The sequence below is a fragment of the Fundulus heteroclitus genome, chromosome 18, assembly GCF_011125445.2.
Source record: "Fundulus heteroclitus isolate FHET01 chromosome 18, MU-UCD_Fhet_4.1, whole genome shotgun sequence".
NCBI lineage: Eukaryota > Metazoa > Chordata > Actinopteri > Cyprinodontiformes > Fundulidae > Fundulus > Fundulus heteroclitus.
Genome location: NC_046378.1, coordinates 25,446,295 through 25,516,555, shown reverse-complemented (window position 1 = coordinate 25,516,555; position 70,261 = coordinate 25,446,295). Strand labels below are relative to the sequence as shown.

General features: G+C 40.1%; 6 protein-coding genes and 3 long non-coding RNA genes across 17 annotated transcripts in view; 2 read left to right on the top strand and 7 right to left on the bottom strand.

Moving 5' to 3' along the window:
• Positions 1-4,245, top strand: part of plch1 (phospholipase C, eta 1) — an 87,532-nt gene extending 83,287 nt beyond the window's left edge. For 4 of the 9 annotated variants that reach the window (XM_036149615.1, XM_036149616.1, XM_036149614.1 and 1 more), the window contains one exon: positions 243-4,245. In XM_036149615.1, the coding sequence (XP_036005508.1) occupies positions 243-2,887 (2,645 nt within the window). In that variant the 3' untranslated portion in view covers positions 2,888-4,245. The other 5 variants (XR_004933199.1, XM_036149620.1, XM_036149618.1 and 2 more) reach the window with 2 other exon arrangements.
• Positions 4,246-11,887: 7,642 nt separating this feature from the next.
• On the top strand, positions 11,888-19,669 carry LOC105939713 (extracellular calcium-sensing receptor). The gene is made up of 12 exons (XM_012881982.3): positions 11,888-11,995; positions 12,132-12,425; positions 13,314-13,543; positions 13,649-13,740; positions 13,914-14,093; positions 14,461-14,649; positions 14,753-15,211; positions 16,275-16,484; positions 16,580-16,703; positions 16,783-16,976; positions 17,067-17,348; positions 18,827-19,669. The coding sequence occupies exons 2-12, from the start codon at positions 12,160-12,162 to the stop codon at positions 19,250-19,252; spliced, it is 2,652 nt and encodes an 883-aa protein (XP_012737436.3). The 5' UTR covers positions 11,888-11,995; positions 12,132-12,159; the 3' UTR covers positions 19,253-19,669.
• Positions 19,670-21,348: 1,679 nt separating this feature from the next.
• On the bottom strand, positions 21,349-28,743 carry LOC105939702 (extracellular calcium-sensing receptor-like). Its single transcript, XM_036149951.1, has 9 exons — positions 28,565-28,743; positions 28,010-28,304; positions 27,821-27,907; positions 26,824-27,093; positions 25,858-26,064; positions 25,495-25,770; positions 23,172-23,396; positions 22,968-23,091; positions 21,349-22,872 (listed from the first exon to the last, which is right to left on the bottom strand). The coding sequence occupies exons 1-9, from the start codon at positions 28,672-28,674 to the stop codon at positions 21,977-21,979; spliced, it is 2,490 nt and encodes an 829-aa protein (XP_036005844.1). The 5' UTR covers positions 28,675-28,743; the 3' UTR covers positions 21,349-21,976.
• Positions 28,744-31,549: 2,806 nt separating this feature from the next.
• LOC110366569 (extracellular calcium-sensing receptor-like) lies at positions 31,550-42,879 on the bottom strand. Its single transcript, XM_036150262.1, has 9 exons — positions 42,731-42,879; positions 42,279-42,573; positions 42,052-42,138; positions 41,620-41,889; positions 34,505-34,711; positions 34,144-34,419; positions 33,690-33,917; positions 33,487-33,610; positions 31,550-32,914 (listed from the first exon to the last, which is right to left on the bottom strand). The coding sequence occupies exons 1-9, from the start codon at positions 42,838-42,840 to the stop codon at positions 31,992-31,994; spliced, it is 2,520 nt and encodes an 839-aa protein (XP_036006155.1). The 5' UTR covers positions 42,841-42,879; the 3' UTR covers positions 31,550-31,991.
• On the bottom strand, positions 35,214-35,815 carry LOC118566805. Its single transcript, XR_004933300.1, has 2 exons — positions 35,365-35,815; positions 35,214-35,292 (listed from the first exon to the last, which is right to left on the bottom strand). It is a non-coding gene; the product is annotated as an uncharacterized LOC118566805 (long non-coding RNA).
• Positions 40,178-40,764, bottom strand: LOC118566806. Its single transcript, XR_004933301.1, has 2 exons — positions 40,329-40,764; positions 40,178-40,256 (listed from the first exon to the last, which is right to left on the bottom strand). It is a non-coding gene; the product is annotated as an uncharacterized LOC118566806 (long non-coding RNA).
• A 7,043-nt stretch (positions 42,880-49,922) lies between the features above and the next one.
• Positions 49,923-52,800, bottom strand: LOC118566714 (extracellular calcium-sensing receptor-like). Its single transcript, XM_036149919.1, has 3 exons — positions 52,703-52,800; positions 52,524-52,623; positions 49,923-50,906 (listed from the first exon to the last, which is right to left on the bottom strand). The coding sequence occupies exons 1-3, from the start codon at positions 52,772-52,774 to the stop codon at positions 49,990-49,992; spliced, it is 1,089 nt and encodes a 362-aa protein (XP_036005812.1). The 5' UTR covers positions 52,775-52,800; the 3' UTR covers positions 49,923-49,989.
• A 535-nt stretch (positions 52,801-53,335) lies between these two features.
• LOC118566650 (vomeronasal type-2 receptor 1-like) lies at positions 53,336-55,739 on the bottom strand. The gene is made up of 4 exons (XM_036149398.1): positions 55,464-55,739; positions 55,238-55,324; positions 54,802-55,071; positions 53,336-53,723 (listed from the first exon to the last, which is right to left on the bottom strand). The coding sequence occupies exons 1-4, from the start codon at positions 55,722-55,724 to the stop codon at positions 53,466-53,468; spliced, it is 876 nt and encodes a 291-aa protein (XP_036005291.1). The 5' UTR covers positions 55,725-55,739; the 3' UTR covers positions 53,336-53,465.
• Positions 55,740-66,089: 10,350 nt separating this feature from the next.
• LOC118566738 lies at positions 66,090-66,505 on the bottom strand. The gene is made up of 2 exons (XR_004933257.1): positions 66,460-66,505; positions 66,090-66,184 (listed from the first exon to the last, which is right to left on the bottom strand). It is a non-coding gene; the product is annotated as an uncharacterized LOC118566738 (long non-coding RNA).
• Positions 66,506-70,261: the final 3,756 nt, after the last annotated feature.

Sequence of the window (70,261 nt, the reverse complement as noted above, 5' to 3'; positions counted from 1 at the left end):
CATTAAATTACATAACTAACAAGAGGTATAAACTACTAAGCAATAGTTAATAATATGGGTATGAAATGTTTTGGTTATGGTTACGAGATGGACAAAATGGGACAAAATGACAACTTGTCTTTACAAAATCTTGGTTCGAACAACTGAAGCGGCTAATTGAGCTGGAACCTTGAGTTATGTATCCAGTGTAAAATTTTAGCCCATCTTCATTGAGCTTTGTATTTCCTTTTCTGTGTCCACAGGAACTTCTCGATTCGACAGGCCCAGGTCTTCCTCCGTGGTTTTCATTGAACCCCGGTTTTCTGTTAAATCAGACATCTCTACCCCTTCAAAAACAAACAGAAAGAAAGAATGGGATCAGCTCAATGAGACTTCCTATCTGGTTATTGGTGGAAAGGAAGACATATATATCAATTACCAGTCAGAACAAAGCAAGTCAAATAATTTCCTCAAAGAAACAGAGAAAACTTCCTCCATGTTGCTTTCAACAAACAACAAGACAACATTAGATAAACCAGAAACATCATCAAATAGTACAACATTCACAGTTGCACCTTCAGTCTCCTCCTCCTCCTCAGCCCCTTCATCAATGGCAACAGTTTCTGGAACAAACTATGTTCTGAAAAGTCCTAGCTCTTTACATGATAGCACTATCTCCAGACTCATTGATGCTGTATCTTTGGGCAATGAACAAGACACATGTTGCTCTGTTTCTGCTCTTATTGATCAGTTTGAGATGACTGTTGACCAAAAGAATCCAACTACATCATCTCAGAACATCACTCCATCCCAGACTTTAAACCTTAGGCCCACCTCACCTAAGTCCCAAGAAAATTTAAGGTCTCCTCTCTTAGCCAAAATGGCGTCTCCTCAAAAGAAACTCTTGATGTATCCCCAAAAGGCAAATAATGTAAGTAGTAAAAGTTCCTCACCCAATAAGATTTCCCAGGCAGATAAACCTGCTCTAGCTCTCATCTCTAGCCCAGAAACCGCTGATCTTGAAGAGGTCTACACTATTCTGGACGAGGAAGTTTTGACACCCGTGTCTGTGTACAACCTAAAGAAGCAGACAGTTCATGTTCAGGCAGATACTACAGAAAGCACTCCTTCAAGCAGTCTGGCATCCTCGCCGGTGAAATCAACTCACATCCTAGGGAAAGGAAGCAGTTTGGGCTGGAATGGTGTGAATGAAATGTGGGGTGACAGTGAAATTGTTTTAGATCAAGAGGAGAGAGTGTATGAGGAGGTGGGAGATGCTCCAGATGCAACCCCTAAAACAGAACAGGGTCCTTCTAAAAGGTACACAAGCTCCTACTCCAGAGACTCTGTTCAGATTCTCCACTGTTCAACTGGAGAGTCTTTTACAGAAGTGGAGCTAAATGTTGATGAAGATCCATTGGGGATTATGCCAAACCACAGTAAACAGTGGGGTAGGTTTTCAAGTCCCGTTAAACACCAAGCTATTTACCAAAATCATGACTTCACTCCTAGCTACTCGCAACCCACACATGATTCTTCAAATCCTCAACCACAGTATACAACACAATCACAGTTTTCATTCCCAGTGAATAACCAATCCCTCCAAATGACCATTCATCACAAACAAAACAACTCAAAACTTCCACGCTGCCAGAGATATGTGAACTCTGGACCCCTAGTCCCCAGTCCTCTTCGTCAGAATAGCTACCCCATGCCTCAGAGCAACTTTGAGGTATTTAACAACAGCCAAACGTCTGACTTAAGGAGCTGTAGTTCAACCCCAATATTCAACGGGTCTCACCAACACAGACCAGAAAACAGTCAGATTTATCAAGAGAAAGGAGGCTTCTACAATGGTTTTTCCTCAGCCGAAAGCCTCTCAAGTCAATATGCTGTATCTCAGAACAGGTCTAGACACAGAGCTCTATACTCTCCTTCTTCTGAATGTGAAGCATTGTATAGCCAACTGGACTATGGTAGCATTATGCCCTCATCAGAGTCTGTAACTTCTCAAAACATCCAACTACATAGCCAAGTTCAAACACACTCTATACAGACTGGGAAAAATAAGACCAACCTCACTGATAACAGACACCATCAACAATCCAAAGTCAGAGATTCACTGCAATCAAATTTAAGGCCTTCATCAGCTTATCTCCAGTCTTCTATCACAGATTCCACAGCCTTTAACCCATGCAAGTCTAAGTCACTCGGAGACTTGACATCTGAAGACATTTCATGCAACTTTCAAAGCAAATACAACATAATTAGTCGCAGTTTCATTACTCCTCACACATCACGTCAAAAGCCTATAGGTACGACAAGCAAACACACTTTGCACGCAAAGTCTTGCGATCCACTTACAGAGCAGCTACGCAAACTGGTTAGCTTGGAGTTAGATGATGGTTTCAGAGAAAGACCCCAGTACCCTCAATTGCTACAAGAACCAAAGATCCAACCGACAGAACCCCAAGAAACAAGTATAGCTCAAATTGCTCCAAGTGATCTAGATGATTCCCCTCCACCAATGCTTACCCGCCGCCTGTCTTCTCGAAGCCAAAGCCGAGTGCGCCACATCAACAGTCGTGCCCGCGAGAGACAACAAGAAGCCCTAAAAGCTCGGCCAGGGGTGGTGATCAGTAGTGGTGACAGCATTGGTGGAGTGGTACGGAGAAATAAACCATCCCTGCAAAATCAACCTCCTAACAGACACTCTACTGGCTCATACATAGCAGGCTACCTTGATGAGCTGGAGGACAGAGGACTCCCCGAAGGAGCCTGCACTTCAGTACATTATGGCAATGTGGACCATTTTCGAGATCAGTACTATACAGATGATTCTCTCCCTCTTGGAAACACTTCTTATTCCGAATCGGAACCGGAAGTCTACTTTCTGCTTAGGTTGTAGCTCTGACTATATCATGGCATGGAGTAAAGGACAAATTACTTAACTCTCTTTAGATTCAGTTAGACCAAAAGCAAGATGACAATTACAATGAAATATTGCACTTGTTTTATTGACATGTCTGGGCTGTAAGTAGTCTACAACAAAGGTCTTCAACCCTGAGTCCTCAGGACCCCATGTCCTACATGTTTTAGAATTGTCTCTGTTCCAGCACAACTAAAGGAAATGATTGCATTACCTCCTCAGCAGCCAGAGAGGGCTATAGAGGCATGTTAATCACCCATTTATTTAAGTCAGGTGTTTAGGGATAGGGAAATACCTAAAAGATGGAGGATGATGGGTCCAAAGGGCCATGGTTGAAGAACTCTGGTTTACAATATACTGTAAGTAAAACATTGCATATAATCCATGGTTGGACCTGAAAGCATGAAATGTCCACCTGTATGAAATGTCCACTTTTCTGTCAGGAATGGTGTTTTGGCTGTGTGTTGTCTATATTATCCCTGATGTATAAATGTACTTGAGAACGTCGAGTCCCTTCAAATGGCTTCCTGGATGGATTGTAAAAATTCTTGTCATCATTGTCCTTGTGTTGTACTGTCCAATATATGTACAATGACAATGAAGCAAAAAAAAAGGAAAAAAAGCAGAGAAATAATGTCTTTCTTTGCATCATTTGAATGTGTAGAATAATGAAGCGGCTACTTTTAATAGATGGGGTTTATCTTTTCATCTATGAAATGTAAGTCTTCCCCCTCTTTTTAGTGGCATTTGCTTATCTGTGTTGTTTGTAAATACCCGTGATATTATTTTTCATTTGAGGTCAGTTTTAGCTGAGAATAACTCTGAACTTTACACCTATGTTTGTGCATGTTACATGTGAACATGTCAAGCATGACTATGCACTAGTTTATACGGTAGATGTTGGATTACCCAAACACATTTGCACAGAGCAAACAGAGGTTAAAGGCATGTTTGTATTGGGTGCAATACAGTACATCAACTTCTGTGCTTGGACTTGTTACTCTTGATAACCTGTAGAATTTGATGGCAAAAAAATCTAAGAATTGGAATTTAAAGGTTTTTATTTTTATAATTGCTTTGATACAGACAGTGAAAATACTATTGTTCTTTCTGGTTATTTTGTTTTGTATAACTTAAGAGTCTCAGCAAAGAAAGAGATAAATACACAGAGTCAACATAGGGAGGAAAAGACAGCTATGCTGTTGGTTTGTTTTCTTTTGAAAAAAAAAAATGTTTCAGTATTATACCACACTTTCTTTCTTTGTATTGTTGCTCACTCCAGAACTGTGAGGATTTTTCCTATCAATGCAATAAAATATATAAATAATTGGTTTGAACAAATTGTGTGTATATTTTTCTTTACTAAACCATATTGTGCAGTAGATTTATTAAGCAGGTAAAATTAACAAATAGACAAAAAGTATACAAGTCCTTTGTAATTTTGCCATTGTTTCATCATCACATTGCAGGTTACCAATGCTCACAAGCAGAGTTAAATTATGTATTAGCAAAACTGATTGATACAAAAAGCAGAATAACAGTTTTCTGTTCCAGTGGTTAAAGTTTTATAAATACAAATACACAATAATGTTATAATTGTTCTAGACAATAAAATAAAAGGTGATTTGTGAGGTTAACATCAGTGTTGCCAAATTAGGCGGGTTTCTTCCCAATTTGACTTTTAGTGAACATATTGGGCTGGAAAAATGGCTTTGGGTGAGTTTTTAAGTTTGGGCTGGTTTTCACAACATCTGATGGGTTTTAAGGAAGTTTGATAGGAAGATTCTATCAAAAATAATAGTCATTTCGTGCTGGAAAGTAAATAAGTTGCATAATGTAATAAATTGCCTTTTCCTTGGACTTATTTTATTAGCTCCTTTATTTTGAAATGTTTATAATATGTCAAATCTGACATCATGAACTGTTAATAGTCATTGGCAATGTCAATTGTAAACACCCCAAATTGGGATTAAGACTAGAATGATCTATATTCTGACTGAGAGAGAGAAATAATCCTGATATTAATTTGGATTTACAGCCCATGTAGGTAGGCTATTGATAACTTTTTTTCCCCTTGGTATGACAATGTGATTGGGAAAGTGATTTTTGTGTATAGCCTATTTTGTTGCCTATTGCACACTTTGTGGAGATACACGACGTGCAACATATTTTTTATTGTTTTACTGTTGTTTGCTAATGGCGTGTTCTTTATTATGTGTGTAATAGTAATAGTTATGTGCTTTTAACATGAGTTTAAGAAAGGTTGAGACTTGGGCTGTTTTTTTTTTTAGAGTTGGGTGGGTATTACATTGTGTTTGGGCTGGAGAGTGTGCCTACACTGATCTGGTATAATATTGTAACCTGCCTCATAACCTGAAACAGCCCTGTTCTGCTGACGTGTGAACTCCACTAGACCTTTGTTGTTATGTTGTGGGATCTGGCACCAAGATTTCAGTAACAGGTCCTTTAAAGCCTGTAAGTTGCAATGTTGGAACTAAATGGATTGGACTTGTCTGCCTAGGACATCGCTAGATTCCAAATTGGACTGAGATTTTGGGCATTTGGAGGTTAAGTCAACACTCTACATAATACATACTAAGGTAGGTGGTAACTGTAAACATTCAAGTGGATGAGATGACTAAGTTTTTCAGCAGAACATATCTCAAAGTATCAAAGAGCCTTTCCTTGTTCCCCAGTGCACCCTGGTGCTGTGACCTAAGTGAATCCTCAAAGCAAGTCCCCTTCTACCAGATCCAGTTCTAGTGCTCACACACCTGCTGTTTCATGGACAGGAATGGCCAATGGCTTTGGAGCCCAGTTAATGACTAGCGTTCATGATGACCAGCTTCTTACTATATTTCTACCACTGACTTTTGTGCAGCTGTAACAAAAAAGACAGTTTTGTGTACCATTATCGACAGCTGACTCCATCATGTACATTCAGTGCATATATTAGAGTAGCATTCTATTAAAAAAAATATTAAAATAAATATGAAACTGAAAATTATCATCAAAACACCCCTGTTCAATTAGTTACACCCCATTTGCTTTTTCTCTAGGTGCCAATTACCATAAAGAGTGAGAGACTGCGATTGTCGGTTCATGAGGGAATCAGCTGTAAATCTGATATGGAAAATATCTTATCAGAGTCAATTGGAGTCTTTGCAGCATTTAAATGACTTTCTCTTAAATGCCTTGCCAGCTGGGCGTTCTGCATTTATGAATCCTTGGAGAATACTCTGACTAAAGCGTCCAGGTTTTACCTGCTAACTAAGAAAAGCAGATCAAGCTTCATATCTGTTTGCTTTTGAGGGTGTTATTTTTAAAAATCTGTGGTATATAGTTTTTCAACATGTCCAAAATAGAAATCATCTATACAAAACCTTTCATCTATCCATCCATTGTCTAAAGTACATCCACTTATCCCTACTGGATCGGAGGGAGGGCTGGTGCCTATTTCCAGCAATTGCTGGACAAGAAGCAGGGTATATCCTGGCTAGGTCACCTGGCAATCACTGGGCTGCTGGAAGCCAACATGGGGGAACATTTTTGCAGCAGCATTTTTAAGTGCACACTTTGATAAAATCTTCAAGTTACCCTAAAGGGTCCTAATCACGTATCTGGACTTTATGAATTTCTTTGCCAGTAGCTCGCTCTGTATGCATACAAAGATTTACCAGTTAAATTATCATGTCCTGTTGGCTTGTTATATTTTATTTCTTTTACACTTTAATTTGTTTGTTTTTTGCTTGTTTTTTGCTTGATTTATTAGTATATCAATCGCTTTTATGTATATTTACAATAATAAGACCACATGACCGGCGGTATGATATAGCGCATGCATGCCAAGAGTAAACAAGGAGAAACAATGGAGCACATAGATGTTTATCCAACGTTATAATGATGTTATGATGTATAAGTACAATCATAAGTATTATGTTCATTCTTACCTGGGAAAGATAATGCCAGTAGATCTGGTTGTACTGTAAATTGGTACAATTATGCGTAGCACATGAATGAGTTATTTTATCTGAATCACTCCTTTATGCCACTTCCAAAATGGCGGCAGCGTTCACTGAGGCATCTGCAAATATATGTCTGTGATGAAGCCAGCGGAGGTACGAAAAGAAAGCAGTTAAGTGACCCTAACCCTTTAGATTGGATTGGTCTTTGACCACACAGCTCTGTCACTTTGCTGCGAGGCATTGCAGGATGGTCTACAAGCTCTTACACTAGCTGTGTCAACTGTCGGCATCTTTCATCTGATATTTCCGGTACCGGAACAAAGTTATTTTCAGACTCAAAAAGGATTGATGAAAACAGTATCAGGATGAACGTTTGGTGTATATTGTTTTATTCGAAGATTAATGTTTTTTTTGTGCGTTTTCTTTTCATGGTCAAAAGAACCAAAGATCCCATTTAATGTTAATGTCTATACACCTTTTTTCATTGTTTATTTTAATTTTACAAACAATACATCTAATTTTAAATGTATTACGGAAGAAAGATTTCTTTTCAGTAATCAAAGACATCAAATATTTGCATAGAGAGAGGTTATATTAATATAACATCCCTACACTAGATCTTCACATTATTTTATTGATAACTATTCAATCTAACGTGGATCTTCATCAGGTTCAAAGCATGAGACATCCACATAAATAAGTTTCACTTGTGGAAATGTGACATGTACAAGTGCAGTAAAAATGCAGTAATCGTGTTTTATTCAGATTTGACCAACATTCTGTTTCCTGTCCTACACTTTCTATGTACAGCAGAAAATTAATGCTGCACATCACTATCACATAAAGTTATCATTAAAGTCTGTATTCATTATACTATTCCCTTTCTTTCCTTTATGTTTTGGTCAACAACAACAATTAACAACACTGGCAATAACACTGGACTCAGATATGGTATAATGCTGTTTTTCTCAAATTATACATGTGAAGAAAGAGAAAAAAGGAGCTCATATATTAATTAAAATAGTTTTTATATGAAAATGCTTATACTTTTTCTAACATAATACAACTAACTGTTTATGACAATGTAAATAGGTATACCTGTTTTTTGAAGGTTGAGAAAAAGATCCAGAACTCATCATTTAAAAATAGTGACACAACTTCCCGTATTAAATGGTTTCAAATTAGTGGAAACTTTGCTTCATTGCATGTTCACCATTCTGCACAATTTATGAATGGAAATATCACAACAATATATAGATTCTGGCATGTCCTAATCTTTCAGGTCAACTTGACTACCATGATTTGTCTAAATATGGTCAAAATCTACACAATTCGTTGTTATTGTATGCCCCGTAGAACAATTAGAAATAAACAAATATATGACTGTCAAACAGAAACATCTATGTATCTTCTCATTTAATGTTTCCACTCTTCTTATGTTAAGCTGAGACATAATAGATTAATTAGTTCTAAAAGTTTTTTTTTTTTATTTCTTCTTTGATGACCCAAAATGTATGTTTTTTGCAATGGTATATGTGACATTAATTACACTTTCAGAATATGTTTAAAAATAATGTCATGTCACTTTTCTACGAACAATAAAAACAACAAAACAAACATGCACCAGTTGTTTTTCCCCTCTGTGGCGCCTCACTGTAATTGTATAATTGGATGTAATTGTGTGTGAAATGAACGATAATTAGCATTATGAGTTGCACACCTGCGGCTCAGCAGCACCTTCTACCCACTTAGTGTTTAACTTTCTCTTCAGAAACATACAGTTGCTTTCTACTGAATTTATTATTTTAAGGTACACTTAGGGAGCCATATAAAGATAAATTACAAAGGGTAGAAATATGTGATTCTTTTAACTTTAATAAAAAAGAATATATCATAATTAATATGAAATATGCAGTCCTTGGAAGCCCAACTGGATAAACTGATGTAGGAGAAGAGAGAAAGTGAATGTTTGAACAACATTATTTGTTGACTATTGACACTGACCTCTTCAATTATGTCTTGCAGTGGGTAATAGAGGGCATGTCTAGCCACACACAGCTGTCTTTGGACAGATGGTCATCTAAAGTTGCATCAACAGAAGCTGCAAAAAAAGGCATACAAGGAAGAGTATTTCCTACCTGCTAAGCTGTACCAGCTAAGATGGCAAAACAGATGGCATAAAGTGACAACACCATTGGTTTTATCAGTGGCGGTAACACATCCTGTCTGAATCACAGGAGGCAGAGGTACTTTGTTTGATTTAGCTTTGTCATCTTTTGTAATACTGGGGTGTAGAATATATTTTGAGGCAGGATGCATGTTGCGCATTGGACATTAAGTCATTGAGTCTTTATAACACAGCACACACTTGTTGACGTCTCTGATGAAGACGTGTCAAACGCCGTAAAAAGAATAAATCTTTTTGTTATTTTGGAGTAGTATAAGCTCACTCAGCAATCTAAGAAAAAAAATCCTTTACTTTATACACATTTATTAAGTAGGGAAGGAAAATTCATGTAAAGAATATATTGTTTATTACATACCATCTGTGTCACGGTTACCACTATTCCTAGAACCACCACATTGACGCCACATCCAGCAAACCGACATTGAGACAAGTGGGTCTTTCACTTAGCTTTAACAAACACCAACAGAACCCGCCTGACTGATGTCCTGAGAGAGGTTATTCCCTGTTATTTATTGTCAATAGTCTGTTTTTGCCTTGTAAATAGTTACATCTACATATAAGTTTTGTCTGCGACAGACTGGCGACCTGTCCAGGGTGTTCACCGCCTCTCGCACAGTGAACGCTGGAGATAGGCACCAGCACCCCTCGCGACCCCATGAGGGATAAGCGAGTCAGAAAATGGATGGATGGATATAAGTTTTGTAAATTTTTAAATCACCCTACTCAGTTGAACACATCTTTAATTTCTTGATTATGATATTTTAATAACTTTTTGATTCATAATGTTATGTTTTGGTATTTCATTGTACATTTCATTATTGTTTTATTAATTTTCATCAAACTTAGTTTTATTTATTGTTGTATCCTTTATCCACCTGAGATATGATCGTTGTAAAGCACTTTGGTCAGCTGAGGTTGTTGTAAATGTGCTATATAAATAATTACCTTATCTCATAAAGTTTTCTTTGCTACTGGTACAACTGAATCTACCCACTGTAGGACAGTGAAGGGTTTATCTGTTCTATTGTAAGAAGTGCAATAAAACAAATCTAACAGCATACATTTAATAATTTATACTTTGAGTTTTCAGGTTGATCAAAGTGTAAATGACATTTTATTTTGTAATCGATTACTTCATGTTTTATTGGGGAATAAATATGAATTGACACAGGGGATATCTGTTTTTAGTCGTTGAAAAACGGAAATGCACACATTTCTTCATTGTGAAAAATGGTTTCAAAAAAATAACTAAATACTTTAACTGGTCCACATCTCCAGTCAGAGCAACGAATAAAATGTTTGAAACAACTGGAACTGTGATTAACAAAGCTGGACTAGGATTAATAGTAAATCGTTGTGGTGGGTACTGTAATAAAACTCAATATTACATTGAGAAAGCATTCCCTATTGCAGCTATACCTGAGTTCTGACAGTGTTTTCAATTTTCATTCTTCCTCTTAATTTTGCAAAACTGGGGCTGGGCAGCAGAGGAGCCCAACTTGTCCTAGATGCCACAGGGCGACAGGTGGGGCATGCTAGGCTCTGGATGACTTTTTTTCTTATTCACTTAACTTCAGTTAAATTCAGCTCATTTATGGTAACTCAGTCTACAAACGTCATCTTATGGGACTTTATAGAGAAGGTTAAGCAAATATGAACCTCAAACTTCCACTAACTTTAGTTTACAGAGCAATGCCTATAATCTGAAAGTCTGCATGGCAAAGAAACTATAGATCTAGGAAAATCGATTCATGCATTTATCAAAACAAAGTCGTGCAGGTGAGTGTTCAGTCATCAGCTTTTGACCTTAAGGTGAAGGGTAATTGGATTATGCAGCAGTACAATAAACCAAAGCACCCATTAAGTCCACATCTGAATGGTAAAAGAAAGAAAAAGTTTTGGAGAGGTCTAATCAAATTTCACTCTTAAATCTGATTTAAATGACGTGGCATGACCTTAAACTGGCAGTTTATACTTGAAAGCCCTCCAGCTTAACTGAAGTACAACAATTCTGCAAAAAAGAGGGTCAAAATTCCTCTAGTGATGTCAAAGATTCATTGCCAAATAGCCAAATAACACTTGAGGTGGCCGCCTGGAGTTGCTAAACCAGTTATTGGCTTCGTGAGCGATACCTTTCTCACATAGTGCCAGATTGATTTAAATAAATACATAAAATCATAATTTGAAAGCATCTTTTTTATTAACTCTGGTTATTTCTGCCTGACACAAAAATTTATTTGAGGACCAGAAATGTGTAAGTGGAGCAACAAATGCAAAAACTGATAATAATCCTAAAGGGGAATATACTTCTTTACAGCAATATGTGTATTTTTCAGAAAAAGTTGCTCTCACAAATCAACATCTCCATTTAGGGATTTTGAAAAATAAAACTCTAACAAAAATTTTTACCCTGCCAAGATCTCATTAGACTGTTTCAGGCCCTAAAATGCTAATAATGCAAGATGCTGGATTCCAAGTCTAAATGGATGTTTTTGGGGGTATTATTTCAGTGGGTTGGGTGTTCTGTGGCTTCATGACTTGTTACTTGAATTAAGTAAAATAAAGAAACACATAGGCACATATAAGAGAAAGTAGGGACATTTTTTATGGGTGGTGGTTTTGTGGAATTACATTAAGGTTATCGCAATTAAACATTTCTTATTCTAATTAACAAAATGCTTTGTATATAATTACTCTGCAACCTTTCTGTCACACAGCAGCCCCTCCCATCACTGCTCTGTCTTTACCTTTGAGAGAGAGATAATTCGATGAAGCATCATCTTGTTTACCGTGACTCCACTATGAGCTTCAATCATAAATATCTAGGAGACTGTCTCTGCAGCGCAGAGCAGGAAAGATGGTGTTTCATGACTTAGATAGTTTGCTGGGACTTGGTGAATGCTTTATATGTTGAGGACATTTTTTAAAAATCTGGTTAGTTTGTAAGCATGCTTTAATTTTTTTAATGTTGTTTAAAGCTGAAAAAAATCATGCAGTTATTTTTTTTCTGAAACTGCACATCTTTTTTCTCTGTTTTGTTTTTGAACATATTTAATGTTACATCTTGTAGATATTTAGTGTCCAGACCAGCAGCATCCATGTCCTTGCTGTCCCAGCTCATCACCCGGTGGACTCTCTCTGCTCTGTCCTTGCTTCTTGTGTGGCTTGTGGGAAGACCGCTGGGTCTCGGGGTGGGCATAAAGATGGCCCAGACCCTGAATTGTTACCGGTGGGGCACACCCAGCGACAGGGGGTTGTTTGAGGACGGGGATGTGATCTTCGGCGGGCTGTTTAGCCTTCGTTACATGCCTCCTGCTAAGGACTATAGATTCACTCAGCAGCCAGACAACAAACCTTGCACAGGGTAAGAACTCACTACTTAGTGTTGGCACTCTAATTCACATGCTGATCTTGATTAGTTACCTGTTTATTACATCTTATTATGTTATTACTTTTTTTGTATCCAGGATCTTGCAAAGGTATTAAAACCTCTCAAAGTTTTTCAATGTTATTGCACAACAACCACTAACTTCAATGTGTTGCACAATGATTTTATCTTACAACCAACAAAAGTGGTGCATATTTGTGAAGGAGAATGAGAACACCAAATGGTTTTAAAAGGTTTTACAACTACAATCAGAAAATTGTGATGTACAGTTGTATTCAGCAGTGTTGGGCCAATCCATTGTAGAATCATGTTTCACTGCAATTAAACCTGTTTTGAGCAAAGCCTCTGCCAACCTTGCATGCATAGAAACTAAGATTTTGTGTTATTCTTCCTTTTAAAATGGCTCAAGCTCAGCCAGATTGCAACGACATAGTGTGTATATATAAATTTTCAGCTTTAGCCAAAAATGTGATCTGGTTTCAATCTGATCTATAACATGAATATGATTTTATCTAAGTAATTTCATTGCTATATGTTTGAGGTCATTGTCGTTGTAAACCTCCACTGCAGTCTTGATTGTGCGACCATCGTTTTCTTCCAGCTTCACGTGCTTTGCTGACAAAAAGCATCCACACAGCATACAGCTGTTATCTCCATTTTTTTATGATGGAATGTATGTTTTTGAGGTAATATGTAAAGCTGGTTTTGCTGTCAATTAAATGGCTTGTTGCAAACTTTAAAGATGAAAAACTTTAAGGGGTATTAATGCTTTGTCAAGTCACAATATTTGCATTTTTTTCAGTATGGTAATGGTTTTGAAATTGAATAACATTTTCTTTGACCACATCTCTCCCGTGCCTCTAGTTTACAAAATCTACCATTACAGTACATCTATGCTATGGTGTTTGCTCTGGAGGAAATCAACCACAGCTCCACTTTACTGCCAGGTGTGAAGCTGGGCCATCACATTCATGATAGCTGTGCCCTCCCTGCTTGGGCTCTGCAGGCTGCATTGTCAATGGTTGGTGGAGACACCCAGAGCTGTAATTCGGATGCTATATCCGAGGAGGAATTAGGAGCCGGATCAGGCAAAGGTTTCAAATTGTTCTGCGTGTACTCTTCTTTACTGTCTTTGGAACGGAATGACACACTGTTTTAATGCAAACGTTTACATATAGTGCATCTTGTAATGTTATCAGGTGATCGGCCTGTGCCTTTGATCATTGGTGGTTCCTCTTCTATAACAGCCCAGATATTGTCCAGACTCTTGGGACCCCTTTCTGTTCCTCTTGTAAGTTCACTGATGTAAATATCACTACCATTTTCAATGCATCTGCTTTGTGCGCCATATCTTTGTTTCTTATGTGAACTTGCTGCCATTACTGTTCAGACTTTATGTTAAATTATGCAAAGAAAAAAAAAGAAACATCTTTTCTCTGTTTTGTTTTTGTTTTTTGCATTTAGGTAAGCTACACAGCTAGTTCCCCAAGTTTAAGTGACAGGCAACAATATCGCAATTTCTTCCGAACCATGGCCAGTGATATATATCAAGCACGTGCTATTGCTCAACTCGCTATAAAGTTTAACTGGACCTGGATTGGAGCAGTGGTGGCAAACAATGATTATGGCCTCATGGCAGTGAAGGTTGTTCCATTTTATAAATTTGTTGTTGCAAAAACAGTATTTTAAACATCTTTAACATGGACTGTGCATTGTATTGCAAAAAATAAGGCAGAATATGTGCAAGAAAGGACTGCTTGAATGAAATTTTGTAAGCTTTTATGTTACACACAATAGGGGCTTTAGGAATTGACACTGCATTCGGACAAGATATTTAGTCAGTGGGCTGAAGGTTACAAAAAATGAGCTGAAGCATTGTAATGACAAATGGGAAAGAGTAAATGTGATATTTCCATCCCAATATTAAACATCAACATCACTGGTACATTATTTAATATTCTGTAGCCCTAATTAGTTCATTTCTAATCTTCAATTTTTCGCTACTTATCAGGTAATTCAGGAGGAAATTCAAGAGTCAAGGGTGTGCTTGGCATTTGTGGAGACCCTCCAAAGGGAAAACATCGTAAGTGATGCCAGACGAGCAGCACTTGCCATTCAAGCTTCAACTGCGAAGGTGATTTTGATCTTCACCTGGTATACAGACGTGATGGAACTGTTCAAACAACTTGAGAAGTTGAATGTAAGAAACAGAAAATGTTTATAGCAGCTAAAAAAAAGAAAGCATTTATTACTGATTAAGTATTTTTAACCTGCCTTTAATTGTGCTTTCTTGGTATTTCAAGGTGACTGACAGACAATTTCTGGCAAGTGAGGCTTGGAGCACCAGTAGTGATCTTCGCCAGAGTACTTTCTCACGTAGAGTCGCAAGTGGTGTTCTTGGTGTGGCCATCCGAAGTTCCCCACTGCCTGGATTTGAAACTTATCTTCGTAATTTAAATCCATCGCGTCGCCGAAATGATCAGTTCTTAAAGGAATTTTGGGAAGAGGAGTTTGGATGTAGTCCTGGAACTACGACGGCTCCTCTTTTTGCGTCTCTTCCCCCCTGCAATGGCACAGAGAGCCTGTGGGCTGTAAATAATGTCTTCACTGACACGTCCCAGCTACGGGTGACATACAACGTCTATCTTGCAGTCTATGCTGCAGCCCACGCCCTTCACTCCCTACTTTCCTGCCCCAATGTTAACAGCTCTCCTGGACGTAACATCACTTGTTCATTTAGGAGTCCAGTGAAGCCCATTGAGGTAAAGACCTTTATGCATGTTTCAGACATTTGTGAAATGTGTTTTAGAATGCAGCACATCTTTTAAAGAGCACGTGCCACGATGGTTTACAACTTTTCCTTACCAACTTGTTATCCATGATAGTTCTATTTATTTTCTCGTTATAACCGATAATTAGGTAAAAAGAAATGTCCGAGGAAAGTGAGCCAAGGGAACTGAGAACACAGTTGAAAGTTGCCAAAGACTAACATAATCTCCACACATAACAGAAGTAGTGTGTGGGGGTTTGTGTTGTAGAACCCTTAAACAGGATGAAAAACCAGCAGTTAGGGGGAGGACCATATAGATGAAAGAAAAAGGCAACAACAGACTTCATCAGTTCTCCAGAGTTCTGAATGTTTTTCATTCCCTTTTAATTTCCCTCACAAAAAATGTATACTATCAGCTCACCAGTACAGATTCTGATACTGGTTCCCTTTATCACAGGACAGGCAGAGATACGGTTTTGGAGAAACCCATCTTGACAAAGAAGAAGAAGAAAAAAAACTCTCCTCAACTACTCTGCAATCCTGCTTAAAAATGTAGAGATGCTACCACTATTTCAATTTCTTTGATGTTATAAAAGAGAACGGAACTTAAGATACACACATATCTACACTGTGTCACCAGTAAATAGTCACACATTCATTTGACATATTTCTTGGAAGAAGTATTTATTGATTATTATTATTTATTGATTATTATTATTATTTTTGTTTGTCAAGAAAACAATGCATTTTGCATATACCGTGAGATATTTCCAGAAACAGTTGTCCGAGACAGGCGGGGTCCAAAAGATTATATCTGTTTCAGAAAATAAAATGTAAAATTATTCAGCCCAAAAAACAGAAACACTGACAAGGCTGATTTTGATTTATTTGTTTCATACATTCAAAATGTCTGAGCTTTCTAGCTCAAAAATACAGAAATATATTCCCTTTGAAGATTTAAAAAAGAATACCAAGCAGTTGCAGGAGTTTAGGAAAAACGTGACCTCTGCAGCGCTTATTTCTATTTGTTTTCTTTCATCTTGTGATGCTTTTAGCTGATGGAGCAGCTCAGCAAAGTGAACTTCACCACACCACAGGGTGAAGTGTTTTATTTCCAAGGCGCCGACATCACAGCAAAGTATGACCTTGTGAACTGGCAGAGCAGCCCAGAGGGACAGGTGAAACTTGTTTTGATTGGTCGTGTGGATGGCTTTGACCTCCACCTTACTGAGTCTGCTATTCAGTGGAGCACAGGGTCCAGCCAGGTAAATCAAATGGGCCAATGGTGATTCAGGTGGACTTTCTATAAAATTGTTTCTTACTTACACTTGGGAATGAGGAGTTGCTAAATCTCGTTCAGGTGCCTGTTTCCGTCTGCAGTGAAGCTTGCCCGCCAGGTACACGGATGGCCACCAGGAAAGGAGAGCCCATCTGCTGTTTTGACTGCATCCCGTGCGCTGACGGAGAGATTAGCAACACAACTGGTGAGGAAGAACTAATTTCAGCCTTTTCTATTACAGTTTCACTGACATGCTCTCCTGTTTCTTTCTTTTCTGTGTCCAGGGTCCACTCAATGTGATCAATGTCCATCTGAGTTCTGGTCCAACGCAGAGCATACCGCCTGTGTCCTTCGCCAGCTGGACTTCCTTTCTTTCAATGAAACTTTGGGCATTACCCTCACAGCAGTTGCTGTTTCTGGTGTCACAGTGACAATTGCTGTGTTTGTGGTGTTCCTTTACTATCGTCAGACACCAATGGTAAGAGAATGGATAGCTGCATCATATATTAAATATTTTAGAGCCAAAAAACTAACCTATGTATGAATGCTTGCTTGTCCCCATGTTCAGGTGCGAGCCAACAACTCAGAGCTCAGCTTTCTGCTACTCCTGTCGCTGAAGCTCTGCTTTCTGTGCTCGCTGGTGTTCATTGGCCGTCCCTCGGTGTGGTCATGTCGCTTCCAGCAGGCAGCCTTTGGGATCAGCTTTGTCCTTTGTGTTTCCTGCCTACAAGTGAAAACAATTGTGGTTCTGGCAGCATTCCGCTCAGCTCGGCCTGGTGCTGGAGCACTTATGAAGTGGTTCGGTCCCGGGCAGCAGAGAGGAAGTGTCTGCTTCTTTACATCCATACAGGTATGACACTGTTTTGACAACCTTGCTTTTACTCTTGTTAGTGTTTTTATATAGAGGCACTCAAAAGTAAACAAGTCCCTGTTAACATGCTAGTTTTTTGTGAGACCTTGATGAGCCAACAGCAGAGATACCGTGGTAAACCATCTTATTCTACATATACTGTTTCCTGTTTTGTAAGTCAACTGAGAAAAATGTTAGAAGTAAGAAAATAAACATTGCAGGATGCATTGGTTCAATTGAATTCAGTTAATTTATATAGTCAAATAATACAGACAGGTTGGTTAAAAAGCTTTCTATCAAGGGAAACCCAGCAGATTGCATCGAGCCATTGACCTGCAGTATTCACTCCTGGATGAGCATGTAGCGACAGTGAACAGTTGCTTGCAATGTGTTGTTGACTTTGCAGCAATACCTCACAATGAGTATGCGTTTAACTGCATTTTGCAGACTCCCTGATAGTGAAGAACAGCAATAGTCAGCCTTGAAGTAAGAAGGACTCTTGGAGGGGATACTTCTTCTTTTGGCAACAATTCGGAGGTGAAAGAAGGAAATCTTGGAAACCTGTTGGATATGGGTCGGAAAAAAACTGCAAGGATTTTGACTTTCTTACCGGAAGTCAATCCAGAAATTGATTGGCTAAGCCGTTTTTTTTTTTTTTTTATCAAAGATGCTGGTCCAAATATAACAACTTCCTTTTATATAAAAATTGTAAGCCTAGTGCTATTCCCTTGATTCAGTTTTCCTGAGATAATATAGTGAACAACTGTATAAAATGCAGCGCTTAGATCTAACAGGACAAGTACAGAAACAAGTCCATTATCTGAGGCAATGAGAATATCATTTGTGAGTTTCATCAGTGCTGTTTCAGTGTTATGATGAGCTCTGAAACCTGACTGAAACACATCTAAAAGATCATTAATGTTTAAATGCTCACACATTTGAGCATTTACACAGTAAATGCAGAAAGTAAAATAGGCACACCATACAACTAATATTAAAAATAAGACAAATTATTTATTTTTTTATTTCCGCTAAAACATTTGTCTGTTGCTTAGCTGAATGTTAGCTTGAATGTGAAAAAGTGTGAAATGATTTGTTATTGTCTAATTTTTTGTCGCCTGAAAATCTAGCAGTATAAAGCGGTTTGTGGACTTCTTAGAGCCAGCGGTAAATTGTTTAAATTTATGTAGCACTTTTCTAGTCATAACAACCGCTCACAGTGTTTCGTGCCAAGGGTACTTTCACCCTCACAAATGTCCACACAGTCAAACACCAATAGGCACATCAGTAGACAACTTGGCTTAAGTGCCTTGCCAAAGGGAAAACTATTACTGTGTGAAAGCTGGAACTGGACCAGCAACTTTTGGGTGGAAGAGCTTCCCAATGAGCCACAGTCACCCAAATAATCTATTATTCATGCTAATCTATAATAACATGGTTAACTTGACCAGTAAAACACTTTTTTTTCCTATTTCTAGGTTATCATCTGTATTATTTGGCTGTCTCTTAGTCCTCCAGAGCCTCAACCCGACTTGGAGATCCCAGGGTTACATGTTACCCTGAAGTGTGCCATGGACTCTGTGGTTGGCTTCTCTCTAGTGCTAGGCTACATTGGCCTCCTGGGCTGCACCAGCCTCCTTTTGGCCTTTCTTGGCAGGAAACTCCCGGACAACTTCAACGAGGCCAAACTGATCACCTTTAGCATGCTGATTTTCTGTGCTGTCTGGGTGGCTTTTGTTCCTGCTTATGTGAGTTCACCTGGAAAATATGCGGTTGCAGTGGAAATTTTTGCCATCCTTGCCTCGAGTTACGGGTTACTCTTCTGCATCTTTGCGCCAAAGTGTTTCATCATTCTTTTGAGACCAGAGAAAAACACTAAGAAGCATCTGATGGCAAGACAGTAATGACTGTCTTGCCCATCAATTTTATGATGAGATGTATTTATTTTATTGCTCGGTTTTAAGTTGATTTTCTTTTTTCAAATGTTGCACAACATTTTTAAATACCTGGAAGAAAATGATTATAATTTAATGTGTATTGTTGATATTTGTTATTTTGGGAAAGAATTGGCTTGCAAAAGGTAATTTCAGTAATGTAAGTAAAACATTTTTTTTCTTATTAATTGTTCAGATTCCTTTAATATAGGTCTGAGTTCCTTGACATAATTCTGTTTCGTTATTTGCTGAAAATTGTTTTTGGCGATCTAAGGAGAACAAGCATCTATAGTAAAACTGTGTAGTGCTGTTCACAGCTGTTATATAGCCTCCAAATGTAATTACATGTATTTGTCATTACCTCACTGAAAAAAAGATTTAAACATTTATATTGCATTGATTTTCATGTCTTTTTTACTTAATCAAAAAATAATAAACAGGCAATGAGATCCACTCGAATATATAATGACAACAACAACAACAATATTTATCTCTTTATTTCAACAGCTACATTTTAGACAAATGGTAAATTTAACCATTTAAATTTAACTAGATTAATGAGTTAGGTTCAGACATGTGAAATACCCTCAAGCAGATCAGGAAATAGTCAGCTACAGACTGCGGGATTTGAAATCTGCTGCTGCCATCTGCTGGTCATATACCAGAACTACTATTTCAGATTTAATAGGGTTAATAGAATTCTTTCTGATTTAACACAGAATAGGATATTATAACACAGACACAGACACACACACACACACACACACACACACACACACACACACACACACACACACACACACACACACACACACACACACACGGACGTGAACTCCCCTCTCAGATTAACATTTCAGAACAGTCAGAATATTCAGTTTAATCAGTAAAAATATTCCAAGAAGAGTCTTCTAAAAGTTGACTGTTATTCACAGTCTTTGAGCCTTTTCACATATTTTCATTTGACTTCAGTCTACTGTGTAGGGATCCTTTGGTATAGAACAATGCAAATGAGCACATTATGTTAAAGTAAAAGTATAATTATGCATTTCTGTACAATTAAAAAACATGAAAATATGTGTGGTGTTTCTGCATTCAGCCCACTTTACTCTGACATAAACAAATTAAATTGATGCTAAATGACTGATCTCCTCTCCACATCAAGAGATTATCATGGGCTTCCTGATGGATGTTGTGATTTATATCACATCTCAATATGCACAGTAATATTTTCCAGGGATGGGGTATTCTTTTATCTGACTAACTCTGCTTAAGATATCTCTACATCTTTAATCCCGACCTATGTAGAATGAATACATTGGTCCACATGATGCAATCCTCTGAGGCATTCACAGGGTACCAACACTTCTGGTAGGACTATATTTCAATTAAAGGCCTTTATGGGTTAGTAGCAAGAATTCAATTCAATTAAATAACATTTTATTTAAAAAGCTACAATTTATGATACATATCATCTCAAGGCACTTTCCAAAGTCAAATTCAATCAGATTATACAGATTGGTCAAAAAGTTTCCTATGTAAGGACCCCAAGTAGATTACATCAAGTCTTGAAAAGCAGCATTCACTCCTCCTAAAAGAGCATGGAGCCACAGGGAGAGTAGTCTGCATTGTCCAAGGCTTTGCAGCAATCCCTCATACTGAGTAAGCATGAAGCGACAGTGGAAAGAAAAACTCTCCTTTTATGGGAAAGAAAAACCTCCCGCAGAACCAGACTCTGTGTGAGCGGTCATCTGCCTCGACCGACTGGGGGTTACAGAAAACAGAGCAGAGACACAAAAAGCACAGAAGCACACATTGATCCAGGAATCCTTTCTACGATATATGGTAATAGCGGGTGATCTGCCTCCCATTCTACTTTTAGAAACTCTAGGAACCACCAGTAGACCTGCAGTCTAAGAGCAAAGTGCTCTGTTAGGAACATACGGGGTAATCAGAGCTCTGAAATATGATGGAGCTTGATTATTAAGGGCTTTATACGTGAGAAGGAGAATTTTAAATGTTATTCTTCATTTAACAGGAAGCCAATGAAGGGAAGCTAAAATCAGAGAAATATGATCCCTCTTGTTGATTTTCATTAGAACTCTTGCTGCAGCATTTTGGATCAGCTGCTGCAAGAAGGACATTTTACTGCTTAAAAATTAAGTCCACTTTGCAGTTTGCTACCTGCAAACATGTAGAGCAGAGTGCTCTGGTCAGAGGAAAAAAAATATCACCTGTTGGCCTACATGGATGACATCATGCCTGGTGAAAAGCTAACACCTCATATCAGCCTACACACACCATGGCCCCTGTGAAACATGGTGAGAGCTACATGATGCTGTGAGGATTTTCTTACTTCCAGCAAATACAGAGAAGCTGGGAAAAACTGATGTGAAGATGGTAGGAGCTAAATACGTGACAATCCAGAAACACAACCTGTTGGAGGCTGCAGAGGCCATGAGAGTGGGGCGGAGGTTTGCCTTCCATCAGGACAATGACCCTATATACGTATGTGGACTGGGGAAAATGTAATGCCTTAGATCAAAGCATAACCTTATCTTAGAACGGCCCATTCAAAGATCACATAACAGTGTTACGCCACTATTTCTTTTTTCATTTATTTATTTTTTGGTGTGTCACAAACATTTTATTAAAGTACATTAAAGTCCGGTTGTACTTTTACCAGCCACTATTCTATTACTCTGCTCCTCTTCCCATGATTGCCTTCTTTGTATTTCTTTCTGGTCTCAGCAAGATGATACAACATTTTGGTCCAAACATTACCACCAAAAGACCAAAACTGGAGGCCAGGATGGCAAACACCTCCACTGCATCTGCATATTTCCCTTGTGAGTTGACATGTGCAGGAACAAAGGCCACCCACACAGCGCAGAAGATCAGCATAGTGAAAGTGATTAGTTTGGCCTCATTAAAGTTGTCAGGAAGATTCCTTGCCATAAATGCTAACACAAAGGTAAGAATAGCCAATATGCCAATGTATCCCAGTGACACTGAAAAACCAACAATGGAGCCGACTACACACTCATAAACTATCTTATCATTGTGGTATTTGGTGTTTTTTTGTGGAGAAGGGGAGGCAGAGACAAGCAAAGCTGCTTGAATAGAAGTGAGAACTAGAATTGTTCCTCTTTGCTGTGAAACACCAAACCACTTTAGTCTGGCTCCCCCTGCTAGCTTGGGTGCTTTGAAAACAGCCAGAACACTCATGGTTTTAGCCAGGATGCATGAGACGCATAGCACAAAGCTGATCCCAAATGCTACATGCCTCACCTGACATGTCCACAGTCTGGGCCGCCCAATAAACAGCAGCGGACACAGGAAGCACAACTTAAGAGAAAGCAACAGGTTGAAATTAAGTTCTGCATTGTTGGCACGTACTATCGGTGTTCTGCGGTGATAAATGAAGACCCCTAGAACAACAGTGCAGATGAATGTGCCCAGCAGTGACGCTGTTGTCAAACAGATCCCTAAAGGTTCCTCATAGGAGAGGAACTCTGTTTTCTTGGGAACACAGAGATCTCGCTGGGGGCTGGACCAGAAATCCTCTGGACAGCCAAAGCACTCCAAGGAATCTGACAAAAAGACAGAAACAAAGTCAAATCATGCATTCATAAGATAAATAAAGTTGTGAAATAATAATTAAAAAAACTAAAACATGAAAACTCACTACTGTTATTACTGATCGTTCCTTCAGAACAAGGGATGCAGTCAAAACAGCAATCAGGTTCCCCTTTCTTTCTCACCACACGGGTACCTGGAGGACAGTTGTTGCTGCACACTGATTTAGGTGGCTATAGGAGAGACATAAGTACACATGTCAAATTAAAGTGAATTCACAAGTTATAAAAAGGGACAAAAGGAAAGAGATAACCTTTTTGGATTCAAAGTTCCAGAAGATTTTGTCTCCAAGTGTGAGCTGTACACCATTGAAAGCAGACATTTTAAACACTCCAACATTTTGAACTTTCGTCTGTCCATCAGGGAGCCAGAGCCAGTTTATAATGTCATATATTTGTAAAGCATCACCATTCTCATCAAATGACACTTGATCACCAAATGACGTGGTGAAATTAACCTTTTCCAGGTAATACACAAGCTAACAGAAGACAAAAGAATAATGTAAAGCATAGATGTTAGCAACCAATCAGCATAATGTTAGCTGTAAGACTTTTTAAAAGTATTTTGCGTAATGACCATACGTTGAAAAAATAGAAATTACAATTGAAAAAGATCTGCAATTTTTTGGACGTTGCGGGAGACATTATACTTAAGGCCCGTTTACACTACACTTTTTTAACCGAGCCGAGCCGAGACCAGTCTGAGCTTGGATCAGTTAACCAAGCTGAGACGACCGTTTACACATCGCGCTATCCCGGTTCCTTGGTTGCTCCTCGCCTCCTAGTGACGATCTGCGGTACTGCTGCTCTCTGGGATTGAAGGCGGGACCGAGCAAATCAAAATGGCGGCACCCGTAACATTCAGGATGTTATGGTTAGACAGAGTCGGATTTTGGGACGTAGATAAGACAAACGAACATCTAATAAGGATTTACAGATGCAGGAAACAACGACAGACGCTGAGGTTCATCACACTGTTAAGCAGAATCATCTCTGGAAATCGTGTGGTATGGTAAGGAAGCTAGTATTTTTATGAATGTCTGAAATTTGTCTGAATGGAGTGTGAATCGGGACGTGCAGCCAGACATGGCAGAAAAACCGCGGACAGTCATCTGACTGTATGGGGATGACACGGTCTGCTCATGCGCTCTTCGGTATCAGATAACCGGGATAAAAAAAACAGTCCGAGACCTACTCAGGAACTGGTCTGCAGTTAGCGCCGTCCGGTTATGTTTAGCGCGGTCCAGTTCAGTCTGCTGACCGTTTACACACAAGAGTTATCTCGGTTACCGAGCTCGGACTGGTCTCGGCTCGGTTAAAAAAAGTGTAGTGTAAACGGGCCTTTAATAAACTGGATATCAGCTGTCATACAGAATCTTGTAAAAGTATTAATGCTACTAACAATTTTTTAACCTTTTGTTACATAAAAAAAAAAATCAAAAACTTCAATGTATTTTATCAGGACCTTCTGTGTGACCACCAACACAAAGTGGTGGTCACACAAGGTTTTACAAATTCTTTATAAACAACAACCTGAAAGTTGTAAAATGCATATTTAATAACCATGCTTTACTCTGATGCCTATAAATACAGCCCAAATAGTTTTTTAGAGATTGTGAGTCCTTTCAAAGGCTCCCTTGCTCAGTGGTCGCCACAGCAAGTCATTACAACTTGTACAAAGACTTGGGAAAAATTTTCTGCCTGACAGCCTTCATGACAAAACTGGGATTCGACTCTAAGCCCTCCGCTCAAAGCCATAGACTTAGCCCACTATGCCACAAGGGGACTAAACAGCCTTTAGACATCACGTAATTAATCAATTTATTTCACCTCTGTGTGATTCAGTATAACTACAGCTGTTCAATGAAGCCCTTAAAGGTTTGTAAGGGAACATTAGTTAACAAACAGCATAATGAAGACTAAACAATGCAGCAGACAGGTCAGGGATAAAAGTTGTGGGGAAGTTTACACAAGGTTATGATACGAAAATATAATCTAGACTTTGAACATGTCTTGCAACACTGTTACCCTAATTCTAATCCTCTAAGAATGGAAAAGGTTTTACACAATTAGACACTGACCTGAAACTGAAGATAATGTTGTCCACCAAAACAAATAAGGAAACCATTAATCAGACTATGTCAAAAGGACTGCAGAATGGGCCAGTCAAATGAAAGACCTAAATCAACTCGATAATCTAATTTAGCAAGGAAGAAATAGGCAAAAACACCTGTATTTAGATGTACAAACAACATCATCTACACACTCAGCTCTAATTGTTGTGAGGTGGTTCTACAAATTATTGACTGAGGAGGGCTGAAGATAAATTCCAGGCAAAAATGCTTTTGTTTGTATAAAATGTGGAAAACCATGTATCCTTTTCTTTCCACTTCCACTTTGTGTTGATTTAATACAAATACAATTAAATCAAATACAATTAGAATGAAATACATTAATATCAGGGTTTGTAAGGATCACAAAAGGTAGAAAGAAATATGAATAAATAAAAATCAGAGTATGAGTACTTTTAATGGTACTTCGTAATTAATTTACGAAAACAGGTAGGGTGCATTGTACCTGCCATGGTTCAAGTGTTTGCAAAGTGGCACAGCTTTTCTTGCTAAAAGGCCCTTTCCCTGGTTCACACTTTAGCATTTCATCAAGGGCATATGCCAGTGCATACACAGCTTTGTAAACGTTGTACTCAGACCTGAGATCAGAAACATCCAAGAAACCAGTCTCTGCTGTCTCTATATCCTCGCCTCCTGAGCAAACCTTTCCACCATTCTCAACCCAGCCTGACGGAGTTGGTGCAAATCTACACTGAAATGTGAATTCCCAAAACTGGTTGACCTTGGGTACAAAAAAAGCAACATTATAAACAATAATTATTTCTTAATAATGGCTGCAAAAAAACATATTTAGTGAGTGAAATATCACCATGTTATTTCCATAGCTGTTGTCGTGTTGTAGCTCAGGATGTGTTTGTAGCAAGAAATCCCTGAGGCCTGGGATCTCTCCTCGATGGATAGCAATGCCCAACGTGCCACCAAGGAATGGCATTAAGTCAGATGTCTGAAGCACGGCAGCAGTGGACCAGGCTCCACTCGCCAACCACTGAAGACCCGTCAAGTTCTGTCTCACCACCTATTTATGTACAAAATATGTTCTTGTTTAATTCAGAAAAAAACAGACCAATTAATATCAACTAAGGTAAACATTATACAGAGAAATTATTTTAAACAAATCACAGCATGAATCACACAAGCAGTTAATAAAGGCTGTACTATAGTAATTCAATGATCAATTACATTTTATCTATATCGCCCCAATTCACAACACGTCATCTCAAGGGACTTTGGAAAGTTGATTCAATAAAATAATACCGACATATTGGTTAAAATATGTTCTATCTAAGGAAACCGAGCAGATCACATTGACCCATTGACTTGCAGGATCCTACTCAAAGAGCATGTAGCCACATTGGAAGGTCGCCTGCTTTGTCGCTGACTTTGCGGGAATCCCTTATATTGAGCATGCATGTAGCGACACTGGAGAGTTAATGTAATAAAAGTATTGCCAAAATGATTTTGTTTGCATTAAATTAATGTGCAAAGCATAATTTGGACCATAATCTTTTAAAGGATCCCAGAGTTGGGATTGTTTTAAACCAGCAAAGCAAACGGTTGTCAGATTTCAAAGTTTTTATATCCTGGGGGAAACAATTGCTAAAACAATGACACATTTGTGAATGTTTGATGCACAACACCTCCCTAAGTCAACATTAAACAACATTTTTCCTCCTTCATATGTTTGGCTTTGTGTGTATATCTATCTATCTGTCTGTCTGTCTGTCTGTCTGTCTGTCACATTTATAACGAGAAGAAAAAGGATTTCAGGACTAACCTCCTCCATGAGATTAATGATCTGACCCTCATGTGCAAACACAATAACAACACGAGCTGTGGATTTCTTCATCACATCAACAATCCTTTGAAATTCAATCAAATCCTTTTCCCAGGGCAAAGCTTCTAAATAGGCTAGACAGCCTCCCCCAGACACACCCAGATCAGAATGGAAGGATCGGGCAGCGTGCAGCCCGTAATCATCATCACTTATCAGCAAACCTGCCCAGGTCCAGCCGAAGTGTTTCAGTATCTGAATCATTGCACGCACCTAAGTGAAAAGAAGCATTATTCAGGGGAAAAGCTAATAAAACTGGTTCTACAGGCAATCATATTTTGTATGCAGCTGGGCTTAAAAATGTTCATACCAATGACATTTTATTTAATTCATCTAAGAGGTTTGTGTCTGACTGGAAAGAACAATGACATCTCTCAAAGCTGTTAAAAACAACACATTGCATTTGAATTTTAACAGCAAATGTCATGTGGAAAATTATTTATAACCCTATGATTGATCAATGGAAAGATGTTTTGTCATTATTGCATCTATCTATCTATCTATCTATCTATCTATCTATCTATCTATCTATCTATCTATCTATCTATCTATCTATCTATCTATCTATCTATCTATCTATCTATCTATCTATCTATCTATCTATCTATCTATCTATCTATCTAACCTTTTTTAGACCTTTCATCTTTTACAAATAGCTCAACATTTATGAGGATATGAGGCCTCCTTGCCATAACCCTGTTCTTTAGTTTCCTCCAAAGATTTTTCATTAGATTCTTCAACACTCCTAACATTATGTCTAGTCAGAAGGAATATGGTCCAATTAAAATACTTAAATATAAAGCTGCCAAGGTTGTGAATAATTTTGTACTTTACTTTACATGTAATATTTATCTTTTGTTTGAATTAGAGACCCTGATTGGTCAAAGGAACATACATTTCACTTTTTCACATTATCTTTTTCATTGCAAATTTCTTTTACCTGGAAAGCATCACTTGGGATTGTCCTAAAGAAGGATGGAAACTTCTGCCGGTCACTTTGACAGGCCCATGTGGGAAAATAACTCACCTGTGAAAGACCCAGACTAAGCATTCAAACACATAACTAGCTGTTTCAGTTCTTACAATTTACATACAAATACCCAAATAGATAGTAAAGCTAAACACTTACCATAGGTACTCTGTACAAACCTAAAATGGTGGAGATGGCGATAGAGCATGTAGAAAAATAGTCTCCCACAACCCCCAGAACAGGAGGGCTTCCTTCACAGGTCTCATTCAATATAATTTGCTCCTCCTGACCACTGATTAATGCCAGTGCTGCACGAAATCCAACTCCAAGAGTGAGGCAGTTGTCATATAGACTGTACCCCAAAGTCACATTGGGTAACAGTTTGGAGTTTCTGTTGACTTCATCAATAGCAAAGATCATTGTCTGAGCCTGTCTAAACCCTAAAATATCAAAACTGACAAAAAGATACAAGTGTTTGACACTGTAACATACAACGACTAAGTTTTTACAAGTATAAATTAGATTTAGCAAACAAGTCATGTGCAGATCAAGAGTTATTCAGGTGCATACATATCCAAGAAAAAAAAACATCAGGATAACATAATTTAAATGAAATAGACAAAATATTTGTCACACTATATAATGCACAGCACAATCTACAAATAGCTCTAGTTTTACAGTGTTTTACTTTAACTGTGGTTCTGACACACTTACCCATGGCATGTGAGCTGCTGTGGTTCCTTGGTAAAGGACAGTTCAGGAAAGATAGAAAAGAAGTGGACCTGAAACAGCCCACCAAGCATTACATCCCCTGTCTTGTGCATACTGTTAAGATGAAACTGCCCCTGTAACAGACAAGAGGAGGAGGATAGAGAGGGGGTCACGGAAGAGGAAGCATCCCAGGACAGCAACAGGAGAAAGAATAAGCACGTATGCTTTGGGGTTTGCATGTCTTTCGTTTGGTTGAGCCCTACCATTGAATTTTGGTGTATTCTCAGTCCTTTTTATTGACACAAAGTGTTATATGCCACCAACCAGGGCAGAGAAAGCAGAGTGGGCAGGGCTTGATATTTATTTCAGGTTTTTTTGTGCTAAACAATGAATAATTTAATTAAAAACACAAATATAGAATTTGAATATCAGTAGTGTCTTGAGTTATCTTTTTTTTCTTTTTACTACGTATCTACTTTTAATGCTTAATTATATGTATTTAAGTCTTCTTACAAGTATAATTACAGTAAAAGAGACCACTTGTTAGATTGAAATAATTTTGGCAGTTATATCAGCATGAAACATTTAGAACAATCAATAAGTACAGGTATGAAAAATTCAAGTATATAGTTGAGTTAATTTTTCAAACAACTCCAGACCTCTAAGGGACAAATAGTAAAAGCCAGAATAATTGTGGTGAAAAGGCTCCAGTAGGTCGCATTAGGCAGCAAGTTGCTGCATTAAATCATTTAGGTTTCCAAAAGAAGTATCAAAACACATTTTAGATAACTGGCTATTAACATTTCAAAATCTAAACATTCTTTGAACTGTAGTTACCTTTGCTGCACTATGCTAAGCCTCCACATGGTAAACACTCCCTCTGCCTGTGGTATACTGTAATTTTTAGCATTGGTTGCATCAGCACGCTTTAGAATGTCATCAAAAATGTCCTAGTAGTCAGTGTCGACGATGGTTACTGGCATCATGGCAACTTAGTGGTTTACACTTTTGCTTCACAACGATTCTAGCCCCAAGTTTGTATATACATGCAAATGAGTATACTACGCTGGGAGAAAAATTAGTGACATTTACTGTAGTGCTAGCCAAATTTGTTAATTTAGCCTGTATCTACAAGCTAGGAATTACAGCTATGTGTATGTTATTGCTATTACGTACTCTGCCAGTCACCAGAAACTTGTTATTCACATGAAGTTATTCACCTTTGGACGTCCTTTACCAAGCCATTAAAATACTGATTTTATGTGCCACTGTGTTTCCGGCTGTGAAGCTCCTCCACTGTGTAAGCACTGTTTGTGTTCACTTTAAGTAAATAACTATGACATATTATGATATCGGAGACAGTTTGTCTGCATCGTCTGACATTTTTCTGTTCTCTACCTTACACGGGTCGGTCCTGACAGCAGAAATTTTGTAGATGTATCATTGTCTTGCACATTGGTCAAGATTATATACTTCCTTTTTATTTGTCTAGAAGCTACAATGATTGTAGTTGCCTAGTGTTGCCTATCTCTGCGCTTGCCTGCCAACATGGCAGTTTAGGGGTGTGGGTCACTTCCTTTTCAGATATATGGGTACTATAGATAGGTTAAACCATATTACTCTTTTGAAGTTGTCAAGCACAGCGAGTATGTTTTCAACTCTAACTTTGCCCTGGTCTCCAAGCAGAGCTCAGTGTTGCCAACCAGTCACATAACACAAGCAACCATTAGTCATGCAACCAGATACAACTCAAAATTTCTTGAGAAATCTTTTAACTGAACTGATGGTTGATAGCAGCACCTGGTTCTGTATCTAATCAGTGGCTCTGCACACTTGATGGCATGGCTGACAGTCTTTTGATTCTGTTTGATAAATAAACACTGCCTAACTGCCAAAGCTAATTCTCACAATGAGTCAAGTCAAGGCAGAATTGGTTTATATTTTTTATTAGATTTTCTTTTTCAAATTAATTTACAATGATATGATAATACTAACCATAATTAATTTACACTTTTCTTTTTTGCAAGAATTTAAAAGGTAACTCACTCCCCAAATCACTTTTTTTTTGGGTCTGCAAATGTCAGTGTAGCGCCCTCCTAAGGTTCAAAGGGTGCCTTGCATTTTTTTTGAATCATTAGTGCTGTTAGTTCAAAAGTTTTTGTGACCTCACCAAGAGAAACTGACGCCAGTAGCCCTGCCACTGTGGGGTATAAAAGTGGCACAGTCTTTTACGCCTCTGTAACAAGTAGGAGTTTGTATAGTGTGTTTTGTGGTCATTCTATTGATTTTTCAGTTTAGTGATTAAGTTAGTTTATTAAACATTTATTTAGCTTTTACTAAAACGCAGACAATGCCCTGCCCTCACACGTTTCCTTGTCCGCCAGGTATTGCATCCTCTCTGCACATTTTCAAGTATGAGGCTAGGTGGTGTAAAGTTCTGGTATGGGGGGAGTTACACTTTAAAGTTGAGATATCATGTTTATCACTCATTTATTTATTCATATTTACTGTTTAATGTTGCGATTTCATATAGGCTAAAATATGTTATGAGGGGGATTAGGTTTCCTTGTTTATTTCAAACAATTAAAGTGCTTTGAAATAAACAATACTTCCATAACAGTACAGTAGTAAAGAAATAAACAAATTAATCATTAAACTAATATAATAAAAAACAGAAATACAGAAAATAGTATTTACTCATGGCTCTGAGCTCATGTTTAGCTGTGTTTCTCTCCTGAAAGGAGGTACTATTTACTTGTTATTTAACACATAATGTTCTCCTCGACAAGTGCTTTTGGTGCTTTTATTGAGTGTATGCTCTATCTTATCAAACCAATGGTGCTTCACAGCAGATGGACATTCACAATAAACCAGGTTCTGCTGGACATTTCTTCCTGTTAAAAGGGGTTTTTCATTTCCACTGTTATCACATGCCTGCTCCATATAAGAAAAAGTTATTGGCTCACTGCAAGTAGCTGTCCACTGTCACAACACGCACTATGAAAAGAAAGGATTGCTGAGTCAATTGAAGCAGTCAGCTGGATTTCTTTAGATAGAAAACCTTTTTACTAACTGGAATAATAAACTGAACCTGACTGCATTATTTTATAAGATAAACCTCAAATGTATACACTTTCAGTCTGTTTTAAAATTGACTGAATTACCTTTATACTTCCAAATACAAACCTTAACAGATTGTTTTGTAAAGTGCCTAGCATGCGCAATGTATAAAAGAATTGAACTAAATTGAAAAATGACATGACTCAACTTACATATTTGAAAAGGGTGGGAGAAGGGTTATGGTGCATTTAGGAGAAAACTCTGGTTTGCCCAGTTTTAGTTAGTTGTATTTATGGCTGTACATAATGCAACTACACTGGAGAAGAATGTGTGTATAGTATGTAGGTAGTTAACTTCTCTAACACCTTTTTTACCTTTCAGTAGTCCCTATGGTGCTTCGCCCCATTATAGCTTTCTTTGTATTTCTTTCTGGTCTCAACAAAATTATGTAACATTTGGGTCCAAAGAGTGCTACCAAAAGGGCAAAGCTGGAGGCCAGGATTGCAAACACCTCTACTGCATCTGCATGTTTTCCTGGTGAGCTGATATAAGCAGGTATGAAGGCCACCCACACAGCACAAAAAATTAACATACTGAATGTGATTAATTTTGCTTCATTGAAGTTGTCAGGAAGATTCCTGGCCAGAAATGCAATCAGAAAACTGACGATGGCTAGTAAGCCAATATAACCAAGTAACACTGAAAAACCGACTGTTGAGCCAACAACACATTCGTAAACTATCTTGTCGTTGTGGTAGTGAGTATTTTTATGCAGAGCTGGTGAGTAGGTGACAAGCCAAGCCGTACAAATTGCAGCTTGAACAGAAGTGAGAACTAGAACTGTTCCTCTCTGCTGTGAAACACCAAACCACTTAAGGCTGGCTCCCCCTCCTGGTTTGGAGGCTTTGAAAACAGCCAGAACCACCATTGTTTTAACCAGAATGCACGAGACACAAAGCACAAAGCTAATCCCAAATGCTGCATGTCTCAGCTGACACGTCCAGAGCCTGGGCCGTCCAATAAACAGCAGGGAACACAGGAAGCACAGTTTAAGAGACAGCAAAAGTTGGAAACTGAGTTCTGAATTGTTGGCTCTAACTATAGGCGTTTTGCGGTGATAAATGAAAATCCCCAGAACAACAGCACAGGTGAATGTGCCCAGCAATGAGGCAGCTGTCAAACAGATCCCTAAAGGTTCCTGATAGGAGAGGAACTCTGTTTTCTTGGGAACACAGAGATCTCGCTGGGGGCTGGACCAGAAATCCTCTGGACAGCTGAAACACTCCAAGGAATCTGGCAAAACGAAGAACATCGTGTGATATATGCAGTCAAATAAAACAATTCACACATTGATGTCTAACCCTCTGGAAAAGGATGTGTTTTTAATTGCATTTAATTAAAGGACAATTACCCAATTTAATGCATTAATCAAAATATATAAACACAAATACATTTTCTAGGTCAGGAAACCCTAAAATCTTGATTTGCCCCTGTCCAAAATGATAACTTCACAATAATAAAAACGTAACCACAACCCCCCCCCCCCCCCCCACACCCCCCAAAAGAAAAAAAAAAACAGGTCATTTTCTTCAATTAGGAGGAGGCAATATACACTACACAAAACTTCTCTGAGATATGTGTAACTTAATTGTTTGCTGTGAATTTATTTTTAGCTGATCAGCTTAAAAATCTTTCATGGCTGTTTGTGAAAGAGACATGTTAGATTGATCTGCACTCAGCACGCTTTTACAGTCATACTGGCAACTCAAACCACTTTATATTGCCTAATTTTTTTCACACTTGTAAACACTGTAATTTTATGAAACAATACTGTGTACCAAATACCCTTAGATACAGAAACCTACTGGTCCTGTTATTGACTTTTCCTTCAGCGCAGGGGAAGCAGTCAAAACAGCATTCAGGTTCTCCCTTCTTTCTAACCATACGGGTACCCGGAGGACAGACCTCACTGCAAACTGAACGGGGTGGCTGTAAAAGAAAAATAAGCACGTCACTCTTTTTGAAACTACCTTCATGATCTATAAGAGAGAAAAGAGAAAGAGACTACCTTGTTGGATTCAAAGTTCCAGAAGATTTTGTCAACATCAAGTGTGAGTTGCTCACCATTGAATGCTGACATTTTAACCTCTCCAACATTTTGAACTCCAATTACTCCATCAGGGAGCCAGAGCCAATTCATAATGTCATATATTGGTAAAGCGTCACCATTCTCATCAAATGACACTTGATCACCAAATGATGTGGTAAAATTAACCCTTTCCAGGTAATACACAAGCTAAGAGAAAGAAAATTGGAGACACAAAAAGCAAAGATGGCAGACTGAAAAAAAAAATTTTCAATAAATTCCAAGTTAGTGCATCTTAACTTCCACTGACATTGACAGAGTAAGACAATTTTGAACATGTCTGCAATCATTTTACTAAGGCACCAATTTATTGGTTTAACTTTGCTTATCTATACGAACCTGTCCAACATTCATAAAGCAGCCAAGCCTCTTTTACCTGCCATGGTTGAAGTGTTTCCAAAGTAGCACAGCTTCCCTCTTTAAAAGGCTCACTCCCTGGTTCACAATGCAACAAACCGTGAAGGGCATATGCCAGTGCATACACAGCTTTGTAAACGTTGTATTCGGGCCTGAGGTTAGAAATGTCTAAGAACTCAGTCTCTACAGTCCTTAAATCCTCTTTTCCAGTGCAAACCTTTCCCCCGTTTTCAACCCAGCCTACTGGAGGTGGTGCAAATCTACACTGAAATGTGAATTCCCAAAACTGGTTTACCTGAAATATATCAAAACTTTAAGTGAACCAATAATTATGTATCACTTGTGGAAGTACTATATTTGGTGATACGGTCAAATCTTACAATGCTATTTCCATAGCTGTTGTTGTGCTGTATATTAGGATTTATTTCTGACAGGTAGTCCCTGAGACCTGGTATCTCTCCTCGACGGATAGCGATGCCCAATGTGCCTCCAAGGTACGGCATGAGGTCAGAGGTCTGAAGCACGGAGGCTGTGGACCAGGCTTCACTCGCCAACCACTGCAGGCCTGTCAAGTTCTGTCTCACCACCTATTCATGTACAAAATGTGTTGTCAAAATGTCTTTCAAATGTTTAACTCTATATACAGCATAGAAAATGCATCAAAAAAATTGTCTTTTTTTCCCACAGATGAAATCTATGTTTATTTCAGTAAAATCGTGGATAGCTAATTTTATTAACAATTAATAATTTTATCTACACAGTTTAATAGCACAACCAATGAAGTTTAATGCACTGCTGTAGTGTTTTGTCATGAGATTTACTAAGTGATATTTTTCTGTAATGCACATCCTTCATTCTGAGATGGTGAGAGGTGGAACTTTATGCTTATCTTTGTTAAATATAACCTCTGCACATCATGGAGCCTTTCTTCCCCTTAGAACAACATTACCACCTGTGACAGGTCCTCATGGGAGTTAGTAAAGAAAGGATTAAAACCTGATCAAAAGAAGGAGACCTCTTCATCTGCTAAGCTCAGCAATACTGTTATGAATTTGGATGGACCCAAAAGACAACCCGAAAACAGGTCAGTGACGCTTTGATATTTTATTAAAAGAAGGGGTTGCACGGCCCTTGCTGCGTGCGGCTCACGCTCGGCGGCTGGCAGCTCCTGGTGACGAGACGACAGGTTAGTGATCAGCGGAGCCAGATAGAAAGGTGGACTAGAAGCTGGATCACTAACCTGGTGGAGAGTGGGCTTGTCGGGGTTTCTTCTGGCCCCTGAGGGCGGCAGAGTCCGTGCAGGATTATCCAAGGTCGTTTGTCCGAGTCCAGTCCGGGTCCGATATCGTGAGGGCGATTGATTAGGCAGAGGTTTCCAAGGGCAAATCCGAAAGGGGGTTCCAGGTCCAGGTCCGCGTCAGAATCCAAAGAACAGACAGTTTAGGGGGACAGGCAATCTCAGGTACTCACAGGCTGATAAGGTCGGTACACGGGTGAGCAATCCAAATCCAGAGACTGACAGGCAGAACTCAGGGCAGGCAGACAGGATCCGAAAAGGGCAGAGCTGGCTCAAAAAACAGGGCAAAAACAGGTCGGGCTTCAGACTGACAGACAGGTTGTTCAGAAGGCTGGAAGTTCTCACCGGTTTGGCTCGAGACGTTCTGGCACTGGAGGCTGAAAGGCACGGGACCTTTATACTGGAGAGGAGGAGCCGGAACAGGTGACAGCAATTAACAGCCCCAGTGCCAGGAACGTTACAGAGCCCCCCCCTCAAGGGCGAATTCCAGGCGCCCTGGGCTGGTCCGGATGGGCCCTGTGGAAGTCGCTAATTAGAGACTTGTCCAAAATGTTGCGGGAGGGAACCCACTGGCGTTCCTCCGGCCCGTAACCCTCCCAATCAATGAGGTACTGGGTACCCCGACCCCATATGCGAGACTTCAGGATCTTCTTCACAGTGAAGACGGGAGAGCCATCAACAAGCCGGGTGGGAGGTAGGGGCGTGGGGGCGGGAAGCATGCTGGAGGTCTTGACCCGGGAAACATGGAACGTGGGATGGACCTTCATGGCCGGAGGCAAACGGAGGCGAACCGCCACAGGATTAACCACTTTGGTGATGGTGAAAGGGCCGATAAACCGGGGTGCCAGTTTTTTACTGTCGACCTTCAGGGGGAGGTCTCTAGTGGACAGCCAAACCCTGTCACCAACCTGGTAATGAGGGGCAGGACTTCGTCGACGGTTGGCTGCGCGGGCCTGATTACTGGAGGCAGCGAGAATGGCCTTCTTGGCCTTCCTCCAGGCACGTTGGCACCTTATGGCCGAGAGACGAGCAGACGGGACCCTGGACTTTACCTCTTCAGTGGCAAACACTGGGGGCTGGAAGCCATAAACCACGTAGAATGGGGAAAGACCAGTGGAGCAGGATGGTGTGGCATTAATGGCGTGCTCCACCCAGGGTAAATCTCGAGCCCACTTAGAGGGGTCAGACTGGCAGAAGAGGCGAATCTTAGTCTCAACCTCTTGATTCATTCTCTCTGATTGGCCATCTGTTTGAGGGTGGAAGCCTGAGGAGAGGTTTACAGAGATGCCAAGCATGGCGCAGAACTCCTGCCAATAACGGGCCACAAATTGTGGACCCCTGTCTGAGACAATATCGGAAGGCAGACCGTGGAGCCTGAACACCTCCTTGGCTAGGATCAATCCCATCTCCTTGGCTGAAGGGAGCTTAGGTAAAGGGACCAAATGGACCATCTTTGAAAAACGGTCTACAATAGTGAGGATAACAGTGTAACCGTCAGAGGGTGGGAGGCCAGTAACAAAGTCCATCGAAAGGCTGGACCAAGGCCGGGAAGGGACAGGCAGGGGACGGAGCAGACCTGCTGGGGGACGACGGGAAGCCTTAGCCTGGTTGCAGGGTGAGCAGGCGGAGACAAACTGGCTGACATCTGTGGTTAGGGAAGGCCACCAAAACTGGGAGCGGATGAGCCTAAGGGTCTTACTGATGCCGGGATGACCATATAAGCGGGAGCTGTGGCAGAAGTCGATGACCTTAGGCCTGAGGTGATGGGGAACGAATAACCTGTCCTTGGGGCAGGCCTTGGGTACCTGAACGGACCCAAGAGACTCCCTTACCTCTCTCTCTAACCCGAGGCGGGAGACAGCACACCTAACTGTGTCGGGTAAGATGAATCCCCGTTCTTGGTCGAGATCTTTCTCTGAAGTCTCGAACACCCTGGACAGAGCATCGGGCTTACCATTTTTGGATCCGGGTCTGTAGGAGAGGGTGAAGTCAAAACGGCCAAAAAACAACGCCCACCTGGCCTGTCCAGGGTTGAGCCTTTTGGCAGTCTTTAAGTATTCAAGGTTACGGTGGTCAGTCCAGACCAAAAACGGGAGCTTGGAGCCTTCTAGCCAGTGCCTCCACTCCTCGAGAGCTAACTTAACAGCCAAGAGTTCACGATTGCCCACATCATAATTCTGTTCAGCCTTAGACAGCCTTCGGGAAAAGAAGGCACAGGGGTGAATACGGCCGTCAGTGGATTCTTGGCTGAGGACCGCTCCAACCCCAGAACTTGAAGCATCCACCTCCACTATAAACTGCCTCTCTGGGTCAGGAGAAACAAGAACCGGGGCAGAGGTGAAAAGACTCTTTAGGCGCTTGAAGGCCTGGTCAGCCTGCTCGTTCCAAGCAAACTTAGTCTTGCTGGACGTGAGTGCGTGAAGTGGGGAAGCAACCTGGCTGAAGTTTCGAATGAACCTCCTGTAGAAGTTAGAGAACCCCAGGAACCTCTGGAGCTGCTTACGATCTACAGGCGTGGGCCACTCCGTGACGGCCCGGACCTTGGCCGGGTCCATTGAAATCTGTCCAGGGGATAGAATGAAGCCGAGGAAGGAGGTTGATGATGAGTGAAACTCACACTTCTCAGCTTTTACATAAAGCTGGTTCTGGAGGAGCCGGAGAAGAACTGAGCGGACATGTTGTTTGTGGAGGGTTAGGTCTTCAGAGTAAATGAGGATGTCATCTAAGTAGACAAAAACGAAGCGGCCAATCATATCCCTTAGAACATCATTTACCAAGTTCTGGAAAACCGCTGGGGCATTGGTTAGGCCAAAGGGCATCACCATATATTCATAATGGCCCGTTGGTGTGTTAAAAGCGGTTTTCCACTCATCTCCTTCCTTTATGCGGACCAAATGATAGGCATTGCGTAGGTCCAGCTTAGTAAACACCTTGGCTGCTTGGACCTGGTCAAACGCAGTGTTCATTAATGGGATGGGGTATCGGTTTTTAACCGAAATGCTATTGAGCCCCCTATAATCAATGCAAGGGCGAAGGGAGCCGTCCTTCTTTCCGACAAAAAAAACCCCCGCCCCTGCAGGAGATGAGGAGGGGCGAATGATGCCGGCCCTTAGGGACTCATTAATGTAGTCCTGCATGGCTTGGGACTCGGGCGGTGATAATGAGTAAAGACGCCCTCTGGGCGGAACGGTTCCGGGTAATAAGTCGATTGCGCAGTCAAAGGGGCGATGAGGAGGAAGGCTCGTGGCCTTGGCCTTGTTAAAAACCTCCTTCAAATCATGGTAACAGGAAGGAACCTTGGACAGATCAGGGTAGTAATCAACTTCCTTACCCTCAGAGGAACTAGGTGGCTGAGCAGAAAGCAGACACGATTCAGAACAGGAGCCAGCCCAGCCCGTAACTTCTACCCGCCGCCAGTCAATCTGAGGGTTGTGTCTTCTGAGCCATGTCGCGCCCAAAATAACTGGGACCTGCGGGGAGTCAATAATCATAAAAACCAGCTTTTCTCTATGATTACCTCCCATAGTCAGTTCCAAGGGTTCTGTGATGAGGCGAGAGTGGTTCAGTTCGTGGCCGTCCAGGGCAAGCACACTGCAGGGGGAGGAGCCATGCAGAAGAGGGATGTTCAATTTCCTGGCCAACGCCTCATCCATGAACTCAGTGTCCGCTCCAGAGTCGATGAAAACGGATACCCTGTGGGACTTAGAAGGAGTGGTTAGAGTGGCCGGAAGTAACCGGTCGGGGGGGACAGAGAGTCTGGTGTAGCTCAGTAGGGATTCCCTACCCCCTAATGAGCTTGTTCCTTTTACCGGACAGAACCGTGCTCGGTGACCCGCTCCTCCACAGTGGAGGCAGAGACCCAGCTGCAGCCTGCGCTGGTACTCCTCCTTAGGCAACTCTGCCTTTCTACGTTGCATAGGTTCCGGTTGCGGCGGCTTAGGAGGAGCAGAGGATGAAACAGAGGAAGCAGCAGCAAAACGAGGGTGATTTGTGGAGGTTGAACGACGCTCCCTCCGTCGCTCCAAGAGGCGGAGATCAACTCGCGTAACAAGCTCCTCGAGCTGTTTCAGCGATTTGGGATACTCCCGGGTGGCGAGCTCATCCTTTATTTTGTCGTTTAAACCATGAATAAAAACATCCATGAGAGCAATCTCATTCCACAAACTCTCTGCTGCCAGTAAATGAAAATCAATAATGTGGTCTGAGACGGACCTGTCCCCCTGTCTCAGGGATAAAAGCCCCCTAGAGGACTCCCTGCAGGGCAGCACGGGACTGAAAACTCGAGTCAGTTCTCTAGAGAAGTCATGATACGAGTGGCAAATACGTGCATCATTTTGCCACTCGGAGGTGCCCCATAATCTGGCTTTACCGGCCAACAGAGAGATTACATAGGCCACCTTCGACCGTTCAGAATGGAAGGACGATGGTTGCAGCTCGAAGTGAATTTCACATTGTGTCAAAAAAGCCCGGCAATGCTCCGGATCGCCGCTAAAAGAGCCTGGCGGGGTGAGACGCGGCTCAGGTACGGATGACGTAACCGGAAGTGACGGGCCGCTCGGAGGAGCTGTTTGCGGAAGTGGAGGGGATGGGTTGCGGAGGTGATTGAGGATCTCCGAAACACCGGATTCTAGCTCTGAAATAGATTTTTCAACCCCCGCGCGCCACTGAGCCTCGGGTGAAGGATCCATTTTACTTGGGCCAGAACGTACTGTTATGAATTTGGATGGACCCAAAAGACAACCCCAAAACAGGTCAGTGACGCTTTGATATTTTATTAAAAGAAGGGGTTGCACGGCCCTTGCTGCGTGCGGCTCACGCTCGGCGGCTGGCAGCTCCTGGTGACGAGACGACAGGTTAGTGATCAGCGGAGCCAGATAGAAAGGTGGACTAGAAGCTGGATCACTAACCTGGTGGAGAGTGGGCTTGTCGGGGTTTCTTCTGGCCCCTGAGGGCGGCAGAGTCCGTGCAGGATTATCCAAGGTCGTTTGTCCGAGTCCAGTCCGGGTCCGATATCGTGAGGGCGATTGATTAGGCAGAGGTTTCCAAGGGCAAATCCGAAAGGGGGTTCCAGGTCCAGGTCCGCGTCAGAATCCAAAGAACAGACAGTTTAGGGGGACAGGCAATCTCAGGTACTCACAGGCTGATAAGGTCGGTACACGGGTGAGCAATCCAAATCCAGAGACTGACAGGCAGAACTCAGGGCAGGCAGACAGGATCCGAAAAGGGCAGAGCTGGCTCAAAAAACAGGGCAAAAACAGGTCGGGCTTCAGACTGACAGACAGGTTGTTCAGAAGGCTGGAAGTTCTCACCGGTTTGGCTCGAGACGTTCTGGCACTGGAGGCTGAAAGGCACGGGACCTTTATACTGGAGAGGAGGAGCCGGAACAGGTGACAGCAATTAACAGCCCCAGTGCCAGGAACGTTACAAATACATCACAAACTGTTTGATAATATGGTAATTAATGATTTTTTTGCCATCAGCCATACATAAAGGTATTGATAAAAGCAGAAATGATGATATAATCTGATAATAATGACAAATGATCCCATAGATTATAGACAAAAATCTATTGTTTTGTGGTTGAGACAATACATTTTTTGTCTTGGGATCACCACCAGCTTATAGGCTCTTTGTGTACCTTGAATTTGAAGATATTCTTTCAGATATTTTGGTTTGCACTTTAAAGTGATGTAATGTCTCCATTTTAGAGCTGAGTTACCTATCCCTCTATCTTTAACCTCTTATTGTCATCTAATTCACCCCAAATGAAGGCCAACATAAGAGAATAAACAGTTGTTTCAGTTTTATGTTAGACCATGAAAAGCCGAGACATTACTTTAGTTAAAATATTTCTTTCTTTAACAGTTTTTTCTTTTTTGGTATGACAGGATACATATCTTTTTACAAGACGTGTCATATTTTTATGTTATAAAAAGATAGACATTTACAAACAAGATCAATGTAATCATTTGACAATATTTATGAACCTTCAAAGGTCATTTTTAAAGACCACAGAAAAGAAAGTTTAGCAATAATAATGCCCTATTTAACCAGTTTGAACATATCATATACTTCAGACTGTGACAGCTGGTACATACCCATATGTACCCATATGTAGTGTTATCACATGTACACCTTTTAAATCATGTTTATGCAATTTTCATTCTACGTGAAAGTATCTAAACTAAACATAAATACCTCCTCCATGAGATTGATCATGTGGCTTTCATGTGCAAACACAATGACAACATGAGCTGTGGATTTCTTCATCACATCCACTATCCTCCTCAGCTCTGCAGCCTCGTTGCTCCACGGCAACACCTCTAAGTAGGCCAGGCAGCTTTTACCAGACAGACTCAGATCAGACTGAAATGATCTGGCAGCATGGAGCCCATAATCATCATCACTGATCAGAAGTCCCACCCAAGTCCAGCCAAAGTGTTTTAGAATCTGAATCATAGCATTCACCTGAGAAAGAATGGAGTTAGAGGATAAGAGGAACCTTTTGTGGAAAATCTGATAAAAACAAAACAAAAATATTGGCAAATTTTTCTCCTTTTTTCCTAAACTGCAAAGCTAAAGTTTTTTTTTTAACATTGTATCATCATATTTCTCAGTTTAAAGGTTTACCTGGAAAGCATCGCTTGGTATCGTTCTAAAGAAGGATGGGAACTTCTTGCGGTCACTTAGACAGGAACATGTGGCAAAATAACTCACCTGTTGAAAATACACATTGCACATCCTTATATGTTTTCGAGACAAGCTACTTCAAAATTAGCTACTTCAAAACTTATTAAAAGCTGAACAAATCCTAAACAATCTGACAGAACAATTAGAAGATAAAGCTGAAAACTTACCATAGGTACTCTGTACAAACCTAAAACAGTGGAGATGGCAATAGAACGTGTGGAGGAAGAATCCCCCACAATTCCCAACACTGGAGTGCTTCCCTCACAGCTCTCTTCCATTAGAATTTGCTCCTCTTGACCACTTATTAATGCCAGTGCTGCACGGAATCCTATTCCGAGTTTAACACAGTTGTCATACAGACTGTACCCCAAAGTCATGTTGGGTAACAGCTTGGAGTTCCTGTTGATCTCTTCAATTGCAAAAGCCATGGTTTGGGCCTGCCTAAATCCTAGAACATCAAAACTAAAACAATAACACAACGGTTCAATTCACAAAAACACAACACAGGAGGTAAAAAAAAGACTAAACAGCAATATTGTTTCCCATTTTGTAGAAGTAAACAAACACACAAAAAAATACTTTAGAGTAATGAGGTTTCTTTTTCCACATTTACGCTTACCCATGGCAGGTAGGATGCTGAGGCTCAGATGTAAAAGACAGTTCAGGAAACACTGAAAAGAAATGTATCTCAAATAAACCCCCCAATATTACATCTCCAGCCTTGTCCATACTACTTAGATGAAACTGTCCTTGTGACTGACAGGAGGACAGCTGAGGAGCCGGACTGGTGCAGCGAAGACATAAAGAGTGCAACAGCATCAAGACCAAGCATTTATCTTTAAAGGGCCACATTACTTTAATGTCCCTATCCCTAAACCCAGCTGTTAGATTTTTATTTTTTATTTTCTCACCCTCCCTTTTATTGACTTTAAGTGTTTTCTCTTTATTGGCATGCCACCAATAAGGGTAGAGGAAGGAGAGTGGGCTGGACTTTTGACGTAATTCAATTTAGACTGAGTTTGTGTCCACATAAAATCGTTATGTGTGAAATATGGTATTAAAACAACTCTTACAACTTTGGATGTTAGAGCACACCATGTGTTAATGTCATTGTTACGGTGGAAATGTGCAATATATGGAGAAATTCACATGAATTATGAAGGGATTTTTATTTATGTCAAAATTTTAGCAAATGTGATTTGTTTTCCATAGTTCATTGTTGGAATATTGGAAAATACCAGTTTTCAAAGTATTTTTCTTGTAAATGGAATATATATGTATAAACACACACATTTTATTAATTTGTATATCTCTTTAGATGGTGGTGGCCCTTGTAAGCTTCTCCAGCTTTTCTTTTCCTAATTGACACCTATTTCCATCAGTTGTGTTGGTCTATGCTCTCTCTGCAGCCAATCGGCCTCTAATCTGGGCCAGTGCACTCTTCCTTAGACGACCTTAGAGAGTGTATGCATGTGGGGACACTAAGGCGTGAATGTGACTGCATACCTGGTTTTCTGTTTGTCGTTTTGTCATGTTGGGTTTGTACTGCCCTCTTTCCTGGAACATCTCAGGTCTCCACTAAGAGTGGAGCCCATTCCCCTATCATGCTCTCCTCCGTTGGCTGGCACCTTGACCTGCTGGTGTGTTGGTGGTCTTCGGTGTGCTCTCCCGTGGCTCTGGGGGACGGGCTTTTGGCTCCTCACAACCACTATTGAGCAGTTTCCTTATGGATAAACCTTATGTATAAGAGTCCACTCCCACAAACACCTACAGGTGCTTGGATTGAGGTGCTTACAGATTCACTTCTATACAGAAAACCCCTATCAATAGCTTTAGCTGTCACTTTATACATCCCGTATTAAATAATTCTGTGTATTTTTCAGTGATGGTATCAAGGCATTTGTTGTTTGTACAATTATTGGTTTGTTTTGCTGTTCTTTTTCTATCTCTCTACGAGTAGAAGCAGACTCCGGGGATGTTATCTATCTCTCTCCTTTTCCTCTCCTGTTTTTTACCTTTCCCCCCCCCCTTTAGTATATAGTTTCATATTTTTCTATTCTTTTTTTCTCTTCTACCTTCCCGGTTTTGTGTTCATTGAACAGGAAATAGTCCTAGAATAAAATCTAATAAAGCTTTATGGATAAATAAATCTAGTGGAGCACTATGGCCAGAGTAGTAACAATCCACTTGTGAAAGTAAAATTTGTTTGGCTCTCTTTGGCATTTAGACAACAATTCTTAATGCTACACTGCCAGACAGGATACATAAAAAATGGACCGGCCTCAAAGCACATGAGTGTAAACAGTCTTTATTTCTGCACTGTTACTGTGTGGTTATGCATAAAGCATTACAGACCAACTCTTGAAGTGTGAAGTGCTTTGCTTAACTGTGTGAAGTGGGACAAGAACTTCTGTTACTAATTTTTGGACTTTAGGTATGTTAATGAGTGTTTGCAAAAAAAACTGTGGAATTACAGCCTTTTAATGTTCGGTTATCCAGGTGCTATCCAAAGTGGCCTTTTTGAGACTCCTAAAAGCCCCTTTGGAAAATGTGTGGACACATCCGCATAATTTTATTTTCTTATTTCTATCAAGTTTAAATGTTTAGTATGTAAGACTTGAATCTCTAGCTTCATTTGATTAGTCCAGATCTTTAGCCCTCCATGTAGTTACACAGGAACAAACAAAAATCCACACATTAGAACATCAATCTTCAAGTAGATCAAACTATCACAAAATATACAAACACTTGTTCCTATATTTATACACGCTCGATATATACCTTGTGTCATTATGTGTTACAATAGCCAGACCTCTTACTTTTAAATTTCTTGACTCTTTTAAACATGACATAAATTTATATAGTTCCTCAGTAAGACATGAAAACTCTATCATAAACAATCTCTGATGAAATAATTGCAGACCCCTTAGGTCTATGCACCAGAAAGACTGTTGTGACCCAAATATAATTCTAAAAATTGGTTTGTGTCTGCGAAAAAGATACACATACACTGAAAGAAGTAAACGAGTGAATAGTATTCTATTCACTGTCACACATCTGTTAAGTTAAACTGTTAAACTGTCCTCTAGATGGCAGCAGCAAACCATGAAAATGGAAGCATAGAGAGACAGATTTCGATAATGGTAACTTTACATGACACTAGTAATAAAGCTATCAATCTATCAAGATTTATTGTTAGGGCTGTTGGAAAGTACATTTCTGTGACATAAAATCAATACATTTTCCAGGTATTTTAAATTGTATATTTTGACTATCTTGGAACGTCAATCTGTTTTTTATATGTGCTTAATCCTGTGCAGGGGCTGTAGGTGGAGTGGGCTATGGCTAATTTCTAATAAATTAATAAACAAAAGACAAGATATATCCTGGACAAGTTTCTAGTCCGTCTGAGGGTCAGTAGAGAACACCATTAGAATACATGTGCATATCATCAGTAATTTTACTAAATTGAGTGGCTAAAATTATAATATACCTGACCATGGCAGGCTCCAGGTTATTCTAGATAAATCTGGAAAATACAGCACACATCATTTTGCCTGCTACAGCAGTTAACAATAAACCATTTATGATCTTTGAGTTTGGGTTTGACATGCAGTTGCCTTTGCCAAACAGATTTAACCATGTAATCCTGTGTAATTGTCAGTACATTACCAAATGGGTAAAAGAAGGAAATCCCTGTGGTTAGCTCTTAGACATGAGAAACTATGGGCCTGATCTTCAAAAGGTTTGTGTGTTTTAAAACACGTGTAAACTAATTAGCCTATGCAAAGAGTTGGTAGAGGTTTAATCAGCTTCTTTAGAGATTAATTAAATTCAATTAAATTTTATTTATAAAACGACAATTCTCAACACATGTCATCTCAAGGCACTTTACAAAGTCAAAATCAATCATATCATCCAGACAGATTGGTCAAAAAGTTTGCTATCTAAGGAAACCCAGCTGATTGCATTGATTGACAAGCAGCATTCACTCCTCCAGAAAGAGTGTAGAGCAACAGGGACAGTCGTCTGCATTTTCAATGGCTTTGCAGCAATCCCTCATACTGAGCAAGCATGAAGCAACAGTGGAACGGAAAACTCCGCTTTAACAGGGAGGAAAGCCTCCATCAGAACCAGGCTTAGTGGGAACGGACATCTGCCGTGACCGACTGCCTAATTATATATCATTTCTAGGGCTGGGCAACGATTAAAATCTTTAATCGTGATTAATCGCATAATTTGCCCGATTAATCATGATTAATCGCATCGTATGCGCAAACTCCCAGAATGAATTCAAAAGTAGTGTAAAGAGCACTTTTATTTTAATGTTCTGCTGCCATATGAACAAAAGTGTTGTAACATTTGTAGCACTTATTTTATACTGGATATTTTCAACCCCTCTATTGAATTTAGTGCACTGGTTAATCTTTTCTTCATAAGAGAACAGCAAGCACTGCAGCCAAAATATGGCCTTTTTTGACCTGCTGTATATTAGCCAGTCCCTAAGCTTGATGTATCATGAAACTGCTGACCTTTTCGGTTTTGTGGTTTTTATTTTATTATTACAATTATATAATAATAATAATAATAACAATAATGTTATGTTCAGTGTTTTTTCGCTAATCCACCTCTTATATATTTCAATTCTTATGTAATTTTGTCTGTGTTGTGTGCACCTGCCTGTTGCTTTAATCCTATAAATTTCCCCGTTGTGGGATAAAAAAAGGATTAGCTAATGTTATCTTATCTTAAATAACACTTTTAAATATATGTACTGGGTTCTTTCAAGGTCTTAATTACATTTTCTGTGTGGGCTCCAATAACATATGATAGATAATATCTACTTTGAAAGTTAACATGAACTGCTGCTGAAGATGAACACTGATCTACCTGGATGTTCCATGGAGGACTGAAACGCCTCAGTCAGAGACGTCTGTGGGTCTGTCGGGGCAATGACAGAAGTTTCGTCTCCTCTCTCCGTTTCTGTGGCTCGACGTTTTCATGTTTTTTCACGTGCTTAGATAAATTTGTTGTGTTTCCACTGAAATGAACCGGCTTTTTACAAAACATACAGCTTGATTTCATTTACGGTATTAAAATAAAGCCAAACGGTGCTACTTCCCCTGTTCATGTTTTTCCGCTGTTGCGGTCTCTCTCAGCTGTTTGTGTGTTAAGTTTGTGTGAGAGCTGAGTGGGCGGGCCAGGCTGAGCCTGCGTGCTGATTGGCTGGCACCGCTGAGCTATGTACGAGAGGGGAGGGGGAGCACCAGAGTGCTGCCGTGAGTGCTGACTGACATTAACTGAAAGCATGTGTGCAACATGCGTTAATGCGCGATAAAATAAATATCGCCGTTAATAGTCTAATGAATTAACGCGAAATTAACGCGTTAACTTGCCCAGCCCTAATCATTTCACAACGAGCTGAATGATTTAGGTTTTGGCTTTATCTGTAATGATCAGGAGTTGGACCCAAAAACTACCCGAAACAGGTCAGTGACGATGATTACATTATCAAGCCCTTTTTCACACTACCACTCAAAGCACTTTGTACTAGAGCCACATTCATGCAATCGGAGTCACATTTATACATTGATACGCAGATCTTTAGGCAACTTGGGGTCAAGTTCCTTGCCCAGGTGCACATCGACATGTGCCAGGAGGAAGCTGAAATTTAAGACAAATTTTCAGATTTTAGGACAACTTCTGTACATACTGAGCCGCAGTTTCTAAAATTCTGTAGAACCCAGTGGCAGCGTGCTTTATATCACTTTGTGCAAAGCTTGCATTAAGTCTGTGATTTTATGTGGTCTGCAGCTTTGTGGTAGAATTGAGTGCATAAGTCTTGTTTCGAACCACTTCCACTTTGTTAAAATACCTCAACAGTTGATTAAAAAATATTTAATAGGGAAAATCCATGACTGCAGCTATTGCACTATTAGTATTCTACCATGGTACCACACTGGAATTTCCTGAGCTCCTCATATGACTAATTCTTTTACAAATGTTTGCAGAAGCAGTCTCCATTTAGCAACCGAAAAGATTTGATGACCCATGAGAGTCAATTACAAAGAGGTTTAGCAACGTTTTATTTTAAATAACATTTAAGACATCTCTTTATTGCTCCTGCATGGTTATTAACAAATGTGAAAAACAAACAACAAAAACAAAGTGACTTTGGATGAATTGGCAAAGGTCATGATTTGGTGTGTCGACCTATGATAGCCTTCTTTGTATTCCTGTCTGGTTTGAGCAAAATTAGATAACATTTAGGTCCAAACAGTGCTACCAGGAGACCAAAGCTTGATGCTAGGATGGCAAATACTTCCACTACATCAGCATACTTTCCTGGGGAGTTAATATATGCGGGAACAAAAGCCACCCATACAGCACAGAAGATCAGCATGCTGAAGGTGATGAGTTTGGCCTCGTTGAAGTTGTTGGGCAGATTCCTCGCCAAAAATGCCAAGAAAAAGCTTACAATAGCTAATATACCTATATATCCTAGTAACACAGCAAAAGCAACAGTGGACCCAACTGTGTTCCTGGTCTCTGGTCCCCACTCCCGATCCTGCAGCAGCGCAGCTCCTCCGTTTCATGGACTATCTACTCCGTTCTTTACCTGCCAGCCAGCTCCTGCATCCTACATTCCCGTCTTGTAACTGACTCTGGTTCTTCATGTCATCACCATTCACTGTTGCAATAAACTCTCTTAAAACCAGCTCTGTGTGTGCGTGCTGTGTCCGGGTTCATCCATAAACAAATCATGACAACCTTTATTTTAGCTTTTACTAGAAACACAGACAATGCCCTGCACTCACCCCTCACACGTTTCCTTGTCCGCCAGGCATCGCCTCCTCTCTGCACATTTTCAAGTACGAGGCTGGGTGGTGTAAGGTTCTAGTATGGGGGGAGTTACAAACTTTAAAGTTGAGATATTATGTTTATCACTCATTTATTTATTCATATTTACTGTTTAATGTTGTGATTTCATATAGGCTAAAATATGTTATGAGGGGGATTAGGTTTCCTTGTTTATTTCAAACAATTAAAGTGCTTTGAAATAAACAATACTTCCATAACAGTACAGTAGTAAACAAATAATTTAAAGTAATATAATGAAATACAGAAAATAGTACTTACTCATGGCTCTGAGCTCATGTTTAGCTGTGTTTCTCTCCTGAAAGGAGGTACTGTTTACTTTTTATTTAACACAATGTTCTTCTCGACAAGTGCATTTGGTGCTTTTATTGTGTGTGTGTATGCTCTCTTATCAAACCAACGGTGCATCACAGCAGATGGCCATTCACAATAAACCAGGTTCTGCTGGACATTTCTTCCTGTTAAAAGGGGTTTTTCCTTTCCACTGTTATCACATGCCTGCTCCATATGAGAATAAGTTAATGGCTCACTGCAAGTAACTGTCCACTGTCACAACACGCACTATGAAAAGAAAGGATTGCTGAGTCAATTGAGACAGTCAGCTGGATTTCTTTAGCTAGAAAACCCTTTTACCAACTGGAATAATAAACTGAACCTGACTGCATTATTTTATAAGATAAACCTCAAATGTATACACTTTCAGTCTGTTTTAAAATTGAATTAACTTTAATTTGAATTTAATTAACTTCCAAATAAACTTTAACAGCTTGTTTTGTAAAGTGTCTAGCATGCGCAATGTATAAACAAACTGAACTAAATTGAAAAATGACATGACTCAACCTACATATTTGAAAAGGGTTGGAGAAGGGTTATGGTGCATTTAGGAATAAACTCTAGGCTGCCCAGTTTTAGTTGTATTTATGGCTGTACATAATGCACCTCAATGGAGTAGAATGTGTGTATAGTTTCTAGGTAGTTCACTTCTCCAACACCTTTTTTTTACCTTTCAGTGGTGCTTCGCCCCATTATAGCTTTCTTTGTATTTCTTTCTGGTCTCAGCAGAATTATGTAACATTTGGGTCCAAAGAGTGCTACCAAAAGGGCAAAGCTGGAGGCCAGGATTGCAAACACCTCTACTGCATCTGCATGTTTTCCTGGTGAGCTGATATAAGCAGGTATGAAGGCCACCCACACGGCACAAAAAATTAACATACTGAATGTGATTAATTTTGCTTCATTGAAGTTGTCAGGAAGATTCCTGGCCAGAAACGCAATCAGAAAACTGACTATGGCTAGTAAGCCAATATAACCAAGTAACACTGAAAAACCGACTGTTGAGCCAACAACACATTCGTAAACTATCTTGTCGTTGTGGTAGTGAGTATTTTTATACGGAGCTGGTGAGTAGGTGACAAGCCAAGCCGTACAAATTGCAGCTTGAACAGAAGTGAGAACTAGAACTGTTCCTCTCTGCTGTGAAACACCAAACCACTTAAGGCTGGCTCCCCCTCCTGGTTTGGAGGCTTTGAAAACAGCCAGAACCACCATTGTTTTAACCAGAATGCACGAGACACAAAGCACAAAGCTAATTCCAAATGCTGCATGTCTCAGCTGACACGTCCAGAGCCTGGGCCGTCCAATAAACAGCAGGGAACACAAGAAGCACAGTTTAAGAGACAGCAAAAGTTGGAAACTGAGTTCTGAATTGTTGGCTCTAACTATAGGCGTTCTGCGGTGATAGATGAAAATCCCCAGAACAACAGCACAGGTGAATGTGCCCAGCAATGAGGCAGCTGTCAAACAGATCCCTAAAGGTTCCTGATAGGAGAGGAACTCTGTTTTCTTGGGAACACAGAGATCTCGCTGGGGGCTGGACCAGAAATCCTCTGGACAGCTGAAACACTCCAAGGAATCTGACAAAAAGAAGAACACCGTGTGATATATGCAGTCAAATGAAACAATTCACATTTTGATGTCTAACCCTCTGGAAAAGGATGTGTTTTTATTGCATTTAATTAAAGGACAATTACCCAATTTAATGCATTAAAGGCATACTATGCAACATTTTTCAGTTAATTAATATGTTCCATACCGTTTTGGATGATTAAATGAGTCATTTCAAGGTGAACTAAGGTTTTCTCGGCCGCCCTGGTGGTCTGTGGGGGAAATACCGCACTTGCAATTGCAGGAGCAGTCGGCCCGCACTCACAGGTTCAGTAGTCTCGTGTGCGTCGCGAGAGTCGGTCTTGCTTTACTGCGAGAACTGCTACACGCCCGCAGTGAAAGGTGTGCTCGTTGGTAGCGCAGTGGCGATATTTGTGCAGTTATCATGGCGGAACCAGCGAGAAAACAGCGAAAGCCCATGTTGGAGCAGGCAAGAAAGAGGAAAAGGGCTCTGGACAGAGAGAGGAGTCGTACACGGGTGAACATAGAAGGCTGCAAGGCTGACGCGGACCTCGCGTTTCTGCTGATGCGATTGTAAGTAACATTGTAGGGTTTCCCTCACGCTACCGCCTCGCCGACATTCCAAAAAAATAATAATAAAAAAATAAAAGTAAAAAAAAAATAAAAAAAAAAATAATAAAAGGCGCAAAGTTTGTCTCCCCCCCGCTCCGCTCAGCCGGTCAGCGGTGCAAAGTTTGTCTCCCCCCTGCTCCGCTCCGTCGGTCAGCGGTGCAAAGTTTGTCTCCCCCCCGCTCTCCGCTCCGCTCCGCTCTGCTCAGCCGCTCAGCGGCGCAGAGTTTGTCTCCCCCCCGCTCCGCTCAGCGGCGCAAAGTTTGTCTCCCCCCCCCCCCCCCCCCCCCACTCCGCCGGTCGTCCCAAATTCCTAGGGGAAACACTGCATTGGAATGGTTTCTCTCTCTCTGTGTGCATGTTCATACTTTCACTGTGTTAGTCATTGTTTGTACTGCCGTTTTTTCGACTTTTGTATTCGTTGTGTTCGCCTGTCTGCTAAGCTCAAAACAACCGCGCCTGGCTTGACGGACAAACCAGGAGAACAGCTGAGCATATTTACGACAGTGCACTTTTACTTTCGCCCTCTGGGGGGAGCCTCGCTGGAAAATCAACCCCGGTTGCATAGTATACCTTTAATCAAAACGTATAAACACAAATACATTTTCTAGGTCAGGAAACCCAAAGATTTTGATTTGCCCCATCACAGATGATAACTTCGTAATAAAAAAACACACAAACACGTAATCTTAAAAAACAAAAAAAAAAACAGGTCACCTTCAATTTAGGAGGAGGCAATATATACCACACAAAACTTCTCTGAGATATGTATGACTTAATTGTTGCTGTCAATTTATTTTTAGCTGATCAGCTTAAAAATCTTTCATGGCTGTTTGTGAAAGAGACATGTTAGATTGATCTGCACTCAGCACGCTTTTACAGTCCTACTGGCAACTCAAACCACTTTATATTGCCTAATTTTTTTCACACTTGTAAACACTGTAATTTTATGAAACAATACTGTGTACCAAAAACTCTTAAATACAGAAACCTACTGGTCTTGTTATTGACTTTTCCTTCAGCGCAGGGGAAGCAGTCAAAACAGCATTCAGGTTCTCCCTTCTTTCTAACCATACGGGTACCTGGAGGACAGACCTCACTGCAAACTGAACGGGGTGGCTGTAAAAGAAAAATAAGCACGTCACTCTTTTTAAAACTGCCTTCATGATCTACAAGAGAGAAAAGAGGAAGAGACTACCTTGTTGGATTCAAAGTTCCAGAAGATTTTGTCAACATCAAGTGTGAGTTGTTCACCATTGAATGCTGACATTTTAACCTCTCCAACATTTTGAACTCCAGTTACTCCATCAGGGAGCCAGAGCCAATTCATAATGTCATATATTGGTAAAGCGTCACCATTCTCATCAAATGACACTTGATCACCAAAGGATGTGGTAAAATTAACCCTTTCCAGGTAATACACAAGCTAAGAGAAAGATAATTAGAGACACAAAAAGCAAAGATGGCAGACTGAAAAATAAAATTCAATAAATTCCAAGTTTGTGCATCTCAACTTGCACTGACATTGACAGAGTAAGACAATTTTGAACATCTCTGCTATCATTTTACTAAGGCACCAATTTATTGGTTTAACTTTGCTTTATCTATACGAACCTTTCCAATATTCATAAAGCAGCCAAGCCTCTTTTACCTGCCATGGTTGAAGTGTTTCCAAAGTAGCACAGCTTCCCTCTTTAAAAGGCCCACTCCCTGGTTCACAATGCAGCAAACCGTGAAGGGCATATGCCAGTGCATACACAGCTTTGTAAACGTTGTATTCGGGCCTGAGGTTAGAAATGTCTAAGAACTCAGTCTCTACAGTCCTTAAATCTTCTTTTCCAGTGCAAACTTTCCCCCCGTTTTCAACCCAGCCTACTGGAGGTGGTGCAAATCTACACTGAAATGTGAATTCCCAAAACTGGTTTACCTGAAATATTTCAAAACTTTAAGTGAACCAATAATTATGTACCACTTGTGGAAGTACTATATTTGGTGATACGGTCAAATCTTACAATGCTATTTCCATAGCTGTTGTTGTGATGTATATTAGGATTTATTTCTGACAGGTAGTCCCTGAGGCCTGGTATCTCTCCTCGACGGATAGCGATGCCCAATGTGCCTCCAAGGTACGGCATGAGGTCAGAGGTCTGAAGCACGGAGGCTGTGGACCAGGCTTCACTCGCCAACCACTGCAGGCCTGTCAAGTTCTGTCTCACCACCTATTCATGTACAAAATATGTTGTCAAAATGTCTTTCAAATGTCTAACTCTATATACAGCATAGAAAATGTATCAAAATGACAAATACATTGTCTTTCATTCACATATGAAATCTATGTTTAGTTCAGTAAAATTGTGGATAGCTACTTTTATTAACAATTAATAAAAGTAGCTACACAGTTTAATAGCACAACCAATAAAGTTTAATGCGCTGCTGTAGTGTTTAGTCATGGGATTAACTAAGTGATATTTTTTTTGTAATGCACATCCTTCATTCTGAGATGGTGAGAGTTGGAACTTTATGCTTATCTTTGTTAAATATAACCTCTGCACATCATGGAGCCTTTCTTCCCCTTAGAACAACATTACCACCTGTCACAGGTCCTCATGAGAGTTAGTAAAGAAAGGATTAAAACCTGGTCAAAAGAGGGAGACCTCTTCATCTGCTAAGCTCAGCAATACATAAAAAACTGTTTGATAATATAGTATATAATTTTATTTTTTTTGCCATCAGCCATACATAAAAATATTGATGAAAGCAGAAATGATGATATAGTTTGATAATAATGACAAATGAACCCATAGATTATAGACAAAAATGTATTGTTTTGTGGTTGAGTCACCACCAGCTTATAGGCTCTTTGTGTACCTTGAATTTGAAGATATTCTTTCAGATATTTTGGTTTGCACTTTAAAGTGAGGTAATGTCTCCATTTAAGCCCGCCTTTGTTTTCTGTTAGTTGCCGGAAAATCTCCTCTGATCTCGTCTCTCTAACTCTTGGTAAGAGCACTCCAGTCCAGTCCAGTTTTTTCCCGTTTATTTACCTGTCTGTTGCCCGTTCCAACCTGACCTGTTTTTGAGTCTGCCTAGCTTCATTTTTGGATGTCTGCTCAGTACCTCTGTGGACTGTCTTGCCTGCATGACCCATCATTTCCTTAATAAATCCGTTTAGAATTCAGCTCCGTGTCTGGCTCACATTGGATTCAACCATAGCTAATCATTACACACAAGTACACCTTTTAAATCATGTTGACAGTTTTCATTCTACGTGAAAGTATCTAAACTAAACATAAATACCTCCTCCATGAGATTGATCATGTGTCTTTCATGTGCAAACACAATGACAACATGAGCTGTGGATTTCTTCATCACATCCACTATCCTCCTCAGCTCTGCAGCCTCGTTGCTCCACGGCAACACCTCTAAGTAGGCCAGGCAGCTTTGACCCGACAGACTCAGATCAGACTGAAATGATCTGGCAGCGTGGAGCCCATAATCATCATCATTGATCAGCAGTCCCACCCAAGTCCAGCCAAAGTGTTTTAGAATCTGAATCATAGCATTCACCTGAGAAAGAATGGAGTTAGAGGATGAGAGTAACTTTTTGTGGAAAATCTGATAAAAAACAAAAAAACAAAAAAACATTGGTTCATTTTTTTCCTTTTTTCCTAAACTGCAAAGCTAGAGTTTTTTTTAACATTGTATCATTGTACTTCTCAGTTTAAAGGTTTACCTGGAAAGCATCGCTTGGTATCGTTCTAAAGAAGGATGGAAACGTCTTGCGGTCACTTAGACAGGAACATGTGGCAAAATAACTCACCTGTTGAAAATACACATTGCACATCCTTATATGTTTTCAAGACAAGCTACTTCAAAGCTAGCTACTTCAAAACTTAAGAAAGCTGAACAAATCCTAAACAATCTGACAGAACAATTAGAAGATAAAGCTGAAAACTTACCATAGGTACTCTGTACAAACCTAAAACAGTGGAGATGGCAATAGAATGTGTGGAGGAAGAATCCCCCACAATTCCCAACACTGGAGCCCTTCCCTCACAGCTCTCTTCCATTAGAATTTGCTCCTCTTGACCACTTATTAATGCCATTGCCGCACGGAATACTATTCCGAGTTTAACACAGTTGTCATACAGACTGTACCCCAAAGTCATGTTGGGTAACAGCTTGGAGTTCCTGTTGATCTCATCAATTGCAAAAGCCATGGTTTGGGCCTGCCTAAATCCTACAACATCAAAACTAAAACAATAACACCATGGTTCAATTCACAAAAACACAACACAGGAGGTAAAGAAAGACTAAACATCAATTTTGTTTCCCATTTTGTAGAAGTAAACAAACACACAAAAAAATCCTTTAGAGTAATGAGGTTTCTTTTTGCACCTTTATGCTTACCCATGGCAGGTAGGATGCTGAGGCTCAGATGTAAAAGATAGTTCAGGAAACACTGAAAATAAATGTATCTCAAATAATCCCCCCAAAATTACATCTCCAGCCTTGTCCATACCACTTACATGAAACTGTCCTTGTGACAGACAGGACAGCTGAGGAGCCGGACTGGTGCAGCGAAGACATAAAGAGTGCAACAGTAGCAAGGCCAAGCTTTTATCTTTAAAGGGCCACATTACTTTTATGTCCCTATCCCTAAACCCAGCTGTTAGATTTTTATTTTTTATTTTCTCATCCTCACTTTTATTGACTTTAGATGTTTTCTCTTTATTGGCATGCCACCAATAAGGGTAGAGGAAAGAGAGTGGGCTGGACTTTTGACGTAATTCAATTTAGACTGAGTTTGCGTCCACATAAAATCATTATGTGTGGAATATGGTACTAAAACAACTCTTACAACTTTGGATGTTAGAGCACACCGTGTGTTAATGTTATTGTTACGGTGGAAATGTGCAATATATGGAGATATTCACATGAATTATGAAGGGATTTTTATTTATGTCAAAACTCTGGCAAATGTGACATTTTTTTTAGTTGATAGTTCATTGTTGGAATATTGGAAAAAAAACAGTTTTCAAAATAGTTTTGTTACAAATGGAATATATATATATATATATATATATATTTACACACAAAAACACATTTTATTCATTTGTATATCTCTTTAGATGGTGGTGGCCCTTGTAAACTTCTCCAGCTTTTCTTCTCTTAATTGACACCTATTTCCATCAGTTGTGTTGGTCTATGCTCTCTCCACAGCCAACCTTAATTCATATCATAACAGCACACATCACCTGGAGTCTAAATCAGAACCAGTCTCCAATCTGGGCCAGTGCACTTCTCCTTAGATGACCTTGTGGTAACGAGCACCGTATCGGTACCAGCCTCAGCCTTCCAGTAGCTCGGTTTACAGGCGCGGCCACCACACCTGGCCCCAGACCTCTCCGGGTCTGGATACCCCGCTGGGGTGCTGTTGCATGGATCTGGGAGTATAGGATAATGTGGTGAGTGCAAGTGTGTGTACTGCATCCCCTTTTTGTTTTCTTTTGGTGTGTGGGTAAGATTGTATGCATGTGAGGGCACTAAGGTGTGAATGTGACCGCATACCTCGTTTTCTGTTTGTCTTTTTGTCATGTTGGGTTTGTACTGCCCTCTCTGCTGGAACATCTCAGGTCTCCACTAAGTGTGTAGCCCATCCCCTGTGTAGCTGCCACCTTGACCTGCTGGAGTGTTGGTGGTTCTCGGTGTCTGGGGCTGGGTGCTTGGGTGTGTGTGCTGACCCACTCCTCGCGGCTGCTTCAGGGCCGCGAGGAGTGGGTCAGCTGCTTCAGGGCCCCGGCCACAGACCCAGGGGCCCAGGCCCCTGGGCCTGTGGCTCTGCCGGGGCCCTGCTGGCAAAGGTGCCTCTGGGCCTCGGGTCTTTGAGCCCATGGCTGGATCCACTCCGGCGTAGCTGGCTGCCAGCGGAAACCCGCAGGCTCGTGGCCGCAGTTCCCAGGTGCTTCGGCACTGTCGCTGTTGGGGGTTTCCAGGGGCTCCTCTCTGCTGTCCCCTGGGATGGGGGAGGCAGCTATCCTGTGTTGGTCCCTCTGGGTACCTTTGCTCTGGATGTTCTTTCGGACATCTGGGGTTCTGGTTTTTCCAATGTCTGCCTCTGCGCTCCGGGGGGCCGGCTTTTGGTTCCTCACAACCACTATTGAGCATTTTTCTTATGGATAAACCTTACGTATAAAAGTCCACTCACACAAACACCTACAGGTGCTTGGAACGAGGTGGTTACAGATTCACTTCCATACAGAAAACTCTATCAATAGCTCTAGCTGTCACTTTATACATCCCATATTAAATAATTATGTGTATTTTTCAGTGATGGTATCAAGGCATTTATTGTTTGTACATTTATTGGTTTGTTTTGCTGTTCTCTCTTCGAGTAAAAGCAGACTCCGGGGATGTTATCTTTCTCTCTCCCTTTTCTCTCCTCTTTTTTTACCTTTTCTCCCTTTTAGTATGTAGTTTAATCTTTTTCTATTATTTTTTTCTCTTCTAACTTCCCATTTTTGTGTTCATTGAACATGAAATAGTCCCAGAATAAAATAGAATAAAGCTTTATGGATATATAAATCTAGTGGAGCACTACGGCCAGAGTAGTAACACTCCACTTGTGAATGTAAAATCTGTTTGGCTCTCTTTGGCATTTAGACAGCAATTCTTAATGCTACACTGCCAGACAAGACACATAAAAAAAGGACCGTTGTGACCCAAATATAATTCTAAAAATTGGTGTGTGTCTGTGAAAAAGATTCACATACACTGAAAGAAGTAAACGAGTGAATAGTATTCTATTCACTGTCACACATCTGTTAAGTTAAACTGTAAAACTGTCCTCTAGATGGCAGCAGCAAACCATGAAAATGGAAGCATAAAGCATTGGAGACAGACTTCGATAATGGTAACTTTACATGACACCAGTAATAAAGCTATCAATCTATCAAGATTTATTGTTAGGGCTGTTGGAATGTACATTTCTGTGACATAAAATCAATAAATTTTCCAGGTATTTTAAATTGTACATTTTGACTATCTTGGAACATTAATCTGTTTTTTATATCTGCTTAATCCTGTGCAGGGGCTGTAGGTGGAGTGGGCTATGGCTAATTTCTAATAAATTACTAAACAAAAGACAAGATATATCCTGGACAAGTTTCTAGTCCGTCTGAGGGTCAGTAGAGAACACCATTAGTATACACGTGCATAACATCAGTAATTTTACTAAATTGAGTGGCTAAAATTATAATATGACCATGGCAGGCTCCAGGTTATTCTAGATAAGTCTGGAAAATACAGCACACATCATTTTGTCTGCTACAGCAGTTAATAATAAACCATTTATGATCTCTGAGTTTGAGTTTGACATGCAGTTGCCTTTGCCAAACAGATTTAACCATTTAATCCTGTGTTATTGTTGGTACATTACCAAATGGGTAAAAGAAGGAAATCCCTGTGGTTAGCTCTTAGACATGAGAAACTATGGGCCTGATCTTCAAAAGGTTTGTGTGTTTTAAAACACGTGAAAACTAATTAGCCTATGCAAAGTTGATCCTAAACCCTGGTGCAAAGCAATTTGCCTGTGTAAAATTAATGGAACAGCGGGAGCAAATCCATCCATAACTTGTGTCAAGAGGGATTTATTTTCCTCCCTCAATGTTTCTCAACAGGCTCCATATAAAGCACAGTTATGTTGTATTAAATCATCATGGGGCTACCTTGGTATGTAATATTTCTGGTCAAGTGGTTGTTGTGAGGAGTTGGTAGAGGTTTAAACAGCTTCTTTAGAGATTAATTCAGTTCAATTAAATTTTATTTATATAGCGACAATTCACAACACATGTCATCTCAAGGCACTTCACAAAGTCAAAATCAATCATATCATCCAGACAGATTGGTCAAAAAGTTTGCTATCTAATGAAACCCAGCTGATTGCATTGATTGACAAGCAGCATTCACTCCTCCAGAAAGAGTGTAGAGCCACAGGGACAGTCGTCTGCATTGTCAATGGCTTTGCAGCAATCCCTCATACTAAGCAAGCATGAAGCAACAGTGGAACGGAAAACTCCGCTTTAACAGGGAGGAAAACATCCATCAGAACTAGGCTTAGTGGGAACGGACATCTGCCGTGACCGACTGCCTAATTATATATCATTTCACAACGAGCTGAATGATTTAGGTTTTGGCTTTATCTGTAATCACTGCATGAAAAGTGTGATTTTCGTCACTATGCGGCACTGTAGATTGTCGTGGAAGTTCAGGTTAACGGCTGTTCACGGTAATTTGCAGGCAACACCGAAAACTGCCGTGAATTGTCAGAAATTGACGTGGGCCTTGCTTGGCGTGGTCCCCCCATGACCCCCCCTCCTCCTAATTCTAGGGGAGGCTTTAACATGTAAATGAAAATGCTGTGAGCTATACAAATGCAAATCAGGGTTGCAGGGGGAGTTTACCCATGTCTCGCATTCCACTCCCCTTCAACTCCTCTTGGACGCGATCTACAACTTACAGCCAGTCCGCAGACTGACGAGAAGAAACTGCTGATTGCTATCAGTGGACTGTCTCATATGAGTCAGTCGGTACTGAAGCAATGCCAAGAGCGTGGAAATGTTCAAGTCAGAAGTTTTGGTTGGGTCATTCAGGTTAAAGTAAATGAAATGGGGTTTAATGAACTAAAAATAAGTCCCACTTTAATGGAGAGGTATAGTGAGGATTTAACTATATATACAGATGCATCTAAACTAACTGATAAAAGAATGGGTGTTGCTTATGTCATTCCAAAATTAAACATTAAAGTTGGAAAAAGAATGAGTGATGATTTAGCAGTTTACACAGCGGAATTGATTGCTGTGTGGCTAGCTTTGCTTTGGGTGGAGGACAATAGGCCAAGGAAGGCAGTAATGCATGTTATTGTACACTGTAATAAATATCAGGAAGAAAGACAAAGACTAGTCTTACAATTACAAGGAGAACAGATGAGGCTAAACTTCTGCAAAAAAAACACAGGGGAAATGAGTGTAAACTACGTAATTGGCTTCCTGAGGAATACAGGACTAATAAAAATAATTTAGTATGATCTTTTTGTTTGTTTTGTTTTGATTGGTTTGTTTCGTTATGTTTGTTTGTTTTATTTGTTTGCAAGGGAAGGTTAGACTCCAGTACCACACTCCAGTCCAGTTGGTGGCGGTAATGCACCATTAAAGTTAGTTGCCAACCGCCATAAAAACCGGAAGAAGAAGAAGAAGAAGAAGAAGAAGAAGCAGACCGTCTCGTCAGCTAATAGTGCCGATATGAATTAGCGGTTCACTTAACTGCAGAATTCGGTAAACTCCAGGTTGCTGTCCATAGAGGACAAGTTGGCGGCTCTGCAGTCGAACAACTGTGCGGGAGAGACTAACGCCAAGAAGAGAAGACGGATGCAGAATCCCAAGCTTAGGTAAGAATATGTTCGGTGACTGCTAGCTAAGCTAAAAGTAGCCTAGCCTACAACCAAATCTAAGATTAGCCTAGTAGCCTTGCAAAAGAACAAGCTTTATTAAAGTGTATTTTCATTTACAGGAAGCAGTATGCCGTCTTCACAACTCGAAGACAAATTGCAGGCGCTATGAACCGGAGCGAGGCGGTGACCTCCTATTTGCTCGGAGCCATGTCTGCAATTCCAGATTGACAAGATGTTGATAAAGACGACATTATCTGTAAGTGACTTGTTTTTACTGCTTCTCCTTCCTTGTTTAATGTTATTGTGACTTGCGTTTGATTTTTATTCATACCACTCTCATTTAATTGTTTTCCAGCCTGGGGAAGAAGATGGCGTTGTTGGCGTGGTCTCTGGATGGATTGGACGGCCGCCGCCATTTCGTAGGCCGGTGTTGTGTTCAATTCTGTTTCCCCCGTGTCGGGAGCGCACTTTGCAGCCGTTTTCCCGGTGCTTCTAGTTGATTTCTCGGTAAAACAAATCCTATAATCATGTCAAGGTTGTAACATTCAGTTTAATCGGCAGCTGTTTACAAAATTGTAAAATAAAATTAAATAAACGGTCTTTCAGACATCTCCCGAAAACTTTGGGAAATAAAGAGCAAATGTTTCTAAATTCTCAAAAATTATGTGTGATGGGATGTAGTATACTAGAAATTTCCTTAATCCAGTAAACTGTCATATTTTATATTACAAAGGGATGTACTGGGAAGTCTACACTCTTGTGTTTTCAGGAAGTCTTAGGCTGTTTCTCAATTCACGAGAACGCGCTCGCATTCTCGTGAATTGAGAAACAGCCATAATGTTTGTGTCCTGCTATCAGCCATCCCATCCTCCTCTTTCAGCAATGTAAAATCATAAATACACAGTAGGTGCTGGAATAGTGTTTTATGGCTTACTTTTATTTGTCAGGTTAAAGTGACAAAAGTTGGAAAAAGACCGTTTATCTTGCCATTTATAACACAATACAGCGTAAGAAGACATAGTTTGTTTATTTTTATTCTACAATTTTGTAAACAACTGCCGATAAACTGACTGTTACAACCATGACATGATTATATGAGTTGTTTTACCGAGAAATCAATTAGAAGCGCCGGGAAAACGGCTGCAAAGCGCTTCCCGACACAGGGGAAACAGATTTTCACGGGGGAACAGAATTGCGCACAACACCGGATCTCTCTGAACTCTGTGTGAAGCTGCAGTCCCGGTTAGAGGCGACGCCGAAGTACAGAGCCACGCACAGGAGGCGTCTGCACATCGGACCTGCCTCAGAAAGAACACCGCCAGCAGTTACCTACAACCCCGAGGAGGCAAACGGACAGTTCACGGAGTTGTAGTTTTTGGATCCTCGCGTTGTATATAGTTGTTTGTTTTAATAAAGCTCTTTCTTTGCATAAACATCTTCCTGGCAAATGTTCATTTCCTGTATAAATTCATTCATGTCCTTGATGGTGGCCTAATAATAGTGTAGTAGCCTACATAGGATAACATGAATATACAGCATAATATGAATGAATAAATAAATAAATATATATATAATATATATAAATATATATATATATGTAAATAAGTTATTGGGGATCTGCTAACCAATCAGGAGTGATTTTACTTGTTTGAAAGAAGTGGTTCCATCCAATACTCAGTAAGAACGTTCAAGCCTGGCCTGGCCACGTGTGGTTTTGCTGCCAATCAGGAGCGATTTTACTTATTTAAAAAAAGTGGTTTCAGCCAATACTGAGTAGGTTATTCAAGCCAGACCTGGTCAGCCGCGCGGGTTCGCTGCATTCATATGCTAATTAGGGCCATTAGTACAGCTGATCGCTCTCCACATACGTCAGAGTCCGGTTCCGACAATTTGTGGCACTGAAAACGGCAACAAGCGCGGGTTGCAAATTGTCGTTAACTGCCGAAAATGAGGGAGATCTGCGGTAGTTTACGGGGACGAAAATCTCACTTTTCATGCAGTGAATGATCAGGAGTCGGACCCAAAAACTACCCGAAACAGGTCAGTGACGATGATTACATTATCAAGCCCTTTTTTCACACTACCACTCAAAGCACTTTGTACTAGAGCCACATTCATGCAATCGGAGTCACATTTATACATTGATACGCAGCTCTTTAGGCAACTTGGGGTCAAGTTCCTTGCCCAGGTGCACATCGACATGCGCCAGGAGAAAGCTGGTATTTAAGACAAAGTTTCAGATTTCAGGACAACTACTGAACACTCTGAGCCGCAGTTTCTAAAATTATACAGAACCCAGTGCCAGTATGCTTTATATCGCTTTGTGCAAAGCTTGCAGTAAGTCTGTGATTTTATGTGTTCTGCAGCTTTGTGGTCAAATTGACTGTGCAAGTCTTGTGTCAAACCACTTCCACTTTGTTAAAATATCTCAACAGTTGATTAAGGAATATTTGATAGGGGAAAATCCATGACTGTACCTATTGCACTATTAGTATTCTACCATGGTACCACACTGGAATTTCCTGAGCTCCTCATTTGACTAATTCTTTTACAAATGTTTGCAGAAGCAGTCTCCATTTAGCAACCGAAAAGATTTGATGACCCATGAGAGTCAATTACAAAGAGGTTTAGCAACGTTTTATTTTAAATAACATTTAAGACATCTCTTTATTGCTCCTGCATGGTTATTAACAAATGTGAAAAACAAACAACAAAAACAAAGTGACTTTGGATGAATCGGCAAAGGTCATGATTTGGTGTGTTGACCTATGATAGCCTTCTTTGTATTCCTGTCTGGTTTGAGCAAAATTAGATAACATTTAGGTCCAAACAGTGCTACCAGGAGACCAAAGCTTGATGCTAGGATGGCAAATACTTCCACTGCATCAGCATACTTTCCTGGAGAGTTAATATATGCGGGAACAAAAGCCACCCATACAGCACAGAAGATCAGCATGCTGAAGGTGATGAGTTTGGCCTCGTTGAAGTTGTTGGGCAGATTCCTCGCCAAAATTGCCAAGAAAAAGCTTACAATAGCTAATATACCTATATATCCTAGTAACACAGCAAAAGCAACAGTGGACCCAACTGTGTTCCTGGTCTCTGGTCCCCACTCCCGATCCTGCAGCAGCGCAGCTCCTCCGTTTCATGGACTATCTACTCTGTTCTTTACCTGCCAGCCAGCTCCTGCATCCTACATTCCCGTCTTGTAACTGACTCTGGTTCTTCATGTCATCACCATTCACTGTTGCAATAAACTCTCTTAAAACCAGCTCTGTGTGTGCGTGCTGTGTCCGGGTTCATCCATAAACAAATCATGACAACCTTTATTTTAGCCTTTACTAGAAACACAGACAATGCCCTGCCCTCACCCCTCACACGTTTCCTTGTCCGCCAGGCATCGCCTCCTCTCTGCACATTTTCAAGTATGAGGCTGGGTGGTGTAAGGTTCTAGTATGGGGGGAGTTACAAACTTTAAAGTTGAGATATTATGTTTATCACTCATTTATTTATTCATATTTACTGTTTAATGTTGTGATTTCATATAGGCTAAAATATGTTATGAGGGGGATTAGGTTTCAAATTTCTTGAGAAATCTTTTAACTGAACTGATGGTTGATAGCAGCACCTGGTTCTGTATCTAATCAGTGGCTCTGCACACTTGATGGCATGGCTGACAGTCTTTTGATTCTGTTTGATAAATAAACACTGCCTAACTGCCAAAGCTAATTCTCACAATGAGTCAAGTCAAGGCAGAATTGGTTTATATTTTTTATTAGATTTTCTTTTTCAAATTAATTTACAATGATATGATAATACTAACCATAATTAATTTACACTTTTCTTTTTTGCAAGAATTTAAAAGGTAACTCACTCCCCAAATCACTTTTTTTTTGGGTCTGCAAATGTCAGTGTAGCGCCCTCCTAAGGTTCAAAGGGTGCCTTGCATTTTTTTTGAATCATTAGTGCTGTTAGTTCAAAAGTTTTTGTGACCTCACCAAGAGAAACTGACGCCAGTAGCCCTGCCACTGTGGGGTATAAAAGTGGCACAGTCTTTTACGCCTCTGTAACAAGTAGGAGTTTGTATAGTGTGTTTTGTGGTCATTCTATTGATTTTTCAGTTTAGTGATTAAGTTAGTTTATTAAACATTTATTTAGCTTTTACTAAAACGCAGACAATGCCCTGCCCTCACACGTTTCCTTGTCCGCCAGGTATTGCATCCTCTCTGCACATTTTCAAGTATGAGGCTAGGTGGTGTAAAGTTCTGGTATGGGGGGAGTTACACTTTAAAGTTGAGATATCATGTTTATCACTCATTTATTTATTCATATTTACTGTTTAATGTTGCGATTTCATATAGGCTAAAATATGTTATGAGGGGGATTAGGTTTCCTTGTTTATTTCAAACAATTAAAGTGCTTTGAAATAAACAATACTTCCATAACAGTACAGTAGTAAACAAATAAATTAAAGTAATATAATGAAATACAGAAACTAGTATTTACTCATGGCTCTGAGCTCATGTTTAGCTGTGTTTCTCTCCTGAAAGGAGGTACTATATACTTTTTATTTAACACAATGTTCTTCTCGACAAGTGCCTTTGGTGCTTTTATTGTGTGTATGCTCTCTTATCAAACCAACGGTGCATCACAGCAGATGGCCATTCACAATAAACCAGGTTCTGCTGGACATTTCTTCCTGTTAAAAGGGGTTTTTCCTTTCCACTGTTATCACATGCCTGCTCCATATGAGAATAAGTTAATGGCTCACTGCAAGTAGCTGTCCACTGTCACAACACGCACTATGAAAAGAAACGATTGCTGAGTCAATTGAGACAGTCAGCTGGATTTCTTTAGATAGAAAACCCTTTTACCAACTGGAATAATAAACTGAACCTGACTGCATTATTTTATAAGATAAACCTCAAATGTATACACTTTCAGTCTGTTAGAAAATTGAATTAACTTTAATTTGAATTGAATTAACTTCCAAATAAACTTTAACAGCTTGTTTTGTAAAGTGTCTAGCATGCGCAATGTATAAACAAAATGAACTAAATTGAAAAATGACATTGTAGCCGGCCTCAGGCGTGCTACTTGTTTGATTCTGCGTTGTGTAGTTACCACCGCTCAGGCATTCCAGGTCAGCCTACTGATGGCGTATTTATTCTGTACAGAGTGATATGAAAACTGTTCAGCAGCAAATATCATACCCAGCCGACATCAGCCCACCTTCCTCCGTAACAGCCATGAACGGTCTGGTCTGAATTATTACATATTTTAAATCAAGATGAAACAAATGAAGATAACAGAAACACGCCACCAGCAAACCTCAACAATAAGTAATGTATAAAAAAAACTTGTACATTGTGAAAAATAAAAAAAAGTATAAAACTCCGACATTGAACAAAAAAGTTCAATAAATAAATAAAACAACAACATACCTGTACAGAGTGATATGAAAACTGTTCAGCAGCAAATATCATACCCAGCCGACATCAGCCCACCTGCCCATGACAAAGGGAGCAAAAAAAATGTAGCATTGCGCGGGAAAAACGGTGGGCTCATTCACAGAAATGCTGCGACAGTAAAACTCTTTCACTCCATAAAAAAACATTCCATTCACCGTTAAACAACTCACAAACATGTTAGCTTTAAAGGCTGTGTAACATTTTTCATTACACTCGAACTTCTAACCAACAAACTAACAAGAGCTCCGTGAAAACTCACCTTCCTCCGCAACAGCCATGAACGGTCTGGTGAAGGAGGAAGTGACGTCACCAGTTATACCCGCAAAAATAAAACTAACCTTTCCGAAAATTATTATACAGAGTATTTTTCTTTAAAATAATAATTCTAACATAATAATTATTCTAATAATAATTCTAACATAAAACGGAAAATCAAAAAAAATTAATGAAAATATAAAATCAAGGATATTTGGTGGAATGAATTTTCTTCCTTCCACGCTACAACATGACTCAACTTACATATTTGAAAAGGGTTGGAGAAGGGTTATGGTGCATTTAGGAATAAACTCTAGGCTGCCCAGTTTTAGTTAGTTAGGCCCGAGCAGCGAAGCGCTGCGAAGGCCTATTGTATCTGTGTTGTTTAATTAGGCCCGAGCAGCGAAGCGCTGCGAAGGCCTATTGTATCTGTAGTGTTAATTATTAGGCCCGAGCAGCGAAGCGCTGCGAAGGCCTATTGTATCTGTAGTGTTTAATTATTATTATTAATCTGCCACCCCAAAGAGGGGCCTTTTTGAGGGCTTTATCATATTCAAAAACTCACCAAACTTGTCAGATGCATGAAGACTGTTTAAAAATTTTGTATTTTAAGGTCGTCACAAAAATCAAAAGAAAAATGCCTCAACGGCGCCACCTAGCAATTTTCAAAGGACCCTTTGCTATTCACTTACTTCATCGTAGAGACATGAGATTTGGTACAGTGGTAGAGCTCACCAAGACGCTCAGAATTTACAATTAATGTCATAGTGCAAATATCACAGGAAATCGGCCATTTTAGATTGAAGGTCTGATTTTGACCCCATTTTTGACGTTTACAGCATTGGTATTTGATCGAACTCGTCCTAGGGATTTCGAGCAAGCGGCTTGAAACTCGGTCAGTCTGATCATAAGGCATGGCCAATTAAAAGTTATCAAAACGGTGAGTTTTTGAGCATGGTGAAGGGGTGTTAGCAGGGGTCAAAGTTCACCTACTCGCCACAAAAAATAAAACTGTTATATCTCCTACACAGAAACACACAGAGGCACCAAACTTTCTGTGATTGATCATCATCGGGTCTTCTTTAATATCCAATGGTCAAATGATGACATCACTTAGGCCACGCCCCCTGACAACAGGAAGTGTCATGTTTTGCTGTAAACGGTCGCTATGTTACCCCTCTGAGCTAATCAACATGAAACTGTGTCCAGAGACAGAAGACATGTTGTTGTGTTGTGGATTCCAGCCCCAAGTGTATTCGATGGAGCAGGAGAGCGTGGCGGCGTGGTGAAGTCACCTGAAACGCCGCTGCCATACGTTTGGCTCTGAATTCCACATTTTTGGGCCGAGCTGCTTAAAACTCACTTGAATGCATCCTTATCCACCCCCCAACAGGAATCCATAACAAACTTTGGTGGGCGTGACCTAATGTCTCAACGGCGCCACCTAGCAATTTTCAAAGGACCCTTTGCTATTCACTTACTTAATCGTAGAGACATGAGATTTGGTACAGTGGTAGAGCTCACCAAGACGCTCAGAATTTACAATTAATGTCATACTGTAAATATCACAGGAAGTTGGCCATTTTAGACTGAAAGTCTGATTTTGACCTCAGTTTTGACAGTTACAGCATTGGTATAAGATCGAACTCCTCCCAGAGATATCGAGCGATCGGCTTGAAACTCGGGCAGTCTGATCATAAGGCATGGCCAATTAAAAGTTATCAAAATGGTGAGTTTTTGAGCATGGTGAAGGGGGGTTAGAACGGGTCAAAGTTCACCTACTCGCCATGAAACACAAAGCTGTTATATTTCATACACAAAAACTCACAGAGCCACCAAACGTTCAGTAATTGATCACCATCAGGTCTCCTATAATATCCAATGGTCAAATGATGACATCGCTTAGGCCACGGCCCCTGACAACAGGAAGTGTCATGTTTTGTTGCAAGCGGTCGCTATGTTACCCCTCTGAGCTAATCAACATGAAACTGTGTCCATAGAGAGAAGACATGTCGGTGTGTTATGGATTCCAGGCCCAACTGGATTCCATGTAGCAGTGCGGCGTGGTGGCATGGTGAAGTCACCTGAAACGCCGCTGCCATATGTCCAGACTTCCATAGGATATTGACAAATTTAATAAAAAGTAACTTAAAATTACCTTAAAAGGACAACGATTTTAAAAGTCAAAAGGCTTATTTAATGCTTTGAGAACATCTCTTCTATTCGGCTACAAAATCAACCAAAACAGGATGATCTTTTAAGCTATAAGACCATCTTTAAGATGTCAATACATAGATTTTAAGCTGGTGGGTCACCACTGCCTCCGGTGGCCAAATGCATCGCTGCATCAACTGATCTGCACCAGTTTAATCTCGTCATGGCAAAATTATTTTTTCTCTTCATGTGTGGCCCTAATACTCCATCGTAAGAACACCGCTGTCGTTACCGTGGGTCCTGGAAATAAAAAAATAAAAAAAAAACACTGCTCCTGGGGGGAATTTTTGATTATGCTCACGCATAGATGTGTAATACTTCTCATTGCAATTCAATACCACAACAGACCTCATCACGCTCTACAGTACATCAAGAAAACTAAATCAACTAAAACAAGTTCACGAGTGCACTTGAAATGAAGTTAATCCATATTTGTGTGTCAGGGTGTCTAAGCACTCTCCAGAATTTGACATCTCAGCAGAACCTGTAATAATTATAGAAAGTAACGTTATAGTTGTTCTGCCTTTTGTTAAGACAGCAAGGAATTCATGTCGTGAATACATTACATAAATAAGATATTAATTAATTCTTAGTCAGAGGAAATCCATGGTAAAAACAGTTAGAAACGTTTTGGGTTCATATTTAATCAGAGTGAGACATCACAACTTTGTTAGATCTCTATGTGAATTACGTGAGATAGTGAGTGCTCTCACCTTAAAAAAAGATCTTTGACGTATTTTGCTCCGGTTAAAAGCTGCTTTTCAGCTATGAAGCTAGGGAAACTGCTAATGTTGAAGTTGAATTTGTTCTACACGCTTCTGCCTTGGAAAAATATTTGTCTTTTTACAAAAACAATGTTTAAAGCCAGATTTGGGAAAAAAGGTTATTCAGACAACGCAAGAAAAGGAAGCTTTGTGTGGGGAACTTTTGTCCTAGCTGTCTGGCTGCATATGGCCCCGGACAGCACAATAGTTTTCTTGAAGTATTATTTTGGAGAAGTAGAAACAAGTATTCATTTCAAAAGGTAGGTAAAAAAGGAAAAAAGTTTTTACAAAATCTTAAAATGTTGGATTGTCTTTATTTCCATCTTGCTGTGAAAATTGGTGAAATATTATCATTTTTAATGCTTAGATATAAAATTGCAAGGCAATTACTAAAATTGCCTTTTGTTGAAAATGTTTTTTGGCATACCATACTTTATATTTGTAGGTAGCTTAGATATGCATAATAAAAGAGTGGAAATAAAACCTGGTCTAAAATTATTATGGAGCTTTAACTTGCTAAGAGTAATAACGTTAGATGATTATATCTTTAAAATGAGATAACTGTCTCATAAAATGTGATAGTTTACTTGGTCTAAAGAGATGAT

Coding starts and splice junctions, on each gene's coding strand:
- LOC118566714 (XM_036149919.1), bottom strand. CDS start 52,774: ATGTCAGCATTCAATGGTGAACAACTCACACTTGATGTTGACAAAATC. Junction 52,624..52,702: donor GGAACTTTGAATCCAACAAG/GTAGTCTCTTCC, acceptor TTTCTTTTACAG/CCACCCCGTTCAGTTTGCAG. Junction 50,907..52,523: donor TGACTGCTTCCCCTGCGCTG/AAGGAAAAGTCA, acceptor TCTTCTTTTTGT/CAGATTCCTTGGAGTGTTTC.
- LOC105939713 (XM_012881982.3), top strand. CDS start 12,160: ATGTCCTTGCTGTCCCAGCTCATCACCCGGTGGACTCTCTCTGCTCTG. Junction 14,094..14,460: donor ATGGCCTCATGGCAGTGAAG/GTTGTTCCATTT, acceptor GCTACTTATCAG/GTAATTCAGGAGGAAATTCA. Junction 16,485..16,579: donor GGAGCACAGGGTCCAGCCAG/GTAAATCAAATG, acceptor AATCTCGTTCAG/GTGCCTGTTTCCGTCTGCAG.
- LOC105939702 (XM_036149951.1), bottom strand. CDS start 28,674: ATGCACAAGACAGGGGATGTAATGCTTGGTGGGCTGTTTCAGGTCCAC. Junction 28,305..28,564: donor CAGCAGCTCACATGCCATGG/GTAAGTGTGTCA, acceptor TCTTTTTGTCAG/TTTTGATATTTTAGGGTTTA. Junction 27,094..27,820: donor TCCCAAGTGATGCTTTCCAG/GTAAAAGAAATT, acceptor CTTTTCACTTAG/GTGCGTGCAATGATTCAGAT.
- LOC110366569 (XM_036150262.1), bottom strand. CDS start 42,840: ATGGACAAGGCTGGAGATGTAATATTGGGGGGTTTATTTGAGATACAT. Junction 33,611..33,689: donor GGAACTTTGAATCCAACAAG/GTAGTCTCTTTC, acceptor TTTCTTTTACAG/CCACCCCGTTCAGTTTGCAG. Junction 32,915..33,486: donor AAAAGTCAATAACAGGACCA/GTAGGTTTCTGT, acceptor TCGTTTTGCCAG/ATTCCTTGGAGTGTTTCAGC.
- LOC118566650 (XM_036149398.1), bottom strand. CDS start 55,724: ATGGCTTTTGCAATTGATGAGATCAACAGGAACTCCAAGCTGTTACCC. Junction 55,325..55,463: donor GTTTGTACAGAGTACCTATG/GTAAGTTTTCAG, acceptor TATTTTCAACAG/GTGAGTTATTTTGCCACATG. Junction 53,724..54,801: donor TGATCAATCTCATGGAGGAG/GTATTTATGTTT, acceptor GTACATGAATAG/GTGGTGAGACAGAACTTGAC.